We start from the raw sequence: 72089 nt of genomic DNA, 5'->3' as shown, positions 1-72089 counted from the left end.
TTTCCCCAGTTTTCTCCCTTAAGGACCTTTATTCTTTCTAGAGTAAGCAATTTCAATCACCACATGGTTTTTCTGTCACTAAAAACAGATCTCTAGAAATGACTTTCAGTTTTTCACATATTTGTTGCTTTGGTAACTCAACATTTGAAGGCAGAAAATTCTTGTTATCTCATTTAATGAACTAGGAGGTTAACAGTCAAAAAAGATTCAATGGTTAGTGAGGATTATGGGACGCAGTGGTGATCCCAGCTCCTGATACTGCGTCCCAGACTTTTGTCTCTTTTTAGCACAGTCAGGATTTGATTTTGATTATTTTTATGTGCCCACTTATTTCAGATGCCAATTTCTCTCAGATTTACACTCTGATCATTTCCTGCTCTCCGTAAATGGATGGATTTGTAGACATCTCACCTCTGTTGGGTGAATAAAGAATGTGGCTTGCTAGACCCTTCTGTTTATCTAGTTGGGCCCAAATCAATCAAAATGAATCTTTTTCACTGTCCTACACAAAAAATGTGATTATGACTAGACTCAATGCAATTATCTCTGAAAAGTTCATAATGAAAACATCTATCGAGTCAAAGCATGCAAGTAATCAGAAGGAAAAATAATTTTTACTCATTAATGTTATTTTGATGGAGGAAATATGGTTTGAGATGGCCCTCAAGCTGACTTAGTGAAAAAGGTCAATTTTTTAAACAGAAAAAAAAATGGCCTTGGCAAATGCAGCAGCTTTAGAAAACAAAAAATTCAAAATGGAACCTGGGAATAGATAATTTTTCTAGTACAGATTTTGTGTAGAGGGTTATTGTATCATATTTTTGTGTAGGACAGTGAAAATGATTCATTTTGTTCATTCTTCATAAAATATTCATATATAATATTAATTTAGCAACCTTCTCATTTATATACTGAAAATTACTGATACCTCAATGATTACATCAATTTCATTCCAAGAGGAATAGGTAATAATGGTCTACAGCCACACTGCCCAATATGATAGTCACGAGCCGAATTTGTTTATGGACGACTGCTTTGAGTTAGGATGTGCAGTGTGAAATACAGACATGCTTGCAAAGACTTAGTATGAATGAAAAAATGTACCTCATTAATAATTTTATTATCAAGTACATGTTGAATGAAAATATTTTAGGTATATTGGATTAAACAAAATATTAAAATTATTTTCACCTGTTTCTTTTTTTATAATGGGGCTACTAGAAAATTTGAAAGTTCATCTGAATCATACATTGTATGTCTAGCAAACATTGCTATCAAAACAAGTCAACAATCCTCAGTAACCACTGAGCCTTTTTTGACTGTCAACTTCCTAGTTAATTAAATGAGATAACAAGAATTTTCAGCTTTCAGATGTTGAATTACCTAAGCAACAAATATATGAAAAACTGAAAATCATCTCTAGAGATCTGTTTTTAGGGTCAGAGAAACCATGTGGTGATTGAAATTACTTACCCTAGAGAGAATAAAGGTCCTTAAGGGAGAAAACTGGGAAAAATTCTATATTTTCTATGGTTTGGGGCAAAGACAATCCCTAACGTTATTAATGTCTGATGTGAATTAAAATATGAAAAGACAAACTATGCCCATATAGAAACCAGAAGAACCTAAATACATCTAACATGATGGCAAAGTAGATGAAAGAGTAATGATATTAATAAGAACATTAGTAATAAGAAAAATAAAAGACAAGCAAAGTCTTGTCTTTTATATTTATATATGTATTACAAAATAATTTAATACAGTATAAATATAAATTAAATACGTTATATTTCAAGTGGTTCAAAGTAGCCTGATGAATTAGCTGGATATCTTAAGCAACAAAAATTGTATCTTTTCAGGAAAGAATTTGAAAAGATCAGCTTCCAAGTCTGAGATCTGCTTCTAATACCATCAGAAGTCCTGGGTGGAAGAATCTACATTAGAATATTCTTAAGTTTCAACCTGAAACTATTGCACACTCACACATAATCACACACAGACACATCAACAAATACAATTCTAGATGAAACAGAGGCTCTCCAGTAGGAAAAGTTGAGAAAAAAAAAAAATCTTCAGAACATCAGCACTTCACATAATCCCTCTCTACTCAAGCTCTCAGTGGGGTTCTATTTTTTTACAGATTAATATAAAATCTCAGCCTGGCATTCAGCATCTGCCACTTAAGTTACTTCTTCAATACTTACTTTTCCTCATATTTTACAAGAATCCCATCCTCCTGTCAAACTAGACTGCCACCATGCTCACTAGCTGGACCTCCCTTCCCCCGTCCCTCCAGCCATGCCTAACTCACTCAGAACAAGACTGTGCCTATTGTAGATAATCCTCAAATTGCTGCCCAAATGCACCACCCTTCCTGAAGTTTAAGGAATTCCTCTATTATGCTCTTACTGTTTTCCTCCTGTGTTAATCCACATAAATTAATTTGGCCATGAACATTTTAAATTTGTTATTGTAATTATTTTTGTTTTCTATTCATTTTGAGGGTAGTGTTGTGCAATAAATATTTGTTGAATTAAATGTATTATGCAGTTTAGTAGGAAACAATGTAATTCCAGGTTTAGCACAAGCATATGTCTATGCCTTATTTATGGAATGAATTATGATTTTGGAGGCAGCTTCACACTTAAATACATACTCATCTAGCTTATTTATCAGTCACGAAACGATGACAGTCATCAAAAATTATTTAACAATTGGCAGCTTACACACTAGAAACAATTCTTAACTTCTTTTGTAATTATTGAACTCCCATTTTAAAAGTAACTCATGCAGAAAATTATTTGAATACATTTATTTCCACTTCACATATGTCTGCTCCCTTTCACCCAGTCCTTCCAGAATGGAGTAAGCTATGTCTTAATTATATTTCATGCGTTTAACAACCATTAGAAAAGAAAAGCTTTTGCACACTGTCTTTCTTTCATCTCTTTACAAAGTTTCAGAAGTTCGCTTCACTAAACAATTCTCTAATTCTAATTCTCTGTGTTGTGTATTTCTTCAAAGGGTTAGGTAATATTAAACCTTACTCTCCTCAAGGATTTTATGCAATTTCAAACTGCTTTAACTTGCACGTCATGAGATATTTATGGCCCTTAGAGAAACTTGATCAAAATACAGTGCTTGTGTATAGATTCTCAAGACTCCCTCCTAATAAAAGAGATTCTCTCACATCAAAGTATCCCCACTTTTTTGAATAAAACTGAATGATCAGAAGAGTTACATTCTTTAGTTTATTAATTACTGTTTGCTCAATTGCATGTATTAGGATTGCAGGCAATCATCAGCAGGACCTAGGCCTTCAACAGTTCAACTTCTCAAAGGCTTTATTTCTTTTAGGATTTTTCTTTCTAGCAATTTTCACTTTCTCTTCTTTAAAAATTTTCCTTTTCTTTTTCTCCCTCATATAATTTTTTACATCTAGTATTAAATAATATTGCATTTCATGCTTGGTTGCTGCTTCAGGTCTAAGTAACTACATTTCATATGAACCGTGTAATAGTAAAAGTCAGAGTGGTTGTTTGGTTTTTGATGTGAAATGGTTATTGCGCATGACTGAAGTGCCACAAATTATTGTGCCTCTGATCATGTCACACATAATAAAACACGTAACACTCAGTGTAGAACACAGAAACACAGATTGACTCACAAAGTTTACAAAGGGTTGCCTTTTTATGTGAGACTTATTGCTAGTATTGAAAAATAAGAATTGGGAATTATTTGTGCCCCACCCCCCAAAAAAATGATAATTAAAAAAACGGAACCATTTAAGATATAACACACAAACACACACTCATACACACACACGTATGTATATCTAGGTTTATATTAACAACTATTTACTGTTTTTAAAAATAATTTTTTAGAAACCTCAATACCTATGGCAGATACACTGTGAATTATATGGGAGCCTATTTCTAATATAATGATGAGAATAAGGTATTAATGGTATAGAATAAAATTATAGAGAAGTAATACAAATATTTAAGAAAGTATTAATTTTTACTTGACACAGAAAAACAAAAATGTTGAAACACTGAGAAAATGAATAGACACGCTTGTTTTAATTACCTAATAGTGATTGGTATCCAAATGTGGCTTTTCATAATCCTGAAGAATGCATATTTTCTTTCTCTTTTCTGTTTTTAAAGAGAAAACAGGCACAACTTTCACAGTAACAGAGTAGTTTTTGTAAAATCTAAAAAGATATGTTGGCATATATTAAGTGATTTTACAAGATTCAATTTCTAAAAAAATAATGAATGGCCAATTATGAATAGACTAACATGTCTGTAACACAACAGTTCAATAACACAGAGAAATGGACATTTAATGCTACCATATTTTCTTTTGGTTTAATCACTTTCTACTCACTCCATTGGTGAGAAAGGGTTTTCACTACAGGGTTATGGAAATGGTTGAACACAGAACACCCATCACTGGGCAGATGAGATAGCAATTTATTAGTCTCTTAGACTCACAGTCTGGGAGGGAGGAACCTGCCTGCCACCCACAGCCCCGTAGCAGTTGCCCTTGAGAACAGAGCAAACAATCAGAAGCTGTGGAGTCAAACTTACGGTAGAAAGAGAGTGAGGTTCCCCTGATTCCTGCAGGAGGATGTCTGAGTAATTTCACAGGCTGTCGGGGAACTAAAGTCCACTACTCAAGAAGAAGGACGGGGTGTGCTTGAAGCCCTGGATAAACAGGGTTGTTTGGTTAGGGGAGCTTATCTGAGGGAGCGGAGTGAGGAAAAAGATGTCAGGTGAGGGCCTTCCAATGTCACCACATATGAAGGTAGCATATAATATTTGACCTTAATTTCAGGCTTTACACTACATTCTTTGTATCATATAATTGTTTTAGCAAATGCTAAAATCAAAATCAAAAATAGCAGGTGATAAACTATTGTAATTAAATTGATATTTGTAAAAACCTCCATGGAATAAGGGTAGCAACATAAAATAGAAAAACCACAGCAAAAGCAACAACTGTGTGGCAGGAGCTGTTGATGTGAGATCCGACAAACGGGTATTGGTGTTTCCTCCATTACTTCGGGTTACAGTGTATATTATGCAAGTTCTTCAGAGAAAAAGAACCAAGAGAAGAGAAAGAGAGTGAGCGTGAAAGGACCAGGGAGAGAGAGGCATTATAAGGAATTGGTTGATGTGGTTACGGAGGCTGAGATGTCCTGGGATTTGCTGTCTGCAAGGCAGCGATTTGCTGTCTGAAAGCCAGTGATGTAATGCAGCGCGAGTTTGAAGGCCCGAGAGCCAGGGCAGGTGACGATGTAAATCCCTGTTGGAGGGCAGGCAAGATGAGATGAGATGTCGTAACTCAAGGAGTACGGAAAAGGGAAAAAGGGGTAAGCTCCTCCTCCTCCTTTTGTTTTATTCAGACTCTAAATGGATTGCACGATGCCTGCCCACACTGGGAGCGAGGGACAGTCTGCTTTACTGAACCCACTAATTCAGATGCTGATCTCATCTGCAATGTTACAGGATTCCTTCGGTGCTGCTTTGCGGGCGGAAATCTGTGTAGCAACTGTGACCTCTGCCTGGGGCCTTGCTCGGCCAGCCGAGCTCACTTCACCCACTCGGCCTGGCAGGCTGCGCTTGGCTCACACCCTGTCCCAGATCCCACACGTGCGCAGGGACTTTGCACTCAGCCGGCAGCTGGGCCGGACACGCCACGGCCGGTTTTCACGCTGGGTGTCAGGTGAAGGGGAATGTGATGGCACCTAAAAACTCAGAAGTTCCAGCAACTGTAGAGGGTGTGACAGCTCTCGGTGGGGGAATCCTGCAGTCTGAGCCTGCAAGAAACGTTGCAGCTTTTGTAGTTCAGCCAGTCAGCCAGGAGAGAATGGCGCCAAATTGCTTCACTTCTTCATGCCTGCAGCTAGGCAAATGGGGGTATGTTGCAGTTCTCCCTGCCGCCTGCAGCTCTGGCGAATGGGGGCGTGTGGACCCCAGTGGTATTTTCGCTCCTGTAGCTCAGCAAGGAGGAGCAGGTGTTATAGCTCTTTTTGCACCCACCATTCCGCTGGCTGTGTTCTTGTTCTGCGACCAAGAAGAATGAGGTGTGCGGACACCAGATAGTGAAGGAGAGAAGAATTTTACTGGATGACAGAAAAGCTTTCAACACAAGAGGGAACCCAAAGTGTGTAGTCCTCTGTGTGAGAGGGGTCCCAAAATTGTAGCCATCTGTGAGGGTGAGTCCAGGGTTTTTACGGGCCCACAATGGGGGAGACTCCACCAGGAATTGGCTGCTTGGTTTTCAGGCTTCAGGCTGTCTTTGGCTTAAGGTCAGTGGTATGGTTTGGCTGTGTCCGCACCCAAATCTCATCTTGAACTGTAGCTCCTATCATTCCCCTGGGCTGTGAGAGGGCATCAGTGGGAGACACCTGAATAATGGGGATGGTTCCCCCGTACTGTTCTTGTGGTAATAAGTCTCAGGAGATCTGATGATTTTATAAGGGGTTCTCCATTATGCTTGGCTCTCATTCTCTTTTGCCTGCCACCATGTAAGACATGCTTTTTGCCTTCCACCGTGATTGTGGGGCTCCCCAGCCATGTGGAACTGTGAGTCCATTAAACCTCTTTATAAATTACCCAGTCTGTGGTATGTCTTTATCAGCAGTGTGAAAATGGACTAATAAATTGGTACTGGGAATGGGGTGCTTCTGTCAAGATGCCCAAAAATGTGAAAGCAACTTTGAAACTGGGTAACAGGCAGAGGTTGGAACAGTTTGGAGGACTCAGAAGAAGACAGGAAAATGTAGGAAAGTTTGGAACTTCCTAGAGACTTGTTGAATGATTTTGAGCAAAATGCTGAAATGATATGGACAATGAAATCCAGGCTGAGGTGGTCTCAGATGGAGATGAGGAACTTGTTGGGAACTGGAGTAAAGGCCACCCTCATTATCTTTTAGCAAAGAGACTGTGGTGGCATTTTGACCTTCCCCTAGAGATTTGTGGAACTTTGAACTTGAGCGAGATGGTTTAAGGTATCTGGCAGAAGGAATTTCTAAGCAGCAAAGCATTCAAGGGGTGACTTGGGCACTATTAAAATCATTCAGTTTTAAAAGGGAAACAGAGCATAAAAGTTTGGAAAATTTGTAGCCGAGTGATGTGGTAGAAAAGAAAATCCCATTTTCTGGTGAGAAATTCAAGCTGGCTGCAGAAATTTGCATAAGTAATAGCGAGCCAAATGTTAATCACCAGGACAGTGGGGAAAATGTCTCCAGGGCATGTCAGAGACCTTCATAGCAAGCCTGGAGCAATCACAGGAAAATATGATTTCATGGGCCAGACCCAGGAACCCCCTGCAGTGTACAGCATAGAGACTTGATGCTTTACATCCGGGCCATTCTAACCAAGGCTAAAAGGGGCCAAGGTACAGCCTGGGCTGTGTCTACAGAGGGTGCAAGCCCCAAGCCTTGGCAGCTTCCACATGGTGTTGAGCCTGCGGGTGCACACAAGTCAAGAATTGAGGTTTGGGAACCTCAGCCTAGATTTCAGAGGATGTATGGAAATGTCTGGATGTTCAGGCAGAAGTTTGCTGCAGGGGCAGGGCCCTCATTAAGAACCTCTGTTAGGGCAGCGAGGAAGGAAAATGTGGGATTGAAGTCCCCCACAAAGAGTCCTCACTGGGGCACTGCCCAGTGGAGCTGTGAGAAGAGGGCCACTGTCCTCCAGACCCCAGAATGGTAGATCCACCCACAGCTTACACTGTGCACCTGGAAAATTCACAGACACTCAGCACCACCCTGTGAAAGCACCCAGGAACTCACCTCTTGGATCAGCATGACCAGGATGTGACACATGGAGTCAAAGAACATTATTTTGAAGCTTTAAGATTTGACTGACCTTCTGGATTTTGGACTTGCATGGGGCCTTTAGCCCCTTCATTTTTGCCAATTTTTCCCATTCGTAATGGGAGTATTTATACAATGCTTGTACTCTCACTGTATCTAGAAAGTAACTACCTTGCTTTTGATTTTATAGGCTCATAGGCAGAAGGAACTTGCCTTGTCTCAGATGAGATTTGGACTGTGGACTTTTGAGTTAATGCTGAAATGAGTTAAGACTTTGGGGGATTGTTGAGAAGGCATGATTTGTTTTAAAACGTGAGGACACGAGATTTGGGAGGGGCCAGAGGCAAAATAATATGATTTGGCTGTGTCCCCACCCGAATCTCATCTTGAATTGTAGTTCCCATAATCCCACGTGTTGTGGTTGGAACGTGGTGGGAGATATTTGAATCATGGGGCTGTTCCCCCCATACTGTTCTCATAGTAGGGAATAAGTCTGAGGAGATCTGATGGTCTTACAAGCAATTTTCCCTTTCACTTGGCTCTTATTCTCTTCTCTTGCCCACTGCCATGTAAGACATGGCTTCTGCCTTCTGCCATGATTGGGAGGCCTCCCAGCCATGTAGAATCATGATTCCATTAGACCCTTTTCCTTTATAAATTACCAAGTGTCAGGTATATCTTTATCAGCAGCTTTAAAACTCACAAACGCAGCTGGGTTTCCTGGAGAGCCATCCCTGTCTGGCTAGGAATTTGTGTGTCTCCTGTCACTGTCAGAAGCACTCTCATCAACACACCCAGAAATAATTTTTAATAGAGTTGCCTCAGGCAAGTTGATGCATTGAATTAAGCATCATACGATAAAACTGCAAACTGCAAACTTACTTTCTGGATGCCTTTGGGTATATATAAGGCTTATTAGAGTCCTTCTGAGAAATGTATCTAGTTTTTTGTTTTTTTTTTTCAAAGGCGGGTGGATCACGAGGGTAGGGGTCTAGTTGTTTTATAAAACCAAAAGAAAAACAGCAAGATTTACCTGACAAGAGGTATACCCCTTTGGTATTGGACACACAATTATACTTTTCTCTTACTAGAGAAGGAAAATATTGCCTTAGGAGTTGAAGCAGAGTTAGAAGGCCATTTAGTTCATATTTTTTGTCCATGTATGAATTCCCCCATACTAATTCACTGAAGTGATCACAGCCCCATCCAGGGAAAGGAAATGCTCTTTTCACAGGGTATCCGTATCTTTTGCTTACTCAATATAGATTGCAAACTTTGTTTTTTCCAAATTGAATAAAATTTGTCTTCAAAATATATTATAAATTATGTTATATTTTTCTCCAGTAGTAACTTTTCTCATGTATTTAGCACACACAGTGGATCATTTTTAATGCCCCTGACTTTATATAACAAAATTATTTTTAGTAACAATCAGGATGTGAAAAAAATAGCCAGAGAAGAAATACAGCCAGTGAAAGGCTTCTTTTATTGAACTTCATATGTGGAATTACATGTACACTAAAATACTACAACATCAAGAAGGGAAAGGAGTATTTGACTAGTACTTTTTAAACTATATGAATGTATACTTTTTATTTTGTTGAGACAAGGTCTCACTCTGTAACTCAGGCTGGAGTGCAGTTGTGCAATCATAGCTTACTGTAGCTTTGACCTCCTGGACTCCCGCCTCAGCCTCCTGAGCAGTCAGGACTACATGCATGTGCCACCATGCCCCAGCTATTTTTTTTTTTTTTTTTTTTTTTGGAGAAACAGAGTCCCACAAATGTTTCCCAGGCTAGTCTCCAACTGCTAGGATCAAGTGATTTTCCTGCCTTGTCCTTCCAAAGTCTTGGAATTACAGATATGAGCCACTGCACCTAGCCTGATTGTATGCTTTATCTAAGGAAGAAAAAATTATATCTCTATATTAGTCTGTTTCCTTAATGAATAAAAACTGCATGGCTTCTGTTTTGACATTTACAAATCTTTCATTACCTCTGTCAAAACCAAACTTCTTCACATACATAAACTCAATAGACAGTGTATATAGATATGCCAATGTATCAATCACAGGGATAAAAGAACACACTTTATTAATTTCAATTTTGAAAAGTTATTTTGCATGAAGCCTCAAATACACAAATACTTAGGAAATGTCTAAAACACAAGGATGAGTTTGGCAGAGAGTTATAAAAATCCAATGTCATATTACATTCTAGAAATCAAAATTCTTTGGGCATTTGTTCCTTTACATTTTTTTTAGCAGCTTTCAAATGTCCAGGACTTTTAAAGGCAAATAAAAACTTCAAGTTGTCATATAGACTGACAGATCTGAAATAACTCAATTTCTGTTTCTTAGTTTTACAATTACCATGCTATCATTACTCATGTAAGATTTCTGTCATGGGGATTAGGGACACAAACTGTACCAGATACAACATCCCATGATTTTGAATCCTTAAGAAGTATTTTCAAAAAGATCTTATATGCTTGAGATGACATTTTCAGGACAATGATATAGCTGGAAATTTCTAAATAATTTGAATAGTATTCAATGTTTCTTAAACTATATATATATATATATATATATATATATATATATATATATATATGTTTATAAATAGTTCGGCAAGAACAAGAACTGTTTAGAATTTAGACTAACAGAGATTTCTCTTCAGGGAAGAGTATTTTCTTATTGACATTATTTAGAATTGCCAGCACATGATGTTAATAAAAGTTTTTATCATCATGTTGGCCAACATTTTGTCAGTTTTATTATCATTTTAAAATCCTCCACCAACCATGCACCTCATTATTTCTTGCACCCAAGGCCAATGCCCCCACCTCTTTGTTTGAATAAAAATGCCAACAAGTTGTTTTTGAGCAGGGTAAAGATTCTCTTTCACTTCAGCATTCTCTTTTTAAACCGTTCATCCTAGTATAATATCCTGAACCTTCACTGTTCTGGTTCTATAAACCCTCTGTCTTTCCTGTGAACACTCAGTAATTCAGATTAGTAATAATTCGGGCTGATGGTGTGTTCCTTTTCTTATAATAAACTGAAAATTGCAAAATATTAAGTGAATTCTTCAAGCATGGAATATTAAATCTGTACAATTCCACAAATCTCTCAATATTATCTGTTATCACTAATATAAGCAGTAATAGAGCAGATATTTATGAACTAAACCCATCACACATTATTCCTAACCAATAATAATCACAAGGAAATAAAAAGAATCCATATACTGTTGTAACTGAAATTTGGCAAATCTGTTCTCAGGATTATTATGCCTCATTTCTCTCTGCTATTTCTCATATAAACTGAGTTAATCAGTATTTTCGATATTTTCTCCTTTTCTGCCTGATTTTGTCTTGACCTAATTGCAGTTTCCCTTTTAACATCAATAACATAAAATATGGTAGCTATAATAAAATATTAAACATTAATGTTCAATGGAATATAGGCTAATACCCTGGTTTAACTCTGTAAAATTATATTTACATGAACTACTTTTTAAAAATTCTAAAATTGAGGTTAAAATTTTAGAAAAACAACATTCTAGAATATAGATGTGCAAACATCTGTAGCTGCACAAAGGCTTCAAGGCAATCTAATCAAATTTCTTAAATTTAGAGAAAAATGAAGATGCATAAATGTTCAATGGTTTTGGAGTCATGGAGATTTGGATTTGAGTCTCGAGTGCCACCATTTTCTGACAGTGTGACTAGACAAGTAGCTTAAATTCTTGAGCTTTTAACTCCTCATCTGCAAATACTTGGAAAATAATACCTACCTATTACGGTTCTCATGAAGATTAAATGAAGTAATACATACAAAGCATTTTTCCATGATGCTTGGAATATTTTATTTTATTTTCAAAAAGGAGAATATTTAATCCAGCCCCAAAAGCACACCAGGAAATGAGGAGAACTATAGGAAAATTATCTATCTCTAACATTACCAGCTTTGTACTTATAATCCCAAGGCTTGATCCTTGGAAGAAATTATCCGTCCAGCTATTTCCACTACTCAGAAATAAGTTGCGTACATCAGGAAAAGGCTTCCATCCTGCTGAAGCTAATAGGGTGCTAGAAATAAGTATCAATCTACAATAAATTAATCAAAGAACAGTTGGGTGATAGCACATGGCCATCCCAGGCAGGTGGACACTTGAAGCTCTGGGGAACCCACAAGTCAGGCTACATTCAATTTCAGCTTCAGTATTCTTATTTACCATCATCTGCCAAGAATGAATATTTTTTTATTGAAAAGAAGTATAACACAATGACTGGCTGAACGGAAGATTCATTGCACACTGATTCTAGAGCCAGAATGCCCAGGTTTGAATCCTGGCAGGTTAGTCTCTTATGTTTCAGTTTGCTTATTTGTAAAATGGAATAATAATAGTACTTTATATGTTTATTATAAGGAATAAGTAAATGAATTAATATTTGAATTGTACTTAAACATCGTTTTAATGCTTGTCGTATATATTTATTTATACACATGTATACATACAGACATATATACACGTTATGCACATATTTATATGTACATATATGATTGCCACTAGTACTGTGACTCTCTTAAATATGACCTTCCTTAAAAATATCTGATTTTGTGAGTAAGGGAAGCACCATTTTTTCCTGTTTAAAACTAAAAATAAAATCACTATTGGGCATTTCCCCTGGTGCAGACTTTAATCTTATGGTCCCCTAAAGCATTGTAGATGAGTGTTGTTAACAAGGGCTGCACAGATCTGAACATGATTCTAGGGAAGGGAGGAGCCTCTTAAGAGCAGCGTTTTCTTTAGACTCTTCTGAAGTAAATACTTACGGTAACTGAAAAACAATGAATTCTTTTTCCTCTCTCTTTTATAACCGTATGGCAATTCATAAGCTGGCTACAAGGGTCCCTAGAAAATAGAAGAGTTTACTTTGTTCTTAAAATGTCCATCGTCCTCTTAAATGTGTAATTGTTGTAAAGTCAAGGAGAAACTCTGGCCCTAGGTATATTGTAGTAAAGACAATTAAAGGATCTCTTTAAGACACTGGAACACAGTTCTCAACAAATATCAATGGGGTGATTTGTCGCTAGAGGACATCTGGTAAGGTCTGGAAACATTTTTGGTTGTCATCACTTGGCAAGTACTGCTGGCATGTAGCGGCTAGAGGCCAGGGGTGCTGCCAAACAGTGCATGGGACAAACCCTGTCTCCCAGCTCCTGTCTACACACAACAAAGACTCTCTGATCCCAAATGTTGATGCTGCTGAGGGTGAGAACCCCTGTTCTGGAGGGACAGCCTGAATTTTTTACTGCCCTTAATTTCAGCACAATTCCTGTTCTGTGGAGCCTTAGTACGCACATAGGTATGTTTGTTTAAGTGGTCATGTCAACCTTTCTAATACCAGTCATTACAGTTGAGGAAACATTTCCTAGGACACTGAAAATATCTTCTTGATAAAAGTAAGCTGACTTCCGTATTGTCATTTTTTTATCAGACTCTAATTGACAGGAAATGCTCTTTCTACTGGTTTAAAAAAAACGTGAGCTAAACTATGTTTCAATCAGGAAACAAAAGGTAAAAATGTGTGTTTAATTTCTCATTTGAACCAGACATTTGATTAACATCTAAAGTTATTTTTCCAGCTCACACCTATTTGTCCACTCTGTTTTTACTCCTCAAATTATTTATTCTTTAAAGTTTATGTATTATTGAAAATTTCATCTTACCCTATGTCCAGTCCAGACATCTTATATTGGAAAGATAAAGAACATATTTTTACAGTTGTCTAAAATACTAATTTAAGACCTCAGAATTATAAAGAATGAAAGAGTAATTTTAAATAGCTATTTGTTCTCCTTAAAACAAAATATTATTGTGCTTAAAATAAAACCAACAGGTAAGATGCTATTGCTTCAAATAGCATCACTTATTGATCCAAATAGATTGAACAGATAATGTACAATTTAATTTTATAATTTACATTGAAAACATAGGTTATAACAGAAAAGGTATGGTTTGTCACTACAGAATTACAAAGCAACAATAAAAATTGAAATTTAAAAACCATTATTGAAATATTTTAACATAAAGAAAACTTACAAATATATTTCAATTATTCCACTTCTTATTTTCAATAACAAGGGTTGCTCTACAGAAAAGGATAAACATGGAAAGTAAAATTGGATTAAATATACAATATAATTTATTTCCACGGTCTAGTAAGAACGTATGCCCTAGAAACAACAGAGTTGTTATATCACATATCAAATTTACAGGGATTTCAACAAAGAAGATATAATATTTTTCAAAATGCTATAACCTATGGATCAAAATATTGTAATTTTACATTATCAGGCAGCATGGTTTTCCTTAGAACAGTCTATGTTCTGTACATTTCTATACTTTGTGAAAATGTATTCATATTTATGAAATACAGAAATCAGGTAATAGCTAGATTATTTCGATATATTTGATTAAATAAGATGAGACATGTCAGCAGAACTGTCAAAAGTTGTTTTGTGTGTTGAAAGTCTACAATATTGATACACATGAATGAGTCCTGACAGTTGAAAGCAATGTCATGACTACCAGCAACCACTGCCGGGAGAATTATTTGCTGTTGTCAGGTCCACGTTTTTTTTTTTTGTTTTTTTTTTTTGTCCTATAAATCCGTGATAACTGGTTTTCTATGAAGTCAACTTTAAGAAAAATTGAAATGCCATGATCAATTGCAGAACTGCATTTCAGCATTTGAATTTGTATCCTTATATATGTTCTATCACTTATATTCAATGAATTCAGAATCCTATGAAAATCGTATGCCTTTTATGTGAGCAATTATCAACTGATGGATGACTGATTAATGTAAACAATATGTGACTTCCAAAGAACACGCTTACTCATGTGCAAGTGCGCGCGCACACACACACACACACACACACACACACACACTGATTTTCATGACACATGGGGAAACTTGGGGGAACGGAGTGTCAACATAGTTTTACCTCTCAATAACCATTAACCACATAGAACTTCTTCTATTCCGTGACTACTATATGAGGCCATTTCAATTGTGTGCACATGTGTACAAAAACCTATACTTTTATGTGTATTTTGTATCTATAGGTATATCGAATTTTGTCTCTGATTTATCTTATACTTGTTTCCTAAAGAACAATAAAATGGAAGAGAAGAAAATTGGACTGGTATTTAGGAGATACAATATCTAGTCTTTATTCCCCAAAGTCTTAAAAATAATCTAGATAAACTCTAAGGTCACTATCATTTCTCACATTGTATAGTTTTATGTACAATTTCAACAAAGCACAAATGATCCTGCTGAATTATTCTAAATTATAAAATATTTATTACACAAAACTCCAAATATTTTTTCTTTAAATTTATAGATTCTAAGATGTTTTCTTTTTCAAGAAACATATTTAGCAATTATTACTTTTTATACAAAATGTAAAATGATAACTCAGTATCATAAATTAACATTATTTTAAAATTGTATATACAATATTATAAAATCATAATTTTTGTCATATTTTTCATACTTTTTGTTTTGTTATAGTCTTTTTATCTCCTTTGTAAAACTAATTTTTCATATATAAACTGAGCATTTATTTTTGATTTACAATTTTCTTATGGTGGTCAACTTCTAAGTGTCTCCACTTAGGGACTTTCTATGAGAATTCTGCTAATGCTGAGGAAGTTTAGTTCAATTATGCTAAGGAATGAAGGAAGTATTGCCAAGATAGTTTAGAGTCTAATTAGGCCTAGCTGTGAGTCTGATTATGGTCAAAACCCATTTATTTTCTGACTTTATCAGCATCATAGGGGCATTTCAAGGGGCATTTATCAGCATGATAGGGGCATTTGTCTTGACAAATCAAGATTAGCGCAGAACAGTTTTCCAATACTACCAAAATAGTGTATATTTCTCAAATACACCGTAGACCACTGCAGATTATTCGATGAGCCATTTACTAAAATATCCTTCTATAATTTGCATGAATAAGGCTAGAATTATTGATAATAAATCTGCATAGAACTTTTCTTTTTCTTTTCTTTTCTTTTGAGACAGAGTCTCACTCTGTCACCAGGCGCCAGGCTGGAGTGCAGTGGCATGATCTGGGCTCACTGCAACCTCCGCCTCCCAGGTTCAAGCAATTCTCCTGCCTCAGCCTCCCGAGCAGCTGGGACTACAGGTGCACACCACCACTCCCAGCCAATTTTTGTATTTTTAGTAGATATGGAGTTTCACCATGTTGGCCAGGATGGTCTCGATCTCTTTACCTCGTGATCTACCCCCCTTGGCCTCCCAAAGTGCTGGGATTAGAAGCGTGAGCCACTGTGCCTGGCTGCATAGAACTTTTCTTAAAGTCAAAGCATTTATTTTGTGTTTACAATATTTTTAGGCCTTAATTTTCAGTTGTATACATCGTTAGGGCTCTTCTAGTCTGGAGTACACTTCAATAAGCATTATACTGCTAGGCAACAGCTCCTCTCTGGTTGTAAAGAGGAGCCCAGGGAGGTTTCTAAAATTTATTAAGGCACTAGGTTATCATTCAGAATATATTAAATTGTATTAATAATAATAAAAAATAAGATCGGTGGGAAAGACTGTACAAATATAATGAGACAAGATGCCCAAGGGGAAAAAAGCAATGCCTTAGAAATTCCATAAGAAGATTGCAATACACAGTTAAAGAAAATTAGTATTTTATCTGTGATAATAAAATTTGAAGCTTAATTGACTTTAAAATTCAATTCAATATAGTTTAAGATAATTCTTTTTTTCTTTCTGTTCGTCCCTGATGTACTGCAACAATAATGGGCTAAATGGTATCATTATATCTTGGAAGAATCAGTGGTATTGTTCGGCACCTAATAAATAAGACTAGGAGTAAGGGACTATTTCTGCATATATTAGAATGTGAAGTTTTGCTTCACTCTAAAATGTTCCATTTGAAAAATTATCTGAATATTTCAGATCTATAATTCTTTTGACTGATATATCAAATAACTGAAACAAAGCTAGAACTATCTCAAGTTTTGCCTTTCTTTTTTTTTTTTTTCTCTCAGTACAGATCAGCATAGGTGACAGCACAGAAGGAATGTTCTCTTGTGATTAGAATAGAATTATTCACTCCTAACAACCTGCAGAATTTGAATATCACAAAAAAGTATATAGCACGTATGTAAAGCGGATCTAGTAAATGTGAGTTGAATATAACTTATCAAAGTTGGGAATGACAGCTAAATACAAGTAGTTTAGCACATAAGCCTTTTTGTTAATAGCAAATTAGGGAAAATGAAAATAATTTTCTCTATCAAAACATTGAATTGTTATGAATTCCTTCATAAAAATATGAAGGAAGCAGAGTATAAATGTCTTAAAATCCCTTTTGGAATTTGCAAACTACCAAATGAAGAGGGATATTGTGCAATGAGAGTGATATGAGAAAAACTGATATTTGGAAACATTTTGGATTATATATAAATATATGAAGGATGCAGGAGAGAGGCCAGCCAGAAATGAGTTAAGTGAAAACTAAAATAGGGCAATAGTGCATGCCAGCAGAGTTAAACTACATTATCTGTTTGCAAAGTTTAAAACAATGACGTTCTCCACATCCTGCACAGGCAAACTCAAATAATATATCCTCTAAGCCTTTGGCATTCATTAACAGTCAAAAATAATCTTTCCTTCCTTTATTCCTCCTTTGCAATTTGTCTGTAATTCTATTTGAATTTTTATCATAGCTTCTCTCAGATTATATATGTTTTTGTTTTCCAAACCATATTGCAAGCTGCCAGAAGGTAGAATCCTTTTTACTCTTCCACAATAACAGTTGGTTGAACAGGATTAACTGACTTGATGAAAATGTAAGTGTGATCTGGTTTGGACAACTGTCACTCCATTTCCTTCCAGAGTTGATTAAACTGATCTGGCAGCCTAATATGAGATCTTGTTGCTTCCACAAAACCCTTTGTTTTGCATGCTTAGATGAATAGGCAAAGTTTCCAGAGGGACAGAACGTATATATTTTAATAAATTTATTTCATTCAATTGATAATGATATCATAGCCTGTAATTAATTTCAATGTGAGCTATCCAGGATGTATATCTGCAATGTACCAAGAATATGGGTATGACATGAAGACATAGTACCGCCCAAAACAATGCCAATACAGGGTTAATTTTGTCTGTATCTGTATAGGTACATGTGTATGTTTTATATTAGATACTTAAATACATGCAAGCTATATCTAATATTTGCACACAAATACAATTTCTAATTAGTGAATTTTACACATATGATGAAAATGCTATATTATTATACACCACCTAGAGGAGTAATTAAGAGAGTATGATGGGTTCAGGGTATGGATTTCAGATCTTGTGGCAATTAAATGTAGCAATTTAAAATGAGCTGTAAATATTGTGAACTGAATTATTAAAGGTTTTTGAAATCCTGAATACAAAAGCCATGTCCTAGGCCTGTTTCAGATAAAATGACATTTAAAAAATGTCTGCTATATTTAGTATCTATTCCACTTGAAATCTGTATTGCTTAAGTGGTTTTAATAGCCATTGTCAAATCACACACTTGATGCTAAAAAATAATTGGACGTGTGTAATTCTTCAACTTTCTCTGCTTCAGATTGTAGGTTTTCTTACTTTTCTAAGTACTAATGAACTGGCCATAGTTCAAATTCCTAAAAAAGAGTATTTGATAGGCCAAGCTAAACATTATGATCCTTGTTGGGGAAGATTTTTAAATACCAGATAGTTTTATAGGTCCTGTCATTTTATTGGTTACCTGTTGTTGGTCATGGACCCATTGTGAACCTACTACTACATGTGGTTTTGGGGGTGGATTATGAGGTACAGAACAAGGCCATGCCTGCAGCTTTGCTCAACTAGTAATGGAAATGGAGGAGCTTCCCAGAGAATAGTAAGGATATAGCAGAAACCAAACTGATATGTCCAATAAATACATTTTCTTATGCACATACTCAAATGTGGCCAACTATAAATATGCCAAGCTGGAAAATCATCTGTAAATCTGTAAGACATATGAAATCTGAAAGCTAAGTACCTAATGGAATTTAAGGAGAAAATAATACATCTCCATTAAAAAAACTATTCTTCTTAATTGGCAATATTTCCTAGAGAATTTCTTTTTATCCTTTCCAACAAAGCATAAGTAAAGCAATTGACACCTGGAATGTTTGGCAAATGCATTAGCCGTGGCACACAGAGAGATGAATAATTTGGCAGATGAGTGCTTAAGTCTGGCATATCACCAAGCCAGGAGATGACTTGATGCCTGAGATACAACTGTTTTTCTTTTACCTAAATCGGGCTTTGTATTTAATTGTGTTTAAATAAGACCAGCAAAGTTACAATATAAGGAAGCTGTGGTGTTGTAGAATTCAGCATTAACTGAAATCTTCTCCAAGAAACGGTTGTATTACATTATTGAGAAATATTGTCTTCAATTGAAAAAGGAGTGTCCCAGTTTCAGTGGGAAAGTTGAGGCATGACTAGAGAAATTAAACAAGCAGTAGGATGGCATCTTCTCCCTGAAGCAGCCAAGATGTAACAGACAAAAGACACACCCACTCAAGATGTATGTAGTGATGTATACAGGATACAAATACCTTAAATATAAATATAAAAATACATTAAAAGAGTCCAGAGAATCAGAAACTGGAGTGACATTGAACTACTGAATTAAAGGCCACAGTGCGCATCTTCAACTCTACAATTCAGTGATCAAGTCAGTGCTTCTGATATCCCTGATATCACCACGACCACAACTCCACGTCATCCCATGATGCTGGTGACAACACCTGCAACGTGGGCCAGGCTGCCACGGAGTTCTGTCATCTCTATGACCTGACTGCCACAGATGGCGTTTGTCTCACTTTCACCTGCCAACCTTTGCACAAGTGTGAGTAATTCATAACCAGAACTGCACCCCTAAGGGCATTTGGGAGATGTACTTGTCAGGAGTACATGTAGGAAGGAGATGAGAAAATACTTGTACTTGCTAGAAGAGGCATAGCATGGTTATGAGAAAATTGTGCTCCATTATATAAAGTACAATTTCTTTGCTTTAATACTTTAGTCACCCATTTTACTTTGACAGCTTTCTTCCACATCTTATTTTACCTTTCATTTATTATCCTTTCCTATCAATTATCTATAATAATCAGCAATCCCCTCTCTTCTATTAGAGGCAATGCAGGTCAAAAATATAGCCATATAGCATGCTCTTTATGTCAATTTGGCACAAAGTTATGAATGCCCATATAAAACTATACACCACCACCATAGCTAAAATCAGAGATAATATTCAGAATAAACAAAAGCATCTGTTATAGTTCACTCTGCATCAATCACATCCATTTATGTTGTAAATTAACTTTTTATTATTGCTGCATATTTATAGTAATGTCAGCCTGTAATCTTTACAAGTTACATAATACATGAAGCTTTTTGTAACAAGCTTTAGTTCCTGTAACTACAATTACTTATATGACCATAATTGATATTTACATAATTTCCTTTCTCTAATATTCGTTTTAGATATTGCTTTCCTCAAAACTTATGGAGATCCAGGTTGCATTTCTGTGCATGATTCAGACTTTCATCTCAATAACATCTGAGTTCTTAATTACTTTCTCCTGGTCAAGGCATAATTGCTAAAATTGCCTGTCCAGTGTTTTCACAGGAAATGGAAGAAAGTACTATACATACTGTAGTGCCCCTATTATCTAGCAGAAACCATTACTCCTTATGATAAGCAGGTTGAATTATCCCTGCAAATACAGTAACTGCGTTCTTTGCCTGCTAGTTCACCAACACGGGGAGTCCAAAGTACCAGATGACAACCATAGCTTCAGTTCAATAGAACCATTACTGTGTCCTGTTGGAAGCATTCACCACCTTAAGAACCATCACCGTAAATTCAGCAGTGTGTTGGAAGCATGAACTCAAGTAAATTGTCTGAATGAAGGTGAGAAGTATCAGTCATATTTTCACGTCTTGGTTCTTGGACGGTGCTATTAGATGAGAAGCTGTAGGTTTTGTTCACATGCCATATCCTAAAGGACAGCACACCAACGACAGAGTGCCATTCCTAAGTTGATGCTGAAGCTCAAAGATCAGCAAACTCAGCAAAGGGCCAAATCTGGCCCACCACCTATTTTTGTAAATAAAATTTTCTTGCAGCACATATACTATGATTCATTTATGTATTGTCTATGGTTGCTTTTCCAGTCTTACTGCAGAATTAGTAGGTGTGGCATAGACCTTGTGGCATACAAAGTCTAAATTATTTATTATGGGAGCCTTTAAAAAAATGGGTCCTCTGTAGCATTTTAGTTGGTTGTTGATCATGCAGCTAATGATCCACCTATTTTACTATGAAACCCTCCTCTACTCAGGGATATTATGAGTTATCTATCATCTATAAATAAATCAGGTTTTTTTCTAAATTGTTAAATGGCCATGGTGGCAGGATCACTGCAAACAGGGACAGAAAGTTTATATCCAGAGTAGACGTAAACGCCAGTAAATTTATACTGCTGTTTCCTTCAGGTTAGAAGGCAGTCTCATTAATTTAACTTGTAAGGAGTTACCTGGTCTCCTTGTGAGATGGTTCTATGAAGAACTCAGCATCAGTTTTTGCTGCTGATAGGTTAATTATTCTGTATTGGCAATAGTTCGATTGGCCTTATTGCAAGAGAATACATGTGGCTGGTGTCCGTCTCTTTGGCCACTCCACTTATAGACTTTTGGAAACGTGGAGGTGGTCAAGAACAGAGACTCCTTGACATTCACCAGATATTATATTTTCTACCCGATGTTAAATGCCTCTTCTGCAGTGGATGCTTTCTGTTGGCACTCACATGACACACTTTATATTCACCCACATAAAGCTATCCACACACTTCCCTCAGGATCTCTTGTCACCATTCTGCTCCTTCCAGGATTGGCTGTGTATTTCATTCCCCCCCAGGAATCCATGAATGAGTACTGATACAAAAGTAATATTGCTATGGAATCCTTGAGACTTTTCCTACAGATATGATTTCCCCCCATCCCCACTGTCCTTTGTAAACATTCCTTGCTTGTGAAAATGTGATCCACTGATTAGCAGCATCAGCTTCAGGAAAGAACTTATTAGAACTACAGAACCTCAGAACCCCCAACCCATTCTGTTCTATCAGAATCTGCATTTTAAGATAACCTCTAGTTGATTTTCATATGAACATTATTCAAGTTTAAGAAAACCTGAGATGGTTTATATTATAAGGTAATAGAGCTTAATAAGAACTTGACACTGGGCTTTTCTTTTTTTTTTTTTCTTTCTATATGATACATCTTTTTAAAAAATACATATTTATTTTATTGCACTTTAGGTTCTGGGATACATGTGAAGATCACATGCAGCATTGTTACATAGGTACATACATGGCAGTGTGGTTTGCTGCCTCCATCCCATCACCTATATCTGGCATTTCTCCCCATGTTATCCCTTCCCAACTCCCTACCCTCCATTGTCTCTCTCCTAGTCCACCCCCACAGACCACAGTGTGTGATGTTCCCTTCTCTGTGTCCATGTGTTCTCATTATTAAACACCCGCTTATGAGTGAGAACATGCAGCATTTGATTTTCTGTTCTTGTGTCAGTTTGCTGAGAATGATGGCTTCCAGATTCATCCATGTCCCTACAAAGGACACGAACTCGGTTTTTCAATTTCCCCTTGTGGCTTCTTATAATACTTTAAGGCTCTTTGATTTGATGTACACAAATTTTGAATTGCAATTAACTCTTTTATTAAAACTTATATTCTTTTATAATAACTTTATTTTTTCTTAATAACTTTTTCCTTAGCATCAATTTTGTTTGATATTAACAACTCTTCCCAACTTTCCTTATTTAAGTATTTTTGTATTTTTGAAATCATTTATTTTTAACATTTTATGTCTTAGAGATGACTTAAATAAATTTTTTATTGATTTTCTTGCACGATGGCCTATTAATTTTTGTTTTACATATAATATTCTTTTTGTTCATATGTAATTGAATTAAATAGTAACCTTTGAGAACTTTTGATAATCTTAAGGAGCTACAATTGAGCATGCTTTCCTCAGGAAAGTTTCAGATTTGTTTCTTCCTGGTATTAAGGGGCAATACAAGCCTAGAACTAGTTCAATTTCATTTCTTGGTTGGGGTTTCCCCAAAGGGTAGTGGTGAGGTAGGTAATAAAAATTAGAGTCCCTGGTTCATCTGATAGTGGGTCTATGGTGACAAAGTTTAGGAGATGCTGATAAAGGAAGAGGAAGAAAATGAGAATAATAATTTTCTACCCAGAGGCACAGCAAAGAAAGACAGGGGTTTTTTGGTTTCATTACATGGATTTTTTTCTAGCTCCCCTCTAACTGAAGGTGTAATATTTTCAATGATCCTGGTTTTACTCAGTAAATTCCTGATCAGTTTCTCTTTTCTTCACCAGTCTCCACTAATTTAAGCCCTCATATTCCAATAGGCATGTGGCTATTACTCTCAGGTAAGAGTTAAATATCTTCCATAATTCTCATGCCCATCATGTGTCAGTTTGGTGGATTTTGTGTGCTTAACTTATACCATCCTAGGTTTTCATTTACTTTGTAGTTTCACACCCATTACATTTTTGTAACAAACAAATTATTGCTTATGGCTAAAGCCAGCACATGTATTCTAAGCTGGCTAGTTCATTATTTTATTAAAGCAAATATAGAAAGAGGCATTTTTTTTAATTCTATTTTTTTTTTTTTTTTTTAACAGAGTCTCACTCTGTCACCAGGCACCAGGCTGGAGTGCAGTGGCACAATCTCGGCTCACTGCAACCTCCACCTCCCGGGTTCAAGCAATTCTCCTGCCTCAGCCTCCCAAGTAGCTGGGACTACAGGTGCACGCCACCATGCCCAGCCAATTTTTGTATTTTTAGTAGAGATGGGTTTCACTATGTTGGCCAGGATGGTCTCGATCTCTTGACCTCGTGACCTGCCCGCCTCGGCCTCCCAAAGTGCTGGGATTACAGGCTTGAGCCATGGCGCCTGGCCAGAGGCATTATTTTTAAAAACAATGAGAAGGATTCATTGTAATTTTCAAAGGCTCATTGTCTATATTATTATACCAAAGATTATAGAGCTTCTGATACTAACCAGATATATTCTTACTCTATGGTTTGCAATATGAAAAACATTATTCCTTAAAAAGAATCATTTTTATTATGAAATATTTTATTAACAAATTTTACCAACCCCAAGCCTTTTGAGATAGCGTAGGCAAATTTGAAATATAAAATTTTTAGAAATTCTCTGTCTTCAGTAAGAACTTTATCCTCTTAGTAAAATACTTCTCTGTTCCATTCTTTCATGAAGATGCACTTCAACACCTTTAAATAGTGAGTGGGATCTTCCTTTTAAGGCAATTTTTTTAAGAAGTATTATTTATATAAATGTAATTAGCCTGAAAAAATCTATCATCAGCATAAAATTAGTCTTAAAATCTAAAATGTATCTTTTAAGCTCTTAAGCCTCCATTATATAGATAGTTGTATACAACAATATAAGCAATAGTAATATAGTTTCAAGATCAATTTATTTTTCTTGACAGTTAATCCACTCTAATTTTTCTTTGAAGATAACTGATGTAATCGCTTAGACAGTAGAAAATGAATCATACTATATAAGGATTAACTTATTTCTATAAAGATTTTTTTGTTTGTTTTGAGTTTCACACTCTCAGAAGGAAAGCTCTTGAAATGTTAGGTTCTATGAATCCTTCTTGGAAAAAATGTAGCAGATTATTAGCAATGATTTCCTTAAAATTAATCTTTGTAAACCTGGGTTAAATGGTGTAGTGGAATCTCTCCTTTCTTGACTTATCTTTTTCCTCCATCTATTTCTCTTATTTTTTATCCTCAAATTTTTCTCTGGATTTTCTCAAAAAAAAAAAAAAAAAGAAGAAGAAGAAAACTAAAATGTAACTTCTTCTGCAGTATTTTGTGTTGACACTGAAAATTTGGCCAGAAACAATTCTGCTTTAAACATTCAAGAGTGTGTGTCTGTTTTCAATATGAACTGAAACTTTAGGGAAAACATTTTAGACTTACCCAGTCTTAAACAGTGTTGCCTGCCAGGAACTCCAAGCAGCTGCAAAACTCACTAATGAAAACTGGGATAATTCTTAACAGAAACGACTATCAAATATCTTTACAAATAAAAAATAGAGGAGAACATAATTAACAAACTTTATAGTGAAATAACTTGTATTTCTGCAACTGTCTCATTCTTTCCACCTATGTTAACAAAGAGAAAGTGAGTTAATTTTGCAACCTTCAAAATGATGGGTGGCAAAGATTAGTCACTTCTCACTCATGTCACTCACACTCAAACCCATTCCATTTTAGATCTGGCAAGAGTCTGAAGAGATTTTAAAGTCAGGATATCCAAAGCTGAGAAAGCAATTTTTTCTCATATGACACACAACTGATCAAAGAGTTGGGAAATTATAGTACATTGCAGCACTGTGCATTGAGGCTAGAAAAGGGTTTGAGGTAGACATTTTTTAGTCTCCCACCCATATATAACTCTACTTCTGTGAGTACAAAAATGTGTTAACAAAGAATAATAATAGTATTTCATCATTTTGGGGAATTGTGTATATGCATTAGGGTGGAGACTGCAGGGAAGGAGTCATCATGAACATAATAAAAATAAAAAGAGATGATAATCCATATTTCTCCTAGTTAGTGCCTTTCCCCAATGTCTTACATAATTACTGAAAGAGACCAAACAATAAATTTGGGGCCACTTTTATCTAAGATTTTGAATGTTCTTCACAATTGGAAAGATATTTTGTGGTTTTCCAACCCCCAAGTATTAACAAATGAAGGCCAAATAATATAGAAAACATTTTACAAGCTAGATAATATGGCAAAATTGAGAAAGCAGTTAAACATTAAGATTTGAGCCAGAATAAACTGACTTATATCCAGAAATGACTTATTTCCAGCAATTTCATTTGAAATCCACTTACCTAATCAAATTTTAAAAATTACCTTAACCAGACTGCTTCCTGCTGCCACCATTATGTTCTACACCATGGCTTCTCACACTTTAATATTTGTAAGAATCACCAGGCAAACTTGGTCAAGTGCAGATTCTGATTTAGTCTCTCTGAGCTGGACCCTAAGCATCTGCATTTACAATAAGTTCCGGAGTGATTCTGGTGCTGCTGGAATTTCTAAACTTTACATAAAAAGATCTACAAATCCTTGAATGATTTCACACATGATTGACAAGGAAAATATTAGGTATCTGGGTACCAGAGTTTATGCGTATTTACAAGATCAAATATAGATTTTTTTAATTTAAGAAAATCAAGTGTTTTGTTATTTTTAAAAAATGAATTAATATTTTATATCTTCAGCATTAGAAAAAAATGCCTCCCCAAATCAGAAAAAAATATGCAGTTTTATTTGTCATCATGTTATCTATGCTGCAATGAGCTGTAAATATTTATATCTCTATTTTGAAGGAATACTCTTTTATAACATTTACATGGCTCTGCATCTGAAGATGTTTCTGAAGAAGGATTGGATATGAGATATCTTCCTAACATCAAGGGCATGCAAAAGTCATTTCTTTGCTTTTAAGTGACAATTTTAAAAGTAGATAATCCTCACTAGGGACAATCTGGGACTTTCTGGATGTGAAATACTATCAAAATATAAACATAACATTTTGTAAATTTGGGGCTGCTTGTTTAGAGTCTCCTTCTATGGAATTATTTTTATAGGTTTTTTTTTTCTTATCATGGAAATGTTGACTTTAGCGATTTTTTAAGTAGGTTCTGTTGCCATTTTATTAAGTAAAAATAAAGCAGAAATTGTTATATTTATCTGAAAACTGTGGTGTTTCTTCCTTTCCCTGAATGCAGTCTCAGGCTCCTTGCAAAAGGGCTAGCTATTTTTATTCTGCCTCATGCCAGTCATGTGCCCTCGTGCACATGAAGTTCTACAACTGGGCAGTGGACAGACTGATAATTCCAAAGTTACCTGGACCAAGAGAACAACAAATTGGCATCTTATTGTTTTTCAAAAAGTTAAGTAGTGACAAGACTTAACTGTGTTCTTTGGAGGGAGATCATAAGATGAATTTTAAATATTTGATTTGTGGTCATTTTTGTATTTTTATTTTTTGAGATGGAGTGTCACTTTGTAGCCAGGCTAGAGTGCAATGAGGTGATCTTGGCTCACTGCAACCTCCACCTCCCAGGTTCAAGTGATTTCCTGCCTCAGCCTCCTGAGTAGCTAGGACTACAGGCGTGTGCCATCACACCCAGCTAATTTTTGTATTTTTGTATTTTTTTAGGAGAGACAGGATTTTACCATGTTGGCCAGGCTGGTCTCCATTTCCTAACCTTGTGATCCACCCGCCTTGGCTTCCCAAAGTGCGGAGCTTATAGGGGTGAGCCACTGCGCCTGGCCCTGTGGTCAGTTTTTAAATGAAAATGCCCCACTAGTTAGTTGAACACACATGACAGCATGCCAAGTCTCAGGTTAGAGCTAGAGATGCTGAACTGCTGCACTAGGACTGTGGGAGCAGGTACAGTTGCTGAGGCTGATGGCAAAGGTGCTGAGCCTGAGACTAAAGCCCACAGTGAGATGGTTAGAGGATGGAGATTAGTAAAATTAGAAACTCACTTGTCTATTTACACCTCTATTTTCTAAATCACTGTTTCATTTAAGTTGGATTAAATGGTAATTTTGGATCAGGTGATATATTTCAAATGCAATTATCACACAGTAGAACTTTAAAAAAAGCATGAGCCTATAATGTAACTTAGGCTTTGCCAAATGCCATGCTGACACTAAATAACTTATTTGCAATAGTTTTCTAGAGTTAGTTCCTGCTACCATTATTCTTGTTCTAAAAATTATATTTACTGAATAATTTCTTTTAAATTTGTTTTATAACCAGAGGTTTAAAAAATTAGTGGTGAAAAGAGAATGAAAATTCAAAATTATTAATCTTTATTAAACTTTTATGGATGCCATATATTTAATTATAATATACACATATATTTCTAAGTAATTAAATGGTTTTTCTGACTGCCATATTCTATAAAATACCCATAGTCAATTTATACAGCCAATATTCTTCTAAAACTTTGCATTTTAATCAGAATGTTAATGAATTTGTTAATTCATACTATAGATGCTAACTGATCAAAGTTGTATTTAATAGCTCAGGCAACAGCTAGTAATGAGTATAGCAAGATTATCCTATTAAAATACTGCATAGGAAATAAGCAGTTTCTAAAAGAGCTAAAAGCAGAACTGCCATTCAATCCAGCAATCCCATTCCTGGTTATATATCCAAAGGACTATAAAGCTTTCTGCTATAAAGATACATACAAGCAAATGTTCATTGCAGCACCACTCACAAGAGCACAGACGTGGAATCAACCTAAATGTCCATCAATGACAGGCTGAATAAAGTAAATATGGTACATATACATCATGGAATACTATGCAGCCATAAAATAGAACAAGATCATGTCTTTTGCAGGAACATGGATAGAGCTGGAAGCTATCATCCTTAGGAAACTAATGCAGAAAACCAAACACAGCAAGTTCTCCCTTGTAAGTGAGATCTAAATGATGAAACCTTATGAACACAAAGAAGGAAACAACAGACGCTGGAGTCTACTTGAGAGGGAGATTGGGAGGAAGGGGAGGAGCAGAAAAGATAACTCTTGGGTACTGAGCTTAATACTGGGGTGATATAATAGTATATATAAAAAATAAAATCATGAGTTTTTAAAAAATGCAATCAACACTAGAAAATGGAGTCCTGCATTATTTTTAAATGACACTTTAATTTTTTTTTCTTTCCTTTTGCATCCATTCCTAAAATTTCTTGTAGAATTTCTTCCTCCATCCAGACACAAATATATTTTAGAAAAGACAAAAATGATCATATACTCACTTCAGATTGAGTATGAAAATGCTGTGGTGTCACAGAAGTTCTGCAATCAGATGATAAGGAAAATGCTTTCCCAGCATCATTCTCAGCCTGTGGAATGTGCTACATCAGTGTACAATTAAAATGTTTATAGCTGTAAGGTAGTCAATATGATTTTCACTAAATCTCATATGGATTTCTTCTCCTATCATAATCTTATGTTTAAGTCTGGTCTTTGGCTCCACCAAGTTTATTAATCAATAACTCAAATATTTGAACTCCTACCTTTTCTCACTCTAATTTCATTCTGGATTTCCACATCAACTTTATCCAAAATAAATTATCTTAGGAAAAGAAGAGTATAATTTATATGTAAAAATTAACAAAATAGATAATATTTTGCATAAATACTTTTGAAGGGAAGTCACAAATATTTTGCATAAATACTTTTGAAGGGAAGTCACAAATTTAGGATTGTGTCCTTGGAAATTATGCCTTTAGTTTTCTTGTCTAACTTGAAGAAATAACTCTAATTTCAGACTCAATTAATGAAAAAGCCAATTGTATAATTGTATAGCAAGGAAAGAATTTGTGGAAATGGCTGGTTTCAATTTCCTAACTACAATGTGCTTGTCAACATCATTTGTAGACTAAAGTTTACTATAATCACCAAAACTCAGACTTCTAAATATGCCTTTCTTCTTACAATGTCTCAGAAAAAGGTAGACTATCAGCCACTGAGTTTAAACTTCAATAAACTCTGAATTTCCTTCGTAGTCTCTGATAATCAAACTAGCTCTTAAGATAACTTCAAATTCTTATCAGTTTATTCTTCCTTTATTTTAAATAACACTAAGTATTCAACTTTTGATATAATTCATTTTTATATGCTCTTCAGTAACTTCACTTTATTATCCTTTATAGTACTTGTCCTCTTTTTCTGACAAATATTCTTGAAGAATTATGTGTTTTCCCCTTCTCACATCATCCTGACCCTAAACACACATTTTATTCTTCTCTTCACTTACAAGACTTTCATTGAAATTACCATTGTTCACCTTTTGTTCAGATCCAAATACCTCCTGCTTTTATAGCTTTCTAATCACTTTCTAGGCTCGTCTTCTAGGCTCTTATTCATATACTTCTCGGTATAACTTTTGCCTAATATTTGTCTTATGACTTTCTGGCCATTAGGTGCATATTAACTCAGTTGACTTGTCTTTATTTTTGAAAACTCATCTTCATTCTTTTAGTCATTAACTATTCGTTTCAAAATTTATTGTACTCTACTTTGGAGCATTTGGTGAATACAAAGCCCATATCAAATTCTTGTTCTCAGGTTATTACAGTTTAGTTAGCAAAGTGAAAACCCATATACAAAAATATGAACACTAATACAAGACAGCAAATAAAGTCTAAAAGAATTGCTCAATTTTGGAACCAACATGTTTTTCCCCATTTTTATATTAAAATTTTTTAGAAGCTGTATGCTCACCTTTTCCAATTTAAGAAAATATGCCTGCTCTATCCATATTTTCCTCTTATTAAATCTTTCCACCGAGTCTTGTAAAAAGAAAAAGTACCTAACTGAAATATCCAAGTTGGTTCAGCTTGCAGAACAGCAATCACCCTGAAACTATGAAAGGATCACCATGGTTCCTGTGGCTGTGGACATTCAAATATTGTGATCCAGGCGTCTGCATGTTTGAGCTGAAGCTATAAAGTTGTCAAAGTGTTATTCCAGCTTCGTGAATGACATAGTACCAGCTATCCTACTGCTATTTTCAAAATAATTTCCCAAGATGATTTAGTGAAGGGTATATCCACAATTACGTGAGTTATAACTCTATTGTAGTAGCATGTTTTTTTGTGCCATTAAAAGAATTCTTCCAGTTCTCCCTTAGAAATAATTATTCTCAGGGAGCACTCTCCACAGCATCATTTGCTTCTATGAACTAACACTTTCTCATGAAATCGGAAAAACATAAAACTTCAGAATCGGAACATTTGGAAAAGATCATCCAACTAGAATATTCACTGATAGCAAAATAAAAACAAGAGAATAAAGTAGGATATTTGAAAATGTTGCCTGTTAAAAATATCAGAGAAAGGACTGTGTTATAGCAGAACTTGGTTGATCACAGTCTGAGCTACAGACCAGGAGAGGCAAAGACAGGCAGAATCCAGGTAACAAGCAGAAAGAATGTTGTGAACAAAAACATGTATGAATTGGATGATAAATCCGAGAAAGGACTTCCCAAAGGGTCTTCCAGCCACTAGATTTAGATGATTATAGGTGCCAAAAACAAGTGTGTATGTGCAGGCAGTGGTGGCCAAATAAATATGGGGATTTCTGTGTAAAACAATATTTGAGAGGTTTTGTTTGTTTATTTGTTTATCAGGACTTCGTAGAGACTTTCCTGTGCCTGCTTGGAACAATAAAGAGATACATGCATTGTGTAGCTAGTCACTACTTAATCTGTTTTAGATCTGTCTTGTGAATATAGCAGAATACTGACTTTTGTTTTGTTAGGCAATTTGAAATTCTTTTTCTATCAATAGATAACATAAGCTGTTGTACAACTGTTGATGTGAATAACTTTGGTCTCAGTCATTTAATATTTTTATGTTATACACATCCATATAGGTTTTCATTTATGTAGCTTGTTTCATATTTTCTCTGTGTGCATGTGCATGCCTTAGTCCATTTATGTTGTTTATAACAGAATACCTTAATCTGGGTAATTTATTTATAAAAATAGTGTTTCTTATAGTTCTAGAGCCTGGGAAGTACAAGGTGAAGGGGGTGCATCTCCTGAGGGACTTTTGCTGATAGGTGCTCGCTATAGGGTCCTGAGGCCAGGCAGGGCACTACATGTGAGGAGGCTGTCCCCCTTTCTCTTCCAAGAAAGCTGCCTGTCTCAGTCTTGTGACAATCCATTAACTCATTAAATCTTTAATCTATTACTTTATGTATAGGTTACTTTATTGATGAGGGCAGAGCCCTCATAACCCAGGCACCTCTTAAAGATCTGACCTTTTGATATTGCCATATCAGGGATTATGTTTCAGCATGGGTTTTGGAGAGCACAAATATTCAAACCTCAGCAGTGTGTAATCAGAATATCTTTTGACATTTATAAAGGTTTTTTTAAATATTTGCAGTATTGGTTTTAATGCCACAATTAAGCTGGATTTTAAAAATCTCTCCTAAATTAAGGTTTAAAACAATAAATATCAATTTAGTTCATGAATATGTGGGTAAGTGATTTAGGCTGAGTGGTTCTTCTGGTTAAAGCTAGACTTGCTCATACATCTGGGGCTATGCTGGCAGTTGGTTGGGGCAACTTAGCTCTTCTCCATCTCTGTCTTATGTTTCTCCAGAAGATGAGACCAGACAATTATGGAAAAAGCAGAATTGCAAGAGTCTAAGCGACAGGTAAGTACTTTTTCAAACCTCTGACTATAATTGTTACCTTCCCATGAGCCAAAGGAAATAACATGGTTAAGTCCAGGAACATAGTGTGAAGGTCAACAGGAAAGATGAAGAGGCAGGGTCATTTTCACAATTATAACAGTTACAATTATTCTAACGTCTTTATATAATACCCTTAGTCACCCCTTTTGTGAGAGAAATATTGATTTTTAAAAAATTTCTACCTGTGACAAATATTTTTTTTTTTTTTTAGACGGAGTTTCACTTTTGTTACCTAGGCTGGAGTGCAATGGCGCGATCTCGGCTCACCGCAACCTCCGCCTCCTGGGTTCAGGTAATTCTCCTGCCTCAGCCTCCTGAGTAGTTGGGTTTACAGGCATGCTAATTTTTTGTATTTTTGGTAGAGAAGGGGTTTCACCATGTTGACCAGGATGGTCTCGATCTCTTGACCTGTGACAAATATTGAACATAGCCAGTAAGTTCTTCTTCCTCCATTTCCTATCTTGGGATCTAATTTGAAGTAGTCATTTTGTTTCCAGTTAATTCCTAGAGTACAATCAATGAGAACTGGAATTAGGCTAATTTAGCTATATTCATTTGGGAAGAAACATTAAGAGTGGAGAAAACATGTTGCCTCCAACAATGGTAAAACAAAAAATTAAAGAAATTGAATTGGCATTGTTACATGTCTTCTCATTCTCAGGACATTCAAAAGCTTGAATTAAGGTGTGGATTGAATGAATGTTGGAGATTTGCAAAAGGAGAGAGGGGCAAGGGAGCAGAGGACAGATGTAATAAAATGACTAAAGGTGAATCATAAAGACAAGGAAGATAAAAATATGAAGGACAGGGCAGGCAGGGAAAGACAGTGGAAAAATTGATTGGGAGGTCCCTACTGGGTAAACAGATTCTTGGAAAAAATAAATTTGAAGGTTTAGAGGTCGTACATGGAGAGCAGATGCTAGATATTGAGGGTTTAGGAAAGATATAGGTAAAGGGTATGACGATAGGAATATATGGCTTGTGTATTAGTCTATTTTCATGCAGCTGATAAAGACATACCTGAGATTGGGAGGAAAAAGAGGTTTAATTGAACTTACAGTTCCACATGGCTGCAGAGGCTTCAGAATCATGGTGGGATGTGAAAGGCACTCTTACATGGCACCAGCAAGATAAAAATGAAGAAGATGCAAAAATGAAAACCCTTGATAAAACGATCAGATCTCATGAGACTTATTCACTAGCATGAGAACAGTATGGGGAAACCACCCCCATGATTCAAATTATCTCCCACCAGGTCCCTCCCACAACACATGGAAATTACGGGAGTACAATTCAAGATGAGACTTGGGCTAGGACACAGAGCCAAACCATATCACTCCACTCCTGGCCCCTCTGAATCTCATGACCTCATGTTTCCAAACCAATCATGCCTACCCAACAGTCTCCCGAAGTCTTAATTCATTTCAGCAGTAACTCAAAAGTCCACAGTCCTAAGTCTCATCTAAGACAAGGCATGTCCCTTCCGCCTATGAGCCTGTAAAATCAAAAGCAAGCTAGTTAGTGCCTAGATCAATGGGGGTACAGGTATAGGGTAAATACAGCCATTTCAAATCGGAGAAATTGGGGAAAATGAAGGGGTTACAAGGCTCATGCAAGCCTGAAATCTAGCAGGGCAGTCAAATTTTAAAGCTCCAAAATGATCTCCTTTGACTCTATGTCTCATATCCAGATCACACTGATGCGAGGGGTGGTGTCCCATAGCCCCCTCCTGGCTGCTTCATGGGCTGGCATTGAGTGTCTGCAGCTTTTCCAGGCACCTGGTGCTACTGTTGGTGGATCTACCATTCTGGGGTCTGGAGGACAGTGGCCCTCTTCTCACAGGTCCACTATGCAGTATCCCAGTAGGGACCCTGTGAGGGGGCTCCAACCCTGCAGTTCCCTTCCACACTGCCCTAGCAGGGGTTCTCCATGCCAGGAATCTGCCCTGTAGCAAACTTCCGCCTGGGCATCCAGGCATTTCCATACATCTTCTGAAATCTAGGTAGAGGTTCCCAAAGCTCAATTCTTGAATCCTATGCATCCTCAGGCTCAACACCATATGGAAGCTCTCCAGGTTTGGGACTTGCATCCTCTGCAACCATGGGCTGAGCTGTACCTAAGCCCCCTTTAGCAAGGACTGGAGTGGATGCGACACAGGGCTCCAAGTCCCTGGCTGCACATACCACAGGGGTCCTGGGCCCAGCCCAGGAAACCACTTTTTCCTCTTAGGTTTCCAGGTCTGTGATGGGAAGAGATGCCATGAAGACCTATGACATGTCCTAAAGACATTTTCCCCATTATCTGGAGGATTAACATTCAGCTCCTTGTTAGTTATGCAAATTCCTGAAGTCAACTAATTTCTCCTCAGAAGATGGGATTTTCTTTCTATCACATTGACAGGCTGCAAATTTTCTGAACTTTTATGCTCTACTTTCCTTATAAAATCAAATGCCTGGCCAGGCGCGTGGCTCACACCTGTAACCCCAGCACTTTGGGGAGCAGAGGTGGGTGAATCATGAGGTCAGGACTTCAATGCCAGCCTAAACAACATGGTGAAGCCTTGTCTCTACTAAACATACAAAAATTAGCCTGATGTGGTGGCACATGACTGTAATCCCAGCTACTCAGGAGGCTGAGGCAGGAAAATCCCTTGAACCCAGGAGGTGGAGGTTGCACTGAGCTGAGATCCTGTCACTGCACTCTAGCCTGGGCAACAGAGTAAGATTCCATCTCAAAAAACAAACAAACAAACCCGAATGCCTTTAACAGCACCCAAGTCACCTCCTGAATGTTTTACTGCTTAGAAATTTCTTCCGGCTGATATCCTGAATCATCTCTCTAAAGTTCAAAGTTCCACAAATCTCGAGGGCAGGGGCAAAATGTGACCAACGTCTTTGCTAAAACATAACAAGGGTGACCTTTGCTCCAGTCCCAACGACTTCCTTATCTCCATCTGAGACCACCTCAGCCTGGCCCTTATTGTCCATATCGCTATCAGGCTCTTGGTCAAAGACATTCAACAAGTTTCCAGGAAGTTCCAAACTTTCCCACATTTCCCTGTCTTCTTCTGAGCCCTCCAAAGTGTTCCACCCTCTGCCTGTTATCCAGTGCCAAAGTCGCTTCCAAATTTTTGGGTATCTTTTCAGCAATGCCCCACTTTACTGGTAGCAATTAACCATATTAGTCTGTTTTAGCACTGCAGATAAAGATATTCCCGAGCCTGGGAAGAAAAAGAGGTTTAATTGGACTTACAGTTCCACACAGTTTGGGAGGCCTCAGAATTATGGCGGGAGGTGAAAGGCACTTCTTGCATAGCAGCCGCAAGAGAAAAATTAGGAAGATGCAAGTGGAAATCCCTGATAAAACCGTCAGATCTAGTGAGACTTATTCACTACCATGAGAACAGTATGGGGAAATCACCTCCATGATTCAAATGATCTCCCACCAGGTTCCTCCAACAACATATGGGAATTATGGGAGTACAATTCAAGATGAGATCTGGGTGGGGACACAGAGCCAAACCATATCAGCTGGGTTAGGAAGAAGGACAAGATCTTACCAGTGAGGGGCCAAAGAATTGAGAGATAAGATTTATTTTTTATAAATAAATAAATAAACACCTTTGTACTGAAATAAATCTTAGATCATATAGGGTCAAATAAAACCCATTCTTTCATTCTAAAAATATTTACTGCATGCTTACTCTGTATCTAGTTTTGTCATCTATACCAAAGGCATGGTATTAGTGAACAATGCAAACCAGGTTCTGCTCTCATTCTAGTGGAAGGTCAGTCTAGCAGGGGTTAAATTAAATTGAGCATTGAACCAGTCAAGCTTGTGATAGAATCAGTATGCCTGCCATTTAATGTTGAGCTCTTTCGCAAAATCTAGATAAATTGATTGAGAGTGATTCATATTATAGAGGTTGTAGATATGCAGTTGGCAAAAATAATAAAATTGCTAGTTCATTTAAAAACTGAAGTTATGTATAAGAGATCATCTCATATTCACGTAGAAGTAGGCTGTGTGTATCTATCATTGGGCCATTCTTATATGTTGAAACAAATATGTTTACATTAATATAGATAACTAGTTTACACACTGGATCCCTTGATAGTGATAGATTATCCATGGTATCTTCTCCAAAGCTGCCACATAAAGAATGTCCACCAAGGGAGTCCTCAAAGGGGAGCTTTGCCATAGTCATAACAAGGCATATCCATCATGTTTTCCTCTCTTGTTCCAACTTCTCAACTACTGCCCACAGCACCTAAAGAAATTTCCAAATCGATATTATTAACAGGGCCTCTTAAAAGAAGACTATCATCCATGTCAGTTTATTGTCTCCAGATGCCCCAAATTATTGTCTACAATTCATTAGCGTTCCAGAAGAGATATAAGTCTTGTGTGGAAGTGGGAAAGAGGATAGACTTCTACGTCATTTCATGTCACAGCTGTCCTTGGGCTATGAAGCCACACTCTTGTGTCCTCAGTTTCCAAACATTCCCAGAACTGCTTCTCTAACTAGCCATCAACTCTCACTGAATTCATGAAGACATACGCCACAGTAGATAGGAGCGTGGACCCTACAATGATATACTATTTACAGTCCCTAAATTTGCAGACGCTAACAAGGCATCTATTTATAAGGAATACCTTTTAAATATATTTTCAATGAATTATTAAATTCTACACTGCAAATAGAGATAGATTACCTAGATAAAGTCATTTTAAAAACATAAACTAAACTTTTAGTATAAATATGTAGAAATTTATTCCCTAAAATATTTCTCAATATGTTAACATGTAAAAAATCAAGTTATTACATGAGAAGATAACATGAGAATAAGGAAAATATTTAGCTTATCTTTACCTTCAATCATGAATTGTAACCATAGAAATAGGAATCACTAAATGTAACTGATCCACAGATGAGATGTTGAGAATACCAGCAGAGGCAAAGACAAAACTAAATCCTATGTCCGTAAAGCCAACTCTACATTTATCCAGAGAAAATCTTCACCCCAAAATTCAAAACATATTGGTCAACCAGTGTCTTTTGGAAGCCATTCATTCCTGGATTTTATTGGTTTAAGCACAGAAAAATAAAATGTTATATAGATGAAATGGCACTTATTTTTGCTTTTTTATTGATTTCTTCTTTTAAACTGTGATTGTTCTGTGATTTATGAGATCATAACACAAATATGTGTGAAGTTTAGCAATGAAATATAGGGGAAGAACCCTACAAATTTAGTAACAGAATTAAATTATTAGTACCCTCAGAGATCACTTTGATAGTTATCCATCCATGTAAACTGATGTGCCCTGATTAAAATGGAATTTAGCATTTGTTTCTGGGTATGTGAAGAAGTTTTGGTTTACATAAAAAGAGTGCCATTGTTTCAATTACTTGATTTGGTTGAGTGATTTTTTAAAGGCAGTAAAAAAAAGAAATGGAACATTTTCTACTTGACACTTTTCTGTTCTAAACAACAAAACACCTCAATTGATCAAAACAATATGGTCAGCACAATTATTCTTTACAATTTCCTAAGGAAACAAAAGTGATATGTAAAAATTGAATAACCTGGTCTTTCAACTGTGACCTATTTGGATTGAAACAGGTTTCCTTTTAGATGAAAAGTAAAATTTCTAAATCTTTTGAGAATTATTCAACATATAAGCTACTGATCTACTTAGTGACCTACTACATAGTTTTCTCAGTGAAATCACGTGGCATTAGAGTGAAACAGCAGCAACACTCTGTAATCGAAATCAAACAACAAATGGCCCTTAAGGATTATAATCACTGATAAACTTTTGTTCAGAAAACTGTCCTTGGAAAAATTGAATTCCATAGTCATATTTTTCTTAAAACATTTCAGAGTCATTTTTGCTACTTATTTTTGTTATTCTTCCCTTTTTTGTGTTTGGTGGTTTAACTACTATATTCAAAAGTCATAACACAACTTTCAACTTGCCTCCAAGTATTGAGAATTTACTATTTATCCTTAGCTTTTATTGTAAAAAGAAAAAATGTTACCTAAGAGGGAGAAATTAGGTTAACTAAGTGGCCTGACCATAACTCTCTGGGAGGGATAATTTAATTGTGTTTTCCAAATAAGAAAGAATGAGATGCTTTTTTTTCCCTTTCCCCTTAAAAGAGAGCCAGTAGGGCTTAGCTCCAGGAAGCCTGAGGATATTCTTCCTATGAGGGAGAGCTGCAGCTTATATTTTCCAGGACCTAGGCTCGTGACAAAGAATTGGACTATTGGGAGAAGGGTGCAGTCATTTCATGAGAGCAGCTGCTAGATCTGTTTCTAAAGGAAGCTTCTAGAAGTGACTTTGGAGACAGGTATTTTTAAGGTATTGTGTGGAAGAGGTTCCTCCTGCATGCAGTGGATGGGAAGGAGTGGGGTGAGTAGTTGTAGAATAGCTCTTGATATTATGCACATTGGAGAGAAGCTAAGGTTTCATTTGAGAAGACAGCAGCAGCGGTCCACGCTGTGGAACACTAGCAATTGTTAGCAGGGAGGTGTAGCCTCAGAGCTGTGAGACCCTCATAGTGTAAGAACAAGTGCCCCACTTTCCCATGAAAAACCTGAGGAGTCTTATCTGCTAAGGGAATGGTAGAAACCACCTCTCAAGACTTGCCTAAGTACTTTTCCACTAATTCTGGAAGGTCATTTTAATTTAATTGAAGTATTTGAATCTAGTGGAGCAAATTCAGATCATTTACGTAAACTATTCTTTAGCCTTGTCTAGCTAATTTTCAAGAACTGCTGAAGTTTTCAGGCCTCTTATCTATAATTTCCATCTAAAAAGAAAAGTAAAATTTTCAGCCTCACATTTACTCCAAGTTTGCTTTCCTAGCTAAGAGGTCAAGGGAGAATTTAAGGTTATATTTGCATAAATAATTAAGAATTTTTTTCTGGTTACTCCATTTCTCTGTGATCTGCCTCCAATTTTTTATGCTATTAGGTTTTATTTTGGAAATAGCTGTCATTTTTTAGCATTTTTGAATTTGTGTATTCTGGGTAATATTCTAACTTGTTTCTCTAAGTTTATTCCACCTTTTTTTCTTATAAAGTTTCTTCCAAAATATATTGACATTACTGATATTAATCTTTGTTTAAGATCTGTGGTTAGAGCTGAGTTCAAGTGGGCAAAGGACATGAACAGACCCTTCTCAAAAAAGAAGACATTTATGCAACAAACAAACATATGAAGAAAAAAGCTTAACATCACTGATCATTAGAGAAAAGCAAATCAAAACCACAACGAGATACCATCTCATGTCAATCAGAATGGCAATGATTAAAAAGCCAAGAAACAACAGATGCTGGTGAGGTTGCACTGTTGGTGGGAAGGTAGATTAGTTCAACCACTGAGAAAGACAGGGTGGAGATTCCTCAAAGACCTAGAACCAGAAATACCACTTGACCCAGCAATCCCATTCCTGGGTACATACCCAGAGGAATATAGATCATTCTCATGCATGTGTACATTCATTTCAGCACTAGTCACAACAGCAAAGACATGGAATCAACCCAAATGCCCGTCAATGATGGACTGGATAAAGAAAATGTAGTACATATACACTATGAAATACTATGCAGGAATGAGATAATGTCTTTTGCAGGGACATGGATGGAACTGGAGGCCATTATCCTCAGCAAACTAATTCAGGAACAGAAAACCAAACGCTGCATGCTCCATGTTCTCATTTACGAGTGGGAGCAGAACAATGAGAACACATAGACACAGGGAGGAGGACAACGCATACTGGGAACTGTCAGTGGAATGTGGGGAGAAGGAGAGAACCAGGAAAAATAGTTAATGCATGCTGGGCTTAAAACCTAGGTGATGGATTGATAGTTGGAGCAAACCACTATGGCACATGTTTACCTATGTAACAAGCCTGCATTCATTTTTGTTACCTACACCTGTACCCCAGAAATTAAAATAAAATAAAAAATTTTGTGGTCAGAAAAAGTTAAATTTACATATTTGAATAAGTATTCTGTGCATCCACATTAAAACACACAGGAACAAAATGAGCAGATTGGATGTCTGTCTATCTACCACTACAGTATAGTCTTCATAAAGTTAGGAGCCCTCTCCTGGCTATCTTTGTTTTCTTAAATAGTATCCCTTGTCAGATAACAGGATGAGTGATAAACATTAACTCAATGAATTATTGGGTAAGTGAATGAATGAACATCCTTAGGCGAGATCCAAATTCCTACACAAAAAGAAACCCCAAACAACCCTTGAGAAGATTCATTCCTACAAATCAGCCTTTGTGGAATCTAATAAGACAGAAAATTAGTTTAACATCTCTAGTCATTCTAATTAACAAAGGTATCAATTTCGGAAAGCAAAAAGAGAAAAAAATAGCCTTTCTACAAATTGGGGACAAACTCTACAAATACTTGTAAAAATACAATTATTATATGACAGCTTTAAAGTTTCTTCCTTTTACTTTCATGTCTAGAAAACTAACACAACTCTCTGTCTTCAAAGACTGTCAAAATATTTAATATCTAGAACACACACAAAGTGAACTAGTGGTGCCAGTGGGGCATTTATGAAAAACTCTTCAATATACTGAAACCATTTAGAGTCATAATAACATTTGTATTTTAAAAGATGGCCTAGTACCACTCATTGACTGTTTCTTTAGCTATTTACCTGTCAATGGTTACCACTATATACAAGATAACAAACAATTAAATGAAGGAACGTAACACACTGATAGCATTAAAAATTTATTGAAGTTTTAATCATACTGATACAAATAACCATTTATAAAATGCTAGAAGAAGTTCTGCACATTAGGGAGGTAGTCTCAAGGTTAAAATTTCAAATTAGTATGAAATATATTTTAAGATAATTCCTAAAAATTAAAAAAACAGGAAGAAGTCAAATCCCTGAATAGACCAATAACAAGTTCTGAAATTGAGGCAGTAATAGATAGCTTACTAACCAAAAAATTCCCAGGGCCAAAAGGATTCATAGCTGAATCCTACCAGAGTACAAAGAGGAGCTGGTAGTATTCCTTCTGAAACTATTCCAAATCATAGAAAAAGAGAGGCTCCTCCCTAACACATTTTATGAGGCCACCATCATTCTAATACCAAAACTTGGCAGAGACACAACAAAAAAAGAAATTTTCAGGCCAATATCTCTGATGAACATTGATGTAAAAATCCATCAATAAAATACTGGCAAACGGAATCCAGCAGCACATAAAAAAGCTTATCTGCCATGATCAAGTGGGCTTCATCCCTGGGAGGCAAGGCTGGTACAACATATGCAAATCAATAAACGTAATCCATCACATAAGCAGAACCAATAACAAAAACCACATGATTATCTCAATAGATGCAGAAAAGGCCGTCAATAAAATTCAACATCACTTAATGCTAAAAACTCTCAATACACTAGGTTTTGAAGGAACTTATCTCAAAATAATATGAGCTATTTATAACAAACCCAATCCAATATCACACTGAATTGGTAAAAGCAGGAAACGTTCCCTTTGAAAGCCAGCACAAGAAAAGGATGCCCTCTCTCACCACTCCTATTCAACATAATATTGGAAGTTTAGGCCAGGGCCGTCAGTCAAGGGAAAGAAATAAAGCATATTCAAATAGGAAGCGTTAAAGTTAAATTGTGTCTGTTGGCAGATAACGTGATTGTCTATTTAGAAAACCCCATCGTCTCAGCCCCAAATCTCCTTAAGTTGATAAGCAACTTCAGCAAAGTCTCAGGATACAAAATCAATGTGCAAAAATCACAAGCATTCCTATACACCAATAATAGACAAACAGAGAGCCAATTCTTCAATGGCTGAACTAATTTACACTCCCACCAACAGTGTAAAATTGTTTCTATTTCTCCACATCCCTCTCCAGCATCTGTTGTTTCCTGACTTTTTAGTGATTACCATTCTAACAGGCGTGAGATGGTATCTCATTGTGGTTTTGATTCGCATTTCTTTAATGACCACTGATGATGAGCCAAAAGAGAGTCTGTATACCCCAGACAATCCTAAGCAAAAAGAACAAAGCTGGAGGCATCACACTACCTGACTTCAAACTACACTACAAGGCTACAGTAACCAACACAGCATGATACTGGTACCAAAACATATATATATATGTAGACCCATGAAACAGAACAGAGGCCTCAGAAATAAAGCCATACATCTACAAAGCCATTTGATCTTTGACAAACTTGAAAAAAACAAGTAATAGGGAAAGAATTCCCAATTTAATAAATGCTGTTGGGAAAACTGGCTAGCCATATGCAAAAAACTGAAACTGGACCCCTTTTTTACATCTTATACAAAACTTAACTCAAGATGGATTAAAGACTTAAACATAAGACTAAAAGCCATAAAAACCTTAGAAGAAAACTTAGGCAATGTTATTCAGGACAGAGGTATGGGCAAAGACTTCATGACTAAAACACCAAAGGCAATGGCAACAAAAGCCAAAATTGACAAATGGGATCTAATTAAACTAAAGAGCTTCTGCAAAGCAAAATAAACTATCACCAGAGTGAACAGGCAACCTACAGAATGGGAGAAAATTTTTGCAATCTATTCATCTGACCAAGGGCTAATATCCAGAATCTACAGGGAACTTAAACAAATTTATGAGAAAAAACCAACAACCCCATCAAAAAGTGGGTGACAGGAACAGACACTTCTCGAAAGGAGACATTTATGCAGCCAACGAACATATGAAAAAAAGCTTATCATCACTGGTCATTAGAGAAATGCAAATCAAAACCACAATGAGAGATCATCTCACACCAGTTAGAATGGCGATCATTAAAAAGTCAGGAAACAACAGATGCTGGACAGAATGTGGAGAAATAGTAACACTTTTATACATTACTGAATAAATGTCTTCTTTTGAGAAGTGTCTGTTCCCTTCACCCACTTTTTGATGGGGTTGGTTTTTTTCCTGTAAATTTGTTTAAGTTCCTTGTAGATTCTGGATATTAGCCCTTTGTCAGTTCAACTTGGTTGAATTTAAACCATTGCTTGTATTTAAACTAATTTAAATTAGTTCAACCAAGACAGCGTGGTGATTCCTCAAGGTTCTAGAACTAGAAATACCATTTGACCCAGAAATCCCATTACTGGGTATATACCCAAAGAACTACAAATCATTCTACTATAAAGACGCATGCACACCCATATTTATTGCAGCACTAATCACAATAACAAAGACTTGGAACCAACCCAAATGCCTATCATTGATAGACTGAATAAAGAAAATGTGGCACATATACACCATGGAATACTATGCAGCCATAAAAAGGATGAATTCATGTCCTTTGCAGGGACATGGATGAAGCTGGAAGCCACCTTTTTCAGCAAACTAACACAGAAACAGAAAACCAAACATGGCATGTTCTCACTCATAAGTGGGAGTTGAACAATGAGAACACATGGACACAGACAGGGAACATCATATACCAGGGCCTGTCGTGGGTGGGGAGCTAGAGGATAGCATTAGGAGAAATACCTAATGTAGATGATGGGTTGATGGGTACAGCAAACCACCATGGCACATGTATACCTATACAACACGTGTATACCTATGCCCTATGTAAATCTGCACGTTCTGCACGTGTATCCCAGAACTTAAAGTATAATTAAAAAATTGTTTTTCTTTGGTCAAAAAAAATATCAGATAGATAACTCTGTTTCAATTTATCTATTCATTGGTTGGTAACAAATGCTAGCATTTTGAAGACCATAAAAGCATTATTCTCATCTATTATTTGTATCCCATTTGTTCCTTCTGATTTTAAATATTTAAATAAAATATCAATGTATAAGCTTAGCAATAATACTATCAAATATCTATATGTACATATACTATATATATTTGGCAATTTCAAACTAAACACTGTAAAACATTAAAATTGTTTCTTTTGTTTGTATTTCTCCACTATATTCTGAGTGTTTCTTTAAAAATTTTGGTTTATAAGGGGCTCTATTTGATGAATTATATCTGATAATTTTATTCAAATATCACCTATCTTGCATCTTGTGCCAGGGCTGAAGCTTAGAAACCTTTTCTATTCTCAAAGTTCAAATCCATGGAGATAAAACAGCCAATCAAAGAAATGACCCTGGACTAAGTATATAAAGAATAGTTGGATTGATGGATTTAATAAACATATTTTCTCTACAGACTCAAGCCATACTCTTCACCCACATTTTGATAAAAGCCATAATAACAACATTGTATGCAGCCATGCTGTCTTGGTAGGTAAGCCAGATGATAATCTAAATGGTATTTTGAAATATATACACACTAAAAATGTATATTTTTGGCCTATCTCTTTCCAATGAAAATAGCCAGGAGATTATATTAAAGTATGCATACAATAAAAGAGTTTACATTAAGAAAAGAAAGAAGAGATCTATCATTCAATTTTCTTTGATTTCGTTATATTCAGGGAATCAAGTAGACTCACACAAACGCACACATCCTACAAACACATGCTGTTAAAATGAAGGAGAGCTTGAACAGGAACTCCACAACTGAAAGGTTAGAAGACTGTGCTAAAGGATAGCATATTGGAAAATGTAAAGGGCAAAGGAAAGACAAGAGTCACCGGAACACACACATTAAAACTTAGGAAACTTACTTTTAAAAAGTTAAACATGAAGCAAACTGTTGAATCTTCTAATGTGCTGTGGAGAATCACTGACCTTTGGCAGAGAACACTGGAAACAGCTGACAGCTATGTTACCACTCTCTTCCCTCCATTTTCTCTATCATTGTCTTCCTCCCTTCCTGCCTTCTTCCCTTTCTCCTTTTCTTTTCCCCTTTCTCTTGCATCTCTCTCCTTTTCTCCTCCTCCCTCTGCTGCCATTCTCCCTCCCCCACATCTCTGTCTGTCTTTCTTAGCTTGTGTTAAAAAGCATTAATGAACATTTGCTCAATGGAAACTCTAGAGTATAATTCCAGAGCCCACTTTGTTAGCCTCTCATGTATAACCATCTTGTGTTATTTATATACCTTTCCATCTATAACCTCAAAGACATAGAAAATCTGATTTATCAAAATGATCTCATCATGTTGGATAATGCTTTTAATATAAATAAAATGTGTGTGCATGTGTGTGTGAATTTGTGTGGGTAATTTTAGAACATTTAAAAATTACTTTCCATATCTGCTTTTATTTATTAACTGTTAATCCTTTTAAAGGAGCCTCTTAAGAAATGAATTTAAAATCTCTTTATTATTGCAATTATCAGAATAAAAATCCTGTGCAGTTTGCAGTTACCATACTGTGGCTGTGAAAAGCTTAATGGACATCTATTTACTGTGAACCAGGTTCTTTTCTCTAGCATGAGGATAAAACAAGCTTCTGATTTCCAGTAGATTATATTGTTATTTGAGGAGACAGAAAATATACTAAACAAATATAAAATCAAACACTGTGTCAATTGGCAAGAATTGCTATGAAGAAAAAATAGCGCAGGACAAGGGAGAGAAAATTGTTGTCTAAGAGGAATATAACGTTGTCTTTTCATCAGTCTCAAATTTATGTTAACTCCTTGGCTTAGAGATCTCTTCTGTATACAGATAATGTTAGCTCGGAATTCATACATGTCACAAAGGGGCCCTGGGGGGTTGGAATTTTGATGAAAGAGATAGATGATTGATAGCTAATTCATATGTATATATAAAATGTATATTTTATTCTCCTGGGCTGGTTGCAGTTTCCAGCTTTATTCAGTTTGAGGTTCCAGCACAGGCATTGCTATCTCAGGCCCTAACTCTAAGGTCTCATCTCTGCTCTGATGCCTTTTGACCTCTACTCCATTCAAAAGCATATTGCAACTTATTTCAAGCTTATTGCTCCAAGTTTAAGTTCTCTCTTTATTTTTGGCTTCTGGGGACTTCTGAGATTGTGTGTTTGTTAAAAATGCAATCTTTCTAGGTGTTTGTACTGAGACTCAGCAGTTTATATTAGCTCAATTCATTAAATTGTTGGCTGCTGTGGTATTAAACTCCCCTGGATTTTCTCAGTAATTTAAATCTTCTTCCCATGGGTTCTTTCAAATTTTAATTTTGTTCACAATTTCAGTGTTTCTCAGAATCTAATATTGAAGAAAAAGCATATTTGTGGTTAGGCCACTAGCTCTTCTATATTTGTAGCAGAAACATTTAGTAAAAATACAAAAAAAAATTAATGCTCCAATAAATCCATTGGAGCTATATCTGCTATATTAAGAAAGATTTTTCTCTGATATTTCCTTTCCCTGCTCCTCCCTTCCCTAAATTTAAATGCTAGATCATTTAGTGCTCTTCTACTTAAAGAGGAAAGTAACACTATCAAGGAAAAAATGGAGGACTGTCTCTCCAACTCTAGAGAGAGTTCAGGAGGCTAAACCTTTAAAGGAAAACAAAATGCTCACAACCTATAAAACGATTTGAAATAAAGCATCATGATTTAAACTGAGGCTTTCTTTGCACCATCATTCAATCTAGAACAGAGCACAGGTACACCAAGCTAAGAGTGGTAGAGGTTGAGAAATAGTTGGAAAGGAAATTTTGATTATGTGGATAAAGCTGGATCTCAAGGAAGGAGAAGTCTGCTCTTCAGTACTTGGATGAAGACTTCAGGAAAGAGCAACACACACATACACAGGTTTGCAGGTCCCTGAGAGTAGAGGATGATAATGAATTGTCCTAACATAGAGGTGTGTAAAGGCTGTATCTAGACAAGTTCAGCCTTAGTTTCTATTACAATAGAAAGATGTGGGAGAAACAGATCCCCTACCACGTTCTCTGAATGTCAAGAAAATAATGAATTATAACCTAGAAGACCTGGAAGTCATGTGTCTAGGACTGGGGTATGTATCTACTGCACGGATCAATGACTATCAGTGTTCTAAAACCATCTCAGCAGATGACAAAGAGGACAAACAGCACTGCCAAGAAGGGCTTACTGCTTACTAATGTCTTACTTGACATAAGCTTCCCTAATATTGTATGCAACTTGGGAAAAAGAATTGATTTCAAATTGATTGAGCATTGTTTCCAGCAGCACAAAAGAATGGAGGAAAAAAAAGTAAGTTGAGTTATAGAAACTACAAACGAGTTATATTGCTTAGGTCAGATGCAGTGGCTCATGCCTGTAATAACAGCACTTTGGGAGGCCGAGGTGAGTGGATCATTTGAGGTCAGGAGGTCAGGTGCTCGAGACCAGCCTGACCAACATGGTGAAACCCTGTCTCCACTAAAAAATATATACAAAAAAAAGTTATACTGCTTCACATGGGCTGTGTTTGAATCTGCACCAGGAATGTTGCTTCCTCAACCCAGACTTCTCCTTCTAGTTTATTTGATTTAAAACATTTCACCCTGAAACACACTTCATGGTTTTTTTTTTTAGAGCAAAAACATGTTAACACTTGATATGTATGTTTTTTAAAGTACGGATTTCAATTTAAAATCTACAGCCAGATTCAAATACATTTTTTTTGTTCATTTCACAAGGGGTGCTGAAACTGCTGAGGCACGTTCCCAAGAACCAGCTGCACCCATTAATTCCCAGTTCCACATTTATTAATGATTCCGAGGTAGCTCAAAATCGTAGATAATTGGAGTATTCACCACAGAAATCAGCAAATAATATAATTAGGGCTTCCCCTCCCCTAAGAGCCGGTTGTTAAATATTCACGCACACACCACAGACATTGTATCTTTAGGAATGGAGAGACCTATCACGTGACATTCTTTAAGAGTCCTAGGACTTAGAGATTTATAATTAAGTGAAAGTTGTGTTTTATGTTTTAAAAACTTGAATTATTGGATTTATGAAATGGCTTCTATAAGGCTAAGATCCAATTGCCTGGTCTCCCTGCAGATAAAGCCAACCCAGATCGAACGCAAACACAGCCACAATCACAAACATAGTAGCGACTTTACAGCAGCAGATCCACAACCCAGAGAGCAAATTCTATATCAGCCCTTTCATGGAAAATACAGTAGTAAGAAATCACATGTAAGATGTTCTGTGAGTAGATATACAATTATAATGTTGGTTTGTTCTTTTTTAAAGAGTACTGACCAATGTCAACCCTTTAAAAAATTAGTCCTGAGGAAATGAAAGGAAGGAAATGAAATGTACTTCAATGGTATATATAGTTTATCTGGCCTTAGAGAATTCAGAGATAAAAGATGAAAGACTTGTTATAGAAGCAAAGGGTGGGAGCTCCTTTTATCCAGTGAAATGAGTATAAGTGAATTAAAAGACCACTCAAAAATGACTTTGTTTATTCTCCAGACCTCCTGTGCTTTATCTTTTTACAGAAAATAACAGTTTTTGGATCCTCTGCATAATGCCTTATGTGACAAGAGAAGAGACAGTGGGGCAGAGAGTGAGGCTAAATACAGGAAAACATAAAGTTCAAAAATTAGCATGAGGGCTGCCTGGAGGGGAGGAAAAGGGAGGAGGGTAAAGGCTTATAGAAAAGTGGGCAATTTCCAGACCCCACACAGACTTCCTTGGACAATGGGGAAAAGCCTCAGGATTTCATAGTCCCAAAGATTTAGACGATATGATACTGAATAACGACTGCTGGCTCCAACGCCAAGCCAGTCGACTCTGTGTAGTTTATAAGTTATTACATTAGCCTCTGAGGCCAAAAAATAATAAAAACTGGATATTTCCCTAAATCACAACCCATTTTCATTTGGAAAGGGTCTATAATATTTTCCTCTCAGACTGATATTTTTATGCAGTGCTCAAAGTTATTCTATCCTCCAACATTTTGCTGTCATCCCAGTCATACAAAACTTTAATAAAATATGTGAATGTTCAAAACAAATGAAAACTGGACCATTTTTATATATTTTATAACTTTTTAACTAAATAATATGAATGATTCTAGAAACTGCCTTGGCTATACTGAAACTAATATGTATTAATTGCTATGTATGGGCTGGAAATATTTTAGTTAAAAGTACATTAACTTTTTTTTTTAGAAAAGTCCAGAGTGCAATGTTGTGGAAACACACATATGAGTAAACTGTAGCAATGCATAAAGAGTTGAGATTTGAGCCACTTTCCTTCAAGAATGTAAAAAACAATTCAAATGGAACGTTATTAAATAGATTCATGTTACTAGTGATTTAGATTAAGAACAAATGCTACTGAGAAGTAAGAGATTATAGGCCAGGTAAGGTGACACATGCCTGTAATCCCAGCACTTTGGGAGGTAAAGTTGGGTGGATCACGAGGTCAGGAGATCGAGACCATCCTGGCCAATATGGTGAAACCCTGTCTTTACTAAAATATAAAAAATTAGCCAGGCGTGGTGGTGCACATCTGTATTTCCAACTACTCCGGAGGCTGAACCAGGGGAATCACTTGAACCCGGGAGGTGGAGGTTGCAACGAGCTGCGATTTTGCCACTGCACTCCAGTCTGGTGACATAGCAAGACTTCGCCTCAAAAAAAAAAAAAAAAAAAAAAAAAAAAAAAAAAAATCAAAAAAAAAAAAAAAAAAAAATAGAGAGAGAGAGATTATGTAATAATTATTTCAGGTTAAAGATTTTATTCCTGTTTCCAGCAAATATTCATGGGTACCTGATATATACCAGCTATTCATCTAGAGACACAAAAGAGAAAAATAGACCAAAAATATATATAATTTTGGATAATTTCCAATCAGCTAGGGGATGGAGGCTGAAGTCCATAAGAAAGTAAAAGTTCCTGATTGCAATGGGTAGTGTATTAACACGTGGGAAAAGAGGGAAAACTGGCTTGGCCCTCTTAATCTTTCCTTGCTGATTTCCTGCTGAAGAATGTGGCTGTAACCAGTTAATAAGGGTCTGTCTTGGTTTCTTCCTGACTGTGCAGAGCCTTAAGCCTTAAGTGTAGAGTAGAGGGTAGATGTCTTTCCTCTTTCCCTGAATCTGTGAAATTCAATGGTAGCTGGATATTTGCCTGAAAAGAAATTTCTTCAAAAGTCCCAGTATGGGGAAGTTGGAAATCTGTTTTCACTCTTTTTAATAAAGGACCATTTCCAAGAACTCTACTTCTATCCTCCTCCTTGAAAATTAGCCTCAACTTCACATTTTGTCTAGGGAGAAGCTAAATGCATCAATACATGCATGCTTTTATTTGTATTTTAAACCTGGAGTTTCTCAGTTCTTGAATTATCCTTTGATTCTCTTAGATTTTGCTTGTTATTTTAACTTAAAGTCTTTTTAAAAAAATTATTCTATCAGATTGAAAGTCAAAAAGGCTGAGGACACTGATTTTATGTTCTCTTCAGACTAGGGAGACTCCACTCTTGGCATCATGAAATGTCACCGAAAATTTATTCCTTGACTCTTTCAGTAATAAAATCTACTTGGGACTTTATAACAAAATTTACTTTAGGAACTTTAACCATACAGGTCTTATTAGTGTCCCTCAATTATGTTGTTCTCAATCCTTCTAAAAATCCACACCTTGTGCTGAGATAATTTCTCCTCCAACACCCCAGCATACCTTTCCGTCTAGTTAACTCCAATTCATTCTTCACACAGAGAGTTCCTTAAACACCACCACGCCCTTCAGTTTAAATTTGATTTGTAATGTTATACATTCTGGCAGAATCATGTAACTTTCCTATATGCCATTTAACAACATATAATCTTTGACTTTTAATACAGAAACTCATAGAGAGAGTAATACGATGAATTTCCATGTGCCCATCACCACTCAGTGTCAACAATAACAACCCATGGACAATGTTGTTGTTGTCTTTGCTTAACAGTTTAAACAGTTAAAATATAAATATATTGACACTCAGCCATTTAAACATATAATTTTAATAATTTTGACTGATATATACAGGTGTGGTGACACCGTCACTGCAATCAGTATAGAACATTTCTCTCACGCCAAAATGTCTCTCTACCCTTTTTGATGTCACTCTCAGACCACCTCTTTATCAAGTTGTCTCATGTCTCATATTGTAAAAATCTTGCATAGATTTTGAATGTAATTTTTTAGTTAGATATATTTTACAGATACTTTTTTTCTAGTCTGTAATTTGCCAGTTTATTTTCTTAACAGCGTCTCTGGAAGAGCAAAAGATACTGGGAGGCCAAGACAGGAAAATCAGTTGAGGCCCAGAGAGTGAGAGAAGCCTGGGCAACATAGCAAGACCTGTCTCTATAAAAACTAAAAATTTTTAAATTTTAGTATTTATGAGGTCCAATTTACCAATTTATTTTAGGATATTATAAAATTTGGGGGTCCTAGCCAAAAAAATCTATCCAAAATCCAAGATTACAAAAATTTTTCTTCTGTTTTCTTCTAAAAGTTTTCTAATTTTATATGTAACTTTTGGATCGATTTTGAGTTACTTTTTCTATAAGGTATGAAGTAACCTTCAAATTAAATTTTGCATAAAGATTTTCAATTGTTCTGGCAATTGAGAAAGAAGCCTTTCCACAGTGAAATACCTTTGTATCCTTGTGAAAATCACTTGACCATGTTTGTGGATCTATTTCTGGCTACTTTGTTATTTTCCTTTGATCGCTAGTCTGATTATAACTCACTACTACACTGTCTCATTTACTATAGCTTTATACTAAGTCTTGTAATTAGGTGGAGTACATCCTCCAACTTTAATCTTTTTAAAAACAGTTTTGGTTATTCTCAGTGCTTTGGATTTCCATACTAAAATATTAAAATCACCTTATTGATTTTTATTCAAAAGTATCTTGCTGAGATTTGAAGTTGTCTTATATCTGTACATCAAATTTTATAAAATTAACATTTTAACAATATTATTCTAATTCACAGACAATATTTTAACAATATTTATTCTTCTAATCACTCTGTCCATTTACTAGGATCTTCTTAAATTCTCTCAGAAATGTTGCATAATTTTGACGTGTGCACATATTTCATTATTATACAATGAACATTCACCACTACATACCAGAACATGTGAAAAAAACAGACTCATGTCACCTCTATGAGGCCATTACTTTATTATCCTTACCTTACATGAGAATTATCTAGGACTTAGGGAAAAGTTAAATAACTTGATAAATGACGGAGTTAGTAAATACATCAATGAATACCAAATCTATCTATTGAATGCTAGAAGAAGCCAAACTCTTAATTACTGTTTTGTTCTGACTTTCCACTGGCCTATTGAGATGTCACATAAAAAGTTAAATATTTCCTGCCAGTGACAGCCACAGCCTAGTATACATTTTACCAGTTAGTATATTGTTTCCAGGTCCTGAAACAATGGGCTTTGCCCAACCTCAAAGTCTCTGCATTTATTCTTTTCTTGGTCTGGGTAGCATTCACCCCTACCTCCCACCCCTATCTTTCTGGAATGTATCTCTAGTGAAGTTTTCTTTTCTGTTCTGTTTTGATATGTCTTTATCATTTGGAAAAGTATCAGGTACATAGTAGGTGCTATATAAATATTTGTGGAATAAATGAATTAGTACGCACTAGAAAACGACCGCAAGGATGCAAAGATGGATTTTCTCATCCAAAGCCCCTGTTTCTCCATGAAGCACTGTAGTTGGTCCTGTTTATTATTGACAATATCACAAGTAAAAGAATATTGAAAATCAGTTATGTTTTCAATTTTGTTTTATTTTATGCAAAAGAAAAATGTAGGATGTGATCTGGAATTGGATAGGACCAGAGCTGATAAGATAGTTCAGGAACTTGAAAACTGCACAGCCTTGGGCAAATTATTAATGTCTGTGATGGTTAATACTGAGTGTCAACTTGATTGGATTGAATGATACAAAGTATGGATCCTGGGTGTGTCTGTGAGGGCGTTGCCAGAGGAGATTAACATTTGAGTCAGTGGGCTGGGAAATGCAGACCCACCGTTAATCTGGGTGGGCACAATCTAATCAGCTGCCAGTGTGGCTAGAATATAAGCAGGCAGAAAATGTGGAAAGTGAGACTCCCTAGCCTCCCAACCTACATCTTTCTCTCGTGCTGGATGCTTTCTGTCCTCAAACATCGGACTCTAAGTTCTTCAGTTTTGGAACTCAAACTGGCTTTCCTTGTCCCTCAGCCTGCAGACAGCCTACTGTGGGATCTTATGATTGTGTGAATTAATACTTAATAAACTCCTCTTCATATATATGTGTATATATATATAAGTATATATACATATATATGTATAATTTCATTATTCTGTCTCTGTAGAGAATCCTGACCAATACAATGTCTCAACTGACTACATATATAGAACTGGGTATTTTGATGTATCTCCCTACGGCACACAATGGTTTTCAGGCTAAATGAGGTAATTAAATGATTCAGGCATCCTAAATCATATTTCCTTTTTGAATGGGGGACCCTTCATCTTTAGGGTAATTTTGCAAAGTTGTGGGTAAACTGTTAATATTTAAAATTTTTAAATGGTAGTTAGAATTTAGCATTACTTATGAAAGTAAAGAGATCTTTTCTACTTGGCCTTTTCTACATCTGAAGTTTCTACTTAAATTTTGCTTGTAATTTTCATTTGAAAAGTGATTTGGGAATTTGTAAAAAACATAGATTTGTGACACCTAGTGCAAAGATGAGACCTCAGGATATGTATATTTCTTCCTTTATTCAGATACCCTTTGGTAATAAAACTTTAATTATTCAAATGTCTGTGCCTTATTACTTGCTAATGAATATTTTAAAAGCTATCAAAGTGACCTTCAATCTGAGGTACTAAATGTACATTAAAATAATTTTTTTTAAATCAGAAATTACATCGTATTCAAATCTAATTTTAACATGTTAACAAACGTAAAATTTGTTATCTCAGGCATTTTACCATTTTTTCTTGGACATCGTTTGTGGCTTCTTCACCATTTATTCACTTCAGTTATATGCCTTGTGGCTGGGAGAAAAAAAAAATGGGCCCAAAGCCTGAAACATGAGATAATTTGCTTTCTATAAACTAGGATGCATGTAAACTTAGCCCAAGAGAAAGGTTAACTAACAATGGCCTTTTCAAACTCTTCCTGCCACATGCCAGAGGAGAATTCTTTTAGGCATCATGAATGGATTTTACAATGTACTTAAGGGTCAAAAAAGTGCAATCATATGACTTTAGACAGTTGCAGTTATGTGATTTGTTGCCTACATTAGATTAGAAATCCTGATATCATCAGAATTGAAGATTCACCTGGATTGAGGAACATTTTCATTTAAAGTTTCTAATTGTAGGAGGATTTTTGGACCAGGCAGCCTAAGGATTATAAAACTAGGCAAAGTGGACACAACGAAACAAAACATAAACAGGTAAGAAAAAGCATGAAAAAGACCTGATGAGTTGGTGCTCCTAGAAATGAATGGAAGGCAAAGAGAACAACTGGGTCTGCAAGAAGCAATAGCAAACAATTTTAGTTCTCCTGATGGGACAAAGCACCCAACTGACAATTACTGAGCATAAGAAATTATTTAACAATTGAATCTAATGAAATAGATATTACATTAGTATATTCTGTTTAGAACATTATATTCCACAATCTGATGCATGTCTTTTTGTAAAATTCAAATCTTTCTTTTTTAGGACTTCTTCTTTTCCATTTTAAGAGAACAGAGCATCACCCACTTTAATGATAATTTATTATCATGGCAAAAGGCAAAGGGGAAGGAGGCTCCTTATGCTATGTTTTGGGGAACCTGGAATGATATGCTGCTTCTTGCTGGGTTTGGGAATTTTAATTAGGCCCTGATAGTGAAAGCATATTTGGGATCTTTTTATTTGGTATAAAGAACATGTAGCTACCTCTATCCCTATGATGGCTAGACTGTTTAAGTACAGTTCCAACCACTAATGACTTGTAAGGTTTTTTAAGTGGAGGGAATTGGAATTAATGGAATACTAAGGAGAAGGTTGAATACTATCTTTATTTTAAAAAGTGAATCTTTTTGACCAGATTTACTCAGATGCTATGGTTTTTTGTTTTGTTTTGTTTTGTTTTGAGATGGAGTTTTACTCTATTGCCCAGGTTGGAGTGCAGTAGCACAATCTTGGTTCACTGAAACCTCTGTCTCCTGGATTCAAGCAATTCTCCTGCCTCAGCCTCTGGAGTAGCTGGGATTACAGGTGCATGCCACCACACTCAGCTATTTTTTTTTTTTATTTTTAGTAGAGAAGGGGTTTCACCATGTTGTCCAGTCTGGTCTCAGACTCCTGACCTGAAGTGATCCTCTCACCTTGGCCTCCCAAAGTACTGGGATTACAGGTGTGAGCCACCATGCCTGGCCAGTGCTATGGTTTTCACACCCTGTTTTCTGAAACACCAGCATCAGCTGGGTTGCGTAAAGGATTTTTATAAGTATTTGATGCATATTTCATTGTATAAAAAGTTTATTTTGAAACATAAAACCTCAAACATGCTGAATACCAAAATTAAAAATCCATGTTTTTCTTTTAAATGTATGCTCTTCCCGAGTACCATGCCTACCAGATATCAGACACCACTAACCTATCACTGCACCTTTTTTTCTTGAGTCCACATACAGTTTCAATTCCTTCTTTCAACAATTTAAGCATGGCCTTTTATATGGTTTGAATTAGAGTCTCTGCCCAAATCCCACGTTGAATTGTAATCCCCAGTGTTGGAGGAGGGGACTGCTAGGACGTGACTGGATCATTGGGGTGGATTTTCCCCCTAGCTGTTCTGGTGATAGTGAGTTCTCACAAGACCTGGTTGTTTAAAATTGTGTATCACTTCCTGCTTTGCTCTCTCTTCCTACTGCTCTAGCCATGTAGGATAAGCCTGCTTCCCCTTTGCCTTCTGTCATTACTGTGAGTTCCCTGAGGCCTCCCAGCCTTGCTTCCTGTACAGCATGGGTCCCAAACCCCGGTACCATTAGCAGTCTGTGACCTGTTCGGGACTGGGCCCGTATTAGGAGGTGAGCAGCAAGCAAATCTTCATCTGTATTTACAGCCACTCCCCATTGCTCACATTATCACCTGAGCTTGTCTTCTGTCAGATCAGTGGTGGCATTAGATTCTCATAGGAGAAGGAACTCTGTTGTGAACTGCACTAACAAGGGATCCAGGTTACACACTCTTTATAAGAATCTAATGCCTGACGATCTGTCATTATCGCCTGTCACCCCAGATGTGACCATCCAGTTGAGAAAAACAAGCTCAGGGATTCCTCTGACTCCACGTTAAAGTGAATTGTATAATTGTTTCATTATATATTAAAATGTAATAATAATAGAAATAAAGTGCACAATAAATGTAATGTGCCCGAATCATCCAGGAACCATCCTCATCTCAATACCTGAAAAATTGTCTTCCACAAAACTGGTCCATGGTTCCAGAAAGATTATGGACCACTGCTGTACAAGCCTGCATATCTGTGAGCCAATTAAACTTCTTTTCTTTATAAATTTCCCAGTTTCAAGTATTTCTTCATAGCAGTGTGAGAATAGACTAACACAACTGTACCTAATTAATTGCTATTAATTAAGTAAAAATTATGTTGCAGTCTTAGCTGTATACCTAACTTTCAATGTGTTCTAGAATCCTCCACAGGGTCACATGGGGAAGAAGAGAACAGGGCAGGTAGGCCTCTGTCTCTCCAACTCTGTCAATTACAGCAGCTTCATTTAGCTTTTTTCTTTTCAATCTCTTTTTACACAATGAACTTTCTTGACAAAATTTATTTGATAACAGATATTCTTTTTTATTCATAAATATATTTAATTTGTACTTAGACTACTTTAGTAGTAAGTAACCTAAGTACAAATTAATAAGTAAATTCTATATGTTGCAACTTGTTACAAAAATATTTAGTACACTGGAATCACATCCATAAGACATTTCATTTGAAACAGCATTCTACTAAAAAAATTAAATACCACTACTCTTGAAGTATTTTCTCCTTTATTATTTTTATTTAGTCAACAAATATTTATTCAATATCTAATATATATCAGGCACTGTTGTAAATATTTGGACATCAATGAACAAAATACATCTGCGTTTATGCATCTTGGAACAAAAATTCCTGCTTCATAAGGTTTATATTCTACAGATAATTTAACAATAACAGAGATATGCATGCATGTGTGTGTGTGTGTGTGTGTGTGTGTGTGTGTATCTGTGTGTGTTTGTGTTGGTATTATTGTACACACACACACACACACACACACACACACACACACACACACACACATCTCTGTACCTTCTTCCAAGAAATATTTCAGGGAAAGTCAGGACTAATTCATGACTAATTATTAACTGAGGTTAAAAGCAAGGGAGTAAGTAAGGCTTTCCATCTTTTACCCATTTAGACTATGTTAATAGTTGCCTGCAACCATTGGTCAGTACTCTTTGATTGTGGCTTTTGGGAGGAGGGTGAAACGAAGAGAACTTACTTTCTAATGATTTATTAATGTACTTTAATTCCTTATTTTATGACATAAATAATTCCCAAGAGGATATTAGAATATCTAAAAAAGTGGAGAAATATATCCATAGGTTTACTATACAGATAAATGCTATTGAGATTTTGGGGCATTTTTTCCCATGTTCTTTTGAAATATAGTTGTATTTACATAATATAAATAAAACATATTGATCTAAAACAGCATAGAAATATAATATTCTGACTAAAATGTACATACTATTAAGTGCCGAGTTTAAAAATAAATAAGTTTCATATTTTTAATGTATTTTTATGGATCTTATATATAAATGTATATGTATATTATTATTAAAGAGATACTACAGGACCTTCAGTGGTCCTGCATTCCTAATTTTTCTTGGGAAATTACAAATATTTTAAACACAGTAATTTTAAAATGATACATAAGTGATATTTTTAATCAGAATTGGATAGCTAAGTTTACATTCATACATAAATTATATGGTTGATATAAAATTTTCAGCTTACAAGCTTTTTTTTTTTGTATAGCACTATGTGCATGCTAGTATAGTGTTTTCTGTCATTTAAAGTTGCACAGGATAAGTTAATGAAAGCTTTTTGCTTTTCAGCAGAACTGTTTTTTTTTTCCTGCTAATATGCTCCAATAATATTTTTCTTACTTCTTGTGATTAAAAGTGTTTGCCAGCATTTATCTTGTTAAATATCTTTACACTTCAGTTTTCCCTAAAATATGGCCTACCTTTTTAGTTGATTTGGTATCAGCCAAGAAAAGATTTCTTCTGTTGTTTCAAGCTTTTTGCTCCCATGTTATCTATACTTCAAGAATATCAGGTATCTGTTTTTTTTTTCTCTTCATCTCTATCAAATCCTACCTTATTGTTTAAATCTATTTGACATTTGTTCTACATTTTAGGTTTCTCAATAAGTCTCACTTTTACATCCACTGGTTTATACTTTAATTCTATTTCCTTTGCTTTAGATTTTCTTAAATACCTGTTCCACTTATTCATTTTCTTTTTCATCTCATTCTATTGACATTTTGTCTCAGATATTCTCCCTTTACAATGTTTCTGATTCCATAGGATCGTTAGTTTATTGAAGATATTTTATATAAAACCCTTGGTTTTCAAAAGATTAAAACACATTTTATCCAAAAGATTATATTTCATAGAGTTCTTGAAATCCTTTGAAAATATTAAATATTTTTCTGAAATTTACTTTGAGTACTCTAGTTGATCATTTTCAGGGTAATATTCACTGGCAGTGCAGTGTAGTTATTTGACATGCAAGCTAAGGGTCAGACTTAATGTGATTTTGGCCAAGTTACACTGATTCTCTGTGCCTATTTTCCTCACTGACAAAATGAGGACAATGCTAATTGCTATAAAGTGCTGGCCATTGCACTTGTTACTTGTTTATTAAATGTTAGCTGTCAATATTGTTAATTACTCTGGCTTTCCTTTAAAAAAAAGTCAAGACTCATTCAAAAAGAACATAAAAATGCTGCCAGATTTTCTGATTAAGACTTAATTCCTTTAAAAATGGGTCAAATTACAAAGAGAAATTCTACCTCCTTTCAGGCAGTTTCTTTAACCAGAGCTAAAAGCTAAGACATGATATTTTTCTGCTTAACTCCATCTGTTTTATAGTTAATGGAGAACTCTCCTGGATTCTGACATAACATTGTTTAACAGACTCAATTTCTAATATTAACTTTTTACTTTGATCATTTTTCATAGGAATTTTAAGGGAATGTTGGTAGAAATTGCTGCTCTATTTATTATAATTTCTTTATCCAGTTATAGAATCCTGCAGCAGTTTTCCTGGGCTACATGGAGGCCGGATCTGTGATTCTTCTGAGAGAAAACTGTATCCTTTCTTCTGCCAGGTTACCAGAGCAGAGATTTGACATATGAGGCTTTCAACGCTTCATGCCAGGCTGGAAAGGCACCAGCTAGGATCAGAAGAGGGCAACTTGAGTGTACTGAGGGGCCTCTGACCTTTACATAGTTTAGTTTTATTAAACTCTTTGATTATTCCCTATTGAAACATATTTTACTCAGTACATACACAAACACAAACACACACACACACACAAAGAAACAAAATTTTACTAAAACCCTATTTAATTTTACCATGTTGATGCACTGTTTTTGTTGATTTTATTTTATTTTATTGAGACAGAGTCCTATGTCCTCCAAGCTGGAGTGCAATGGTGTGATCTCAGCTCACGGCACCTCTATCTCCCAGGTTGAAGCAATTCTCCTGCCTCAGCCTCCTAAGTAGCTGGGACTACAGGCGCGCACCACAACACACCTGGCTAATATTTTTCTATTTTTGTTGTTGTTGTTGTTTTCTTTTCTTTTTTTTTTAGTAGAGATGGAGTTTCACTATGTCAGGCTGGTCTTGAACTCCTGACCTCAAATGATCCTTGGCCTCCCAAAGTGCTAGGATTACAGGAATGAGCCACTGTGCCGGGCCCATTATTGATTTTTATTTAAACATTCAATTCTATTTGAGAAAAATATACCATTCACAGCTCATCAAAATGGGCTGCTTATCTCTAAAGATTTGTGGCATTCAATTGAAAACAAAAACAAATAAACCCAGTACATTAGAGCTTGAATTAGTTTTAGACTTTCTCCCATTGGATATTGATGTGTTTTAACCTCCAGTGAAAACAATCAAAGGTGAGATGTGGATAGATAATAGAAAAGGAGATGAAATCTGATGTCACAACGCATAAGCAGAAAATAGATCAAATACAAAACATTCCTCTACCATTACCCCTCACCTCCAAGTCAACTTCCTGGAATAAATACATGTATATGTATTGTCAACTGAGAATAGATCAATTGTTTGTGATGTTCCTTACAAAGAGAAATAAACAAATAAAAATTGGACAATTATTTTCTCATACATTAAAAATACTGAAAAGAACGATGAACTGTAACAAACATTTTTTTAGTTATAGCAAAAAGAAAAATTATACAATAAATACTAGTAAAAATTCCAAATATTTTTGTTTAAACAGTTTTGCTTTTTAGGTTTTATAATTTTTATTTGTCAGACTGATTTGAGATTTATGCTACACTTTAAATTCAACTTTTGATGCATTAACAATTTGTTCTTAATTTTGTGAATCAAAACAGACATCTGTATTATTATAGCTGCTGCTATTGCACACTAGGATTTACTGTATCTACCTAATTAGACAGCCAAAAGTACCATAAGAGAATCTTAGCATGTCTCTAAGTAGTTTATTTAGTAGACCTTTTCCAGTTATTTAGCTTTGGGAAGGGTAGAGTATCATTTTTCAGGTTTGACATTGGCCTATAATCAAAAGAAAAAAAAAAGAGAGAGAGAAAGAGAGATTATTTCTTTGTCAAATTAAGTCATTTTTCAAGGATCCCAGGGGGGAATACACTTACTTGCTTCATATAACAGGATTTGGTAGGAAGGTTAGGTCAAAAACATTGTTCTGAAACTGAAGTGAGAACTAACAGCTGAGAAATGTATATTTAAAATGGAGGTTCACATGAAGTATCAAAAGTTCAAAGTCTGCCCTTGTTTCCATTTCTACGTGTTCCATATCTACTTAACTGAAAGGCAGGAGTGGTTTAATATATTGAATAATTTGTACACCCGATGTCAGGACATGGGGGGCTGATTAAGAAAGAACCTCTCATAGACACTGCCATAAAGTTGGCAGTTATTTGCAATTTGATAGCTCTGTTTTTCTTCTCTTGGTCTATCTGCTTTGAAGCCACAGACATAGTCAATCAAACGAGTTTTGCAGTTTAGTTCCTAAAATGTATACTGTAAGCAAGTCTTTTCATTGTTTTTTTAATTCTAAAGTTTATATACATTTATGTTCATTTTAGCCAAGATAGTTTTCTTTTATACTGTTAAATTTGGCAATACCATTTGAGCAATTTTCTTTAAGACTATTTTTATAATAACTCATGACACTGAATTTGGTTGAATTCTAAAATAAGAAAAATGTATGCTTTGTTAGATTTTGATTCTTTCAAAATATTTTGAGAAAGAAATTGAACATGAATGAATATTTTAAGGAAATAGAATTATTTTGATTTTTTTATCTTAAAAGGTGAGAAACGGGCATTAAAGAAAAAAAGTATTTGCACCCCCCATTTATTTTTCTCCATTTTTGTGCTCCATGAACTATAATCTATTTACGAAATAGAACATTCCAGGGTTAAATTTAGAAAAGAATAGAAAGAAATTTTCAAAACAATCACTATACATACCAGGTGCTCTATTTTATTTCTTTAAGTACTTTAATGAGGCATTTTGTCAACTCCATTATTTATATATATATATATATGTATATATAATTGTTTTACTTATTTTATATATATATATAATTGTTTTATATATAATTATATATATAATTTTATATATATATAATTGTTTTAGTCCATGTAGCAAACTCCTAGTGATTCCCCAATGATCATTCTTCTCTCCTTTTATAGTAAGAATTTCAGGTGAGCAATTGTTTACCAAACTAAAGGCTGCATTTTCTAGGTTTGTTTGTTTGTTTGTTTTGTTTTGTTTTTGCTACTAGTTATGGCCACTTACATGCTGTATGCTTCCTGTTTTTATCTGTAAAAGCCTGTAAAGGCTTAAAATGATACCTTGCAGATGATAAGCACTATTTGCATTTTAGGAAGAGGGAGAACATGAGTTTAAAAAATACACATATCACTTTCCGGTCCTGTTCTGAAACAATTAGGCATGACTCCACAAGTTTCTCAACCTTTTTCCTAATGTGGACATCCCAGAACTAGAACAGCCATGTTGGCTCTCACATTTGCTATGTAAAAAGAACGGCAGAGCTACCTACCAGCCCCCGATGTCTGCTGACCACTGACTTGTTACCAAAGAGAGAAATAAACTTTCATCTTGCATGACCACTGAAATTTGGAATTTGTGCTGCTGGGACTTATCTTGTAATAAACTAATATGGATAACTAATAATTCTTCTTAAAGAGAATTTTTCCTATAAAATGAAACTACTTACTAGTTTTAAAAAAGAACATTGAGATGTATTTGGCAAAATATTAATTACAATTTCACAACATATAGAGTATTTATATGTGTGCTTATTTTAATTACACAGAAAAGTACCCAAGGCACATATTTGTCAAATCTCAGTCGTATGATTACAGTAACATACAAATCGAAATTCTCAATTTCAAATTCATTACTCCACAGAGAAGTTTTAACAGAGTGATATTGATCTTATATTTCCAAGTTCTGGTAGACATGCATAGTAACATACATAGTTGTTACTATGTACAGCACTATACCAAGGCCAAAAATAAAAATCCAGTAATAATACACTTACGTTGTATGTGTGTGTGCATGCATGCATGCATGTCTGTGTATTTGGAATAGCCTTCCAACCAAGCCTCCTGTAATCATATCCTTCCTTTTCCCATTCATGACCACCAAAATTACCAGAAAGTTTGAGTTTTAACATTATTTTTAAGAGAATTTGCTTATACAAATTTTAAGGTAATTTGCTAACATAGAACTCAGACTTTCTCATATGATTCAAAATTTTCTGGTACTTCAATCAAAATTTTTCAAAATTGAGTTTCAGTTCACTTTGTTGTTTTCTTGGTTCATCTTTTCCTCCAAGTATCTCATACTCCATCCAACTGGACAGAATAGGACATGATTTCCCTTTGGTTTCCATCACATAATTTATTTGCATTGATTAGAACACTAATCCCATTAATTTGTGGATGTCTGCTATCTGCCCCCTTCATTATATTATAAATTTGTCAGAGACAGTGACCTTATATAACTCACATTTTATACATTCCAACACTTGTTCTAGAATTCTAGTATTGCATTTCAGTTTCAGAATAATTGTCCCCAAATACTGTCTGAATTATTTAGAGGTAGAAATAGTGTACTTTAGAACTCTTAATCAACAAATCAGTTTCTTGTGTGATTCCTATATATATTTGTGTATGAGTGTGTGTAAGCATTTATATTTACCTAAAAGATTCTTTTAGAAACATCTTACATACATGTAATTTTTACTATAGGAAACACCACCTTATACAAAATCATACAGAATAATGTTAGAAACTACCATATATTCATGAAATAACTTTAACAATTATCAATTCACTTTAATATTGTTCCATCTCTACTCCCGCTAGTCTCCCTTCATGGATTATTTTGAAATCAATACCAGAAATCATATTTTTTCATCTAAAATATTTACAATTTCTTAAAGTTAAGAATTCTTTTTAAAAAATGTCATCACAATGCCATTACCAAAAATAAAAAATTATTTCTTAATATCAAATATCTAATCATTGTTTAAATTTTCAAATTAAAATAAATGCAGTAAATGTGTTTCACCATTTAATGTGTAGATTTTTGACCCATATCCTTTGTCTTGAGATTTATTTATTTTTCTTTTAGAAGTTTTAAATAGCTGGATCTTGCTGTAACACACTGTTTCTTCTCCCTGTGTTACCTTTCTATTGCTATCCATGTCTACAGGCTTAATAAGATTTAAGTTTGTTAGTTTCAAGACTACTTTAGGATGATGTTATGTTCTTTCTGGAGGCACATCGTAGCATATGTTCCAGTAAAGCACAAGACATATTTTACTTAAAATTAATTCCACTTATTTGGATTCTGCTATCACCAGTAAGATCCCTGTGCCACAATTTGGGAACACAACTTTCAAACTTAAACAGTATAAGGGATCCAGCTACATTTCATTTCTTTTAAGTCAAGCCAACTGGTTTTATCAGAAAAGAGACTCGGGGTCAAGCTGGAAGGGAAAATACAATATATGACTAAGAAACATTATACATATATATTTATGTTGTAGAAATAGTGTTGTAGAAGGAGAATTAAACACCAGGTAACTGATTAATAGAATCAAGAATGCCATAAAGTGAAATAACAGCTTGTTCAGGCACATCTCAAAAGAGATGGTGTATCTAGCAGGGAAAAACTTTTATTTAAAGGCAAAACTAGAGAAGGAGAACAGAGGCAGTCCTTAGTTGATTAAAAGCTTGATATTATTCCAATTGAACAAGACAGTGAATAGTCGGTACACCCTGCCATGCTTAGATTGGAAAGGAACAAACATGTAAATAAGGGCACACGTGTGTGTGTGCGGCAGAATTGGAGCATGAAAACACTAAAGATTAGTATGTTTTATAGCAGGGATGATAAAAAGAAAGTTTAAAATATTCAAAAGGGTATCATTTATATTTATTTATATAAATTTATAACTCTCAAAAAGAGACTAGGTACCAGTAGATAGAGGATGTAAATAGATTTGGCCTCCATAAAAAAAAAATAAATTTCATCTGTGTTAAACTGAAATAAGTTAAAATTTGACAGGTTCTTGATAGCATCCTTTAGGGTTGTTGTATATGTTGCCCATGCTTTATATAAAAATAAAACAAAACACATGATCCTTTTAAGAAGCTCTAGAGTGAAAGTTAAAGCAATAAATTCCAAGTGAAATAGAAGCCACATCCTGATTGACAGAAACTGAGCTTATCCCTATAGCATATTCCTTCACTAACACATTCCACAAACCTTGTGCAGCCAAATCCTGTCTCCTAGGATGTAATATACAGAGTCAGAAGTAGTACAAACAATTTTAACTTCAAGTAGCCTTCCAACACTAAGATTTTGCCTTGTTTGTTCTGTTCTTATTCATCATCATCATGGTCATCAGGAACATTTCAATATCACTCTAAATTCAGGAAATCAGAACTTAACTTGCACAGGCATCATCGGGTTTCATGTTTTTATGTTCCCAACATCTCTTGGAGTGTGGGAGTTTAGGACAGTGATAGAGGAATGGAAGCTGCCAGGTCTGACTTCCCAGTCCACTTGGGATTCTAGAGAAATTCTATAGCTGGCCAGAAAGAGTAGATAAATGTGAAAGAGGCAGACAATGCAGTATCTAGGAAACACTGGAACAAAAATTTCCAGTGTTACTATTTTTGGTAGCATAGGCAAAGTATTTGACCTAAGCCTTTTCTGGCTTGTTTCCAATAGGAATATCCTGCTCCTTATGGACTTGGGTCTCCCATGTTTTTTTCCCTGGGCTATTTCTTGGTACCTATACTTGCTACCTAATTTCCAAGATATTATCCTCCACCTGCTCATCTTGAGCACAACGCACACCTGGTCTATGCAACACAGCCTTTTCCCTCCAAGTGCCAACATCCACAGAACATTTTGCTTCTTCTCTATTCTTATTTCCATTCTTTTTCTGATTTTTCTCAATTTGTCCTAGATTTCCAGAATCCACAAAAGCTTACTTGTTCCAAAACCACTAGATACAGAGCCTGTATTTTTTCCAAAAGTTATTGCTAATACACACACACACACACACACACACACACACACACGAAAAGCAGAAGATACATCTATTACAATGCATGAACGATCCTGACACTCTCCCCGTCCTTGGTGACCCTGAGATTGGACCCCAGACTCAATCTCTTTAAATATCCCATTGCTATTACATCATCTCTCTGTCAGCTCCAGTTAGAAGCAACTAATATCTCTTTTACACTACTTACCGTGCTGCACATTTTCCTATGTAATAATAAACTCAACTATATAAAACTAAAAAATGTAAGTAAAAGGCATTTTAAGAAGGAGCACTCTAGTATGAGTTACTTGCAGTCTTTAGGCTTTTAAAAAGAATAAATAGAAACCATACAATCAGGTGAGTGAACAGATTATTTTTCACAAAATGCTTAGAGGCAAAAGTATTCACACTTTAAGAGAATATGACTATTAATCTATTATTTATGTAAAAATAAATGAAATAATGTAGGTTTGTTTTTAAATAATTATAATGCTTGGAAAAATGGAAGAGATTTTATATACATTCAATTTTCATTATTTTTATTCTACCCCTTATTATTATTATATTTTATTCAAAATCTATTGCATTGTAAAGGCACTGACTGAAATAACAGAGCAAGTATTTTTAATTTAGTTTGAAGCACTGAAAAAGTAAAAATTAAAAATGTGGGAAGAAAAACAGCTACACATAGAGATAGCTGATATATATTTATAGAAGTTAGGAGGCAGAAAGGGAGAGAGAGAGGGAGGATAATAGGAAACTTATTAAGCTACAAATGGAATAACTTAGTAGTCATCACAAAATATAATTTGTAGGAAGCAGATCCAGCATAGGAAAAGTAACTTCTACATACATAAGCACTAGGGATTATATTTTTTGAAATTTAACATGCAAATAAATATATAAATGTAACAATGTTCTTTTTAAAACACACTTTACTTTTTAGAGCAATTCGGATCACAACAAAATTGAGTAGAAAGTTTAGAGATTTCTCAAATTTCCCCAACCCCAAACATGGAGACTATTTCTCACTATCAAGGTTATGCACCAGAGTGCTATATTTATTACAGTCACTGGACCTACAATTCTTACTATCCCAAGTCCATAGTTTACATCAGGGTTCACTCAGTATTGTACATTCTACCGTATGTATGTATGTATGTATGTATGTATGTATGTATGTATTTATATTTTTTGAGACAGAGTCTTCCCCTGGGGGCTGGAGCACAGTGGAGTGATCTCAACTCACTGCAACCTCTGCCTCCCAGGCTCGAGAGATTCTTCTGCCTCAGCCTCCCAAGTAGCTGGAATTGCAGGCAGGCACCACCACACATGGCTAATTTTTCTATTTTTAGTAGAGACAGAGTTTCACCATGTTGGCCAGCCTGGTCTCAAACTCATGACCTATGTGATCCACCTGCCTTGAACTCCCAAAGTGCTGGGATTATAGGCATGAGCCACGGCTCCTGGCCATTCTCTGGTTTTTAACAAACATATGATGACCATGTATCCAAAATTGTAATATCATACAGAATAGGTTCATTGCTCTACAAATCCTCTGCACACTATCTATTCATCCTTCCCTCCGTTAGAACCCTGGGAACCACTGATCATTTTACTATTTCCATAGTTTTGCCTTTTCCATTATGTCATGTAGTTGGAATCATATATGTGTAACCATTTTATTCACTTAGTGCCATTAAGTTTCCATCATATCTTTTCATGGCTTGACAGCTCATTTCTTTTTAGCACTCAATAATATTCCATTGTCTGGATCTACTTCAGTTTACTTATCCATTTACCTACTGAAGGAAATTGTGTTGCTTCCAAATATGGGAAATCATGAATAAAATTGCCGTAAGTGCTGCGTGAAGGTTTTTGTGTAGACATACGTCTTCAACTCATCTGAGTAAATAACAAGAGGTATACTTGCTGGAATGTATGGCAACATGTTTAGTTTTAAAATAAACTGCCAAACTACTTTTAATGTGGCTATAACATTCTGCATTTCCACCAAAAATTAATGAGTTCCTATTGCTCCACATACTCACCAGCATTTGATGTTGCCAGTGATTTGGATTTTGACCATTTTAATAGATGTATAGTGGTATCTCTTTTAAAAAATTATAATTATTTTAATTTAAAATTTCCTGATGACATATTGTATTAGTCTACTAGGTCTGCCATGACAAGATAACATAGACTGTATAAACAGCAGACATTTATTTTCTTACACTCTGAAGGCTGAAAGTCCATGATTAAGAGACCAGTAGTGATGGGTTTTAGTAATGCTCCTTTTTCTGACTTGCAGACAGCTGCTTTATCATTGTGTCCTCACATGGGCTTTTCTCTGCATACATTGGTTTTCTTTTTAGGAAACCAGTTTTATCAGATTAGAGTCTCATCCTTCTGACCTCATTTAACTTAATTATCTTTTTAAAGGCACCAGTCCTAAAGATGCTTTCTCCAAATGCAATCACGTTGGAAGTTAGGATTTAAACATATGAATTTTTGGGGAACACAATTCAGTCCATAGCACATTTAATGTGGGTCATCTTTTCACATGCTTATTTTCCGTCAATATCTCTTCTTTAGTGAGTATAGTGTTTAGACCTTTTACCCATTTTTTAAGCAAGTTATTTTCTTATTATTAAATTTTAAAAAGTTATTATACATTTTGTGTTACAGTCCTGTATTATATATGGCTTTTGCAAATATTTTCTGCCAGCCTGAGATTTGTCTTATAATTATCTTCAATCACGTTTTTTTAAAGTTCAGTTTATCCCCCTTTTTCCCTCTTACTTTCTAATTTTTTCCCTCATTTTCTTTCTGCTCCATCTGGTGACCCTCAGGGGCAACCTATTATATATTAATATCATTCCATGTTCGCCTTCAATCTTTTATAATCATACACACCTGTATAGGCTGCTCGTCATTATTTATTTTTACATAAATAAAAACATATTATACACATTTACTGCACCTTGTTTTATTCCCTCAATATAAATCACGAAAATCACTTCAGGTTGTCAGATTAACTATTCTTCTTTTATGTTAGTGATATAAAATGTCACAAAGTGAATTTGCCGTAATTTATCCAAGCCTCACAATATTGATGAACATTTCTTTTTACATAGTTTTACAGAGCAACTCTAAAGATTACTTCAGGAAACTGTACTGTACACAGGTTTCCCTGCCCTTATACAATTATTTTTATACAAAAATTATTTCATGAGCGTGTATATGGTTTGTGTGTGTCTGTGTGTGTGTAAAAGGATGTAACTTGATTTCTGCAGGAAAAATATTAAATATCCTTAGTAATATGGACTAAATATAAAAGGTAAGTTTTACTTGCAAAAATTGGTGAGTGATTCCTTTTGAGATTGAATTGGTGTACTAAACTGTAGGCAATCAATTTTGAGTTATTTATTAAGTAAAATAAAGACCCAGGGCAAAATATTGGATTTAAAAATTATTTTATATATACAAAAATTTGTCTCAAAATTATCATTTTTAAAGTGTTAAACGTACTCTAAAATCATTATAAATGGCTTTTTTATGTTCTTTACTCTTTCTTTTGAATCTATTTAAGGACGGCCAATTTTAGCAGTGGTTACAGAATTTCATCTATTAGAAAACCTTAGTAAATTTAAGTGATAATTGATAGGTATGTAAGTGATCATCAAATAGACATATTTACAAGTCATAGGTCATGATCATACAGATCTATTCTTTTAATATAACTTAGCTGTTTGATATGCCTAATAAATATACAACTTCACCAATCATAGTGCAATATGCCATAGAAGATGTTGCCAAGGTTTCCATGAGTAGAAACAAAATGCTGCACCTGAGCTCAATGAATATAAGAATCCTGGAGATAATATCAAGTAAGGAAAGCAATGAACATGAGAAGACCTAGATAGTGATAGAAGGAAATGCGAATTCTAAGAGAACCAGAGAAAGAAACCATATGAAACTCTAAGTCAGAGGACCTGTGGAAATGAGGCCTACTTTGCATATACTTAACAAATATAATTTGCTTCTACTCTTTTTTTTTTAGAATCGCCTTAAAACATAGTTATACTCAACTTGAGTTTATATTTTAGACAGTATCACATCCCATGTATGCTAAGTATGATTTGTCTTGGGAAACAAAAGAGCTCCTCCACTTCCACCTCAAGCAGTAGCTTGGTCAGTCTACCACATGTGCGCTATAGATACTATCATTATTTTCCAGGCAGACGATGACGAGAAAACGATTGGGAAGCAATCGGGAGAGTCAATGATGGCGACATCATATATTACATTACAAAAGTCTTTTTTAGGTCACTTTATTATAAATGTAAAATCAAAGTGCTTTTTTAAAGTGTATATTCTTCGTTTAATAACAACATTTTCCAAGTGTAATGTTAAAACAATACTTTGTAATAAGCTATATAAAGCATCATTGTGCCTTATAAGTCCCAGAGTCAGCATCATACTACCATCAATAAATCTCAGATATTATTATTATAAAATAAAAAAGCACAGCTATTTAACTTATGAGGCTGGAGATTTTATTTCCCAGTTCTATCACTCAGTATTAACATTTCTTTTGATTAAAGCCCAAAGTACTAATGTTTCTAAGAATAAAGGCATTTTCCATGAATTTCACAGTTACTACTACAACATGTTAAGCATGGTTTAATTAATCTAGAATAGATTGTCTCCAAAGCAATTAAACTAGATATGTCATACTCAATTAATTTCTCTCATTTATTCATAAGAATAATAAATTAGTTTCACAAAGACATGTAGTAATTTAAGTCAATGGAGAAGCATATTAAAAGAATCTGGTTCTCTTAAATAAAATTGGAAACTTGTTAAAGATGCAAGGTCTTTGATAAGTCATGTGAAATTACTTATACTGTCAGTTTGAAAACAGAATATGGGTTGTATTTGCCTCATTAAGAAAAAAAAAAGCTATGAACTGATTCACTAATACTATAAATATGTTTGGCATCTGTGCTGAGTGTAATCCAATAGAGTGTAGTAAATCCAGAAGCTGAGATGGTAACAAGGAAAGAAAAAACTGCTGTATTGATTTATAGGGAAAAGTGTGTTCTTTTGCAATGAAATAAAAGCACCTGTTACCAGAAGAGAATATAAATGCCAAAGGCAATAGTTCTGTTCATAAAGTTCTCTACTTAGAACTGTAGAAGCCAGCTCAATAAATCAAAATTGTATACAATGAAAGAGAAGCCAAGAACCAGTTTTATCGTGAAAAGTGTTTTAAAGGCTCACTAGACCATCAATTCTGTCACAATGTTGAAAAAAATAAACTATGGTTTACTACCCAATTGGCCTTTTCTTCCAGAACAAATTTTAACTTGGATTTAAACACCATCTATAGATAATATCTTACTGATGTTGGCATTTGGCATAAAAACTTCCTGGTTGCTACTCATGTTCACTACATGCCTCTTTTCTTGTCTCATTTTTTTTTCTTTTTCTCTACATTCTTTTGCTTATTTACTTCTTTTTTTAATTTTTAATTTTGTTAGGTATATAGTGGGCATATATATTTATGAGGTACATGAGATATTTTGATACAGGTATACAATATGTAATAATCACATCATGGTAGTGGCATATCCATTACCTCGAGCAGTTATCCCTTTTGTTACAAACAATCCAATTAAAAAAAAAAACTTTCAGTTATTTTTAAATGTACAATTTAATTGTTACTTACTATAGTCACCCTGTTGTGCTGTCAAATACAATTAAATAAATCTTATTTATTCCATCTAACCACCTTTTGTACCCATTAACCATCTCTACTTTTTCCACAACTCCTTCACTGACCCTCCTAGCCTCTGGTAATCATCTTTCT

The sequence above is a fragment of the Cebus imitator genome, unplaced genomic scaffold, assembly GCF_001604975.1.
Source record: "Cebus imitator isolate Cc_AM_T3 unplaced genomic scaffold, Cebus_imitator-1.0 Scaffold146, whole genome shotgun sequence".
In the NCBI taxonomy this organism is placed as follows: Eukaryota; Metazoa; Chordata; class Mammalia; order Primates; family Cebidae; genus Cebus; species Cebus imitator.
Note: the sequence above shows the minus strand (reverse complement) of the source record.